General features: G+C 39.2%; 3 protein-coding genes and 1 pseudogene across 3 annotated transcripts; 3 read left to right on the top strand and 1 right to left on the bottom strand.

Annotated features, from left to right (window-relative positions):
• Window positions 1-3672: 3672 nt before the first annotated feature.
• Window positions 3673-4626, top strand: Or1n2 (olfactory receptor family 1 subfamily N member 2). Its single transcript, XM_048428829.2, has one exon. It carries the CDS (start codon window positions 3673-3675, stop codon window positions 4624-4626), a length of 954 nt encoding a protein of 317 aa, XP_048284786.1.
• A 16185-nt stretch (window positions 4627-20811) lies between these two features.
• Window positions 20812-21598, top strand: LOC125396804 (olfactory receptor 1J21-like; annotated as a pseudogene).
• An 11402-nt stretch (window positions 21599-33000) lies between these two features.
• LOC125396805 (olfactory receptor 1N1-like) lies at window positions 33001-33942 on the bottom strand. The gene has a single exon (XM_048428835.2). It carries the CDS (start codon window positions 33940-33942, stop codon window positions 33001-33003), a length of 942 nt encoding a protein of 313 aa, XP_048284792.2.
• A 32661-nt stretch (window positions 33943-66603) lies between these two features.
• Window positions 66604-67530, top strand: Or1q1 (olfactory receptor family 1 subfamily Q member 1). The gene has a single exon (XM_048428819.2). The coding sequence runs from the start codon at window positions 66604-66606 to the stop codon at window positions 67528-67530; it is 927 nt and encodes a 308-aa protein (XP_048284776.1).
• Window positions 67531-72089: the final 4559 nt, after the last annotated feature.

Here is a 72089-nt window from a genome sequence, read left to right as displayed (position 1 = left end):
ACCCAGATACAGAAAGACAATTATCATATGTACTCACTCATAAGTGGTTTTTAAACATAAAGCAAAGAAAACCAGCCTACAAATCACAATCCCAGAGAATTTAGACAACAATGAGAACCCTAAGAGAGACTTACATAGATCTAATCACCATGAGAAGTAGAAAAAGACAAGATCCCCTGTCCCATTTATTGAATCGGGGTAATTCTACTTAATTCTTTCTTTTAAATTTATAATTTTATTTTAAAATCATTATTGTAACATGATTGTATGAGTATTGGAAGAGCATCCAGAGCTCTTAAATACTAAGACACTCTGACTCTCTTCTAAATTTTAAACACTGCATTTAAATATTTCATTTAAAGAGTTAAAACTGAAAGTTGATTGTGATAGTGTGGGAGAGAAAAAAAATCCACCTATACAAATAGCCATTTGCCTTACTGCTTTTTCTCTAGTTCCCACATTCTACATTTGTTAGATCTGAACATCTGGTGTCGGTCCTTCTACAACCCTGAAATAACTCACAGTTGAACATCCGGCCTCTGAAGGCAAATAACTTGTGAGGAAGTGTTCTCTTTTTAGATATAGCGAGATAAAAAATAAATTTGGAAGTTGGAATCCAAAGAGAACAATGAGCCTGAATGAAGCCCTCAAGTTGACTGAATTTTGGAGGTTTTTTCTCCAGATGTAGGCTCCTGAACTCTTTTCTATTTACTTTAGAAACCTTGTAACTATGTATTATGTCTACACTTTTGCAAAAAGTCAGAAAGTGTGTGATTCTTAGCTTTCCACAAGCTATGATCAAAGCCTAGGAATCATTGAGCTTTATATTTAAATATTTAAAAGCAGTGTTTAAAATTTAGAATAGAGTCAGAGAGTGTCTTAGTGTTTAAGAGCTTTGGATGCTCCTCCAATACTCAGACAATCATAATACAATAATGATTTTAAAGTAAAATTATAAAATTTAAAAGAAATAATTAAGTAGAATTACCCCGATTCAATAAATGAGACAGGATTTATTTTTTTTTAGTATAAAGATACTTGGGGAAAAATTACAAAGCAAAACACCTACAATTAGAACTACAAAAATACGTTTTGAAAAATTGTATATGTAAGATGATTATTAGGAAAGAAATATTTTATTTCATTTTATTATTACTAATAGCCATATTTAAAGATATAAACACTTCAGTAGGAAGAAAACAAATACAGTAACAGGAAAATTAAGAGAATTAATTATCTCAAAAAGTCAAGAAAAACAAGCTTTGTGTAGTGGTCAGTTAGAGTGCTTAGCATATGTGAGAGCCTGGGTATTCCTCTAGCATTGCAAAGGATAGTAAATGAAATAAATGTTTACTGTTAATAGTAATAGCAAATATATAATTTTTTAGAAAGTTTGGTTCTTTTGTACTTATTAAATTGCTAATGATTCAATCATAATCTTAGTTCAACGGGAGTGCTAGGGTGATGTACAGTGATTAAGGGGTTGGTCTCTAGATGTGAGCAGACACCGGGAAGAATTCTACTCAAATCGTTACCCTGACAGGACACCCATCTACAAGGGGGAATAATGTAGTTCCAACACCCAAAGCTTGTTTTCTTACTTGTGATCATGTACTGAACTGTTCAGAAACATAGATTTCCTATTGGCTGCTGTGTAGGCAGGTACGACTGGAGTGCTGTCTGTTTGCTCCATCACTTCTGCGGCTGGAGTGCTTTATGATGCTATGCTGCATCACTAAGTCCAATGTGCTTTGTGTACTGGACCTCATTCAAAGCTTTTGGATGTTTATTAACATTTTTCTGTTTAGGGAAGTCAAAAATGGGCCGTATTAGCCACAAAGTTATGACATAGACCCTCTACACTTGTGCTGCAGCTGTGGAGCTTGGTCTTCTTGTGGGATTTCTAACAGTGAGAGCAATGCCTATCCCCGACTCCTTCGCCTGCTTTTGGGATCCTTTCCTCTTACTGTGCTGCCCCGTCCAGATTTAATACAAGGGGTGGGGCCTAGTCTTATTGCAACTTGATATCCCATGTTTGTTTGAGACCTCTGAAAGAGTTGTCCTTTCCTGAAGGGAAAGGAGGAGAAGTGGAAGAGAGGGAAATGGGGAGAAGAGCTGGGAGGAGAAAGGGGAGGGGGAAAGTGGCTGGGATGTGATATATGAGAAAATAATTTTTAAAAAGAAAAATATATAAATTAATAAAATGGCTATGTCTTCACTTACATGCTCAATTTCTTTTTCCATCGCATTTTAATGAGGGCAAAGTGAGTTGTCCAAAGCATAGGTGGGAGTCCCAGTGGGCTAGCTAGTCAAGCTAAAGAGTATACCAGCAAGAGACTCGGAATCACACTCTGGAGATCTGCACCTGGTAGCATACCCCTTGAGGAAACAAATGGCCTGGTGCCCTAGGACCCAGATAGAACTGACTGGAGAGCACACTCTACAAAGACACTGGAGTTGGTTTTAATAAGTCAGTTGGAAAATGATGTGTCAGGAGCCTTTATAACCCTAAGAATTGCTGTCCTGCTTGGTCTAAGGAATCAGAAATGGAGTCTTACACACTCAGTGTTCTCAAGGAGTGCTAGATTGGTGGACATGAGTTTTACTAACCAAGTCAAAAAAAATCTCTTTTGTCACATCTTCACTGATAATTTTCCAGCTAGAGGAGAAAACTTGGGAATCTGAAGATGCTTGAAACTAATATACACTGCGACAGGTGAGGACTTGGAAGGGGATATGCTTTATCTTCACAGATGCTCAAATACACATACACACACACACGCACACCTTGTCATGCAAATAGGTGAACATTTTAGGGGTGTGCAACCCAAGTATATTCTTAAGTTTAGAAGCTTCTTATGAATGACAGAATAAATAGAAAACTGAAAGATTATGAATCTTCTAAGATCACAACTTGACCGTACCAGCTTACTCTATATCCAAGAACAGCAGACAAAGCTGTTTGAAGAAAGGAAAACAAAGACCCAAAAACATTTATTTTCATTCCATCTGTTGAAAACCAAGTAACAGAGATATATAGTAAAATTGTAGGAGTGGAGAAAGAGGGTCTTAAATACTGGACCCCAGATTGCCACTGTGATATAAAAAAGGGGGGAGGATAATCATACAAAGGGGAGTTCTAGGGGAAACATCCTCCTAAGAGTGGCTGCAGCAGTGGGCTATCACTGCCCACAGTCCAAGTGTCCAATGCTCCCATATATAGAAAAGTTCAAAGTCATTCTTCAGTGTTCATGCAAAAATCTGTAGCATCATTATTTGTATGTAAAAATGCATGTGTGAATGTATGTGTACATTAGAATAGGGGAGTGAGGATGAAAATTTACACCTCCTCTCTAACGCACCAACTTAAAATACTTTTCAAATGTTCCTAACAAGACCATGTTTAATTTTCACCTTCTTCTAATAGACTGTGCTGACTTCTCTAATCAAACTGTTCACTTTTCTATAAAGCCTTCTGCAGCATAGAAAACAAAATTTGCATTTGGGTGCTTATTATATTAATTATTCTATGAAAAGTCTTTTATTTTATCCAGTGATACTCAGAGATGCTCATGGACATACAGTTCTGGTGATACAAATCTATATCTATGAGCTGATTTAATGATTAAATTTGGCACATACAGACGTTTTTGCACAAAAGAACTACACAAGATGGGAAAGCCAAGCAAAGTGAATCAATCTGCTTCTTCAGACTTCTTCCTTCTGGGACTCTCTGAGCAGCCAGGGGAGCAGCCCCTTTTATTTGGAATCTTCCTTGGCATGTATCTGGTCACTATTGTGGGGAACCTGCTCATCATCCTTGTCATCAGTTCTGATGCACACCTTCACACTCCTATGTACTTCTTCTTGGCCAATCTATCCTTCGCTGATGCTTGTTTCACTTCTACCTCAGTTCCCAAAATGCTTGCCAACATTCATACCCACAGTCAGACAATCTCCTATTCTGGGTGCCTTACCCAGCTGTATTTCCTTCTGATGTTTGGTGGCCTTGACAACTGCCTTCTTGCTGTGATGGCATATGACCGTTATGTTGCTATCTGCCAGCCACTCCATTACAGCACAATTATGAGTCCCCAACAGTGTGCATTAATGCTGTGTATGTGCTGGGTGCTAACCAACTGTCCCGCCCTGATGCACACACTGCTGTTGACACGTGTGGCTTTCTGTGCCCACACAGTCATACCCCACTTCTACTGTGACCCCAGTGCTCTGCTGAAACTTGCCTGCTCTGACACCCACATTAATGAGCTAATGATCATTACCTTGGGGTTGTTGTTTCTTGCTATTCCTCTCATGTTGATTGTCATCTCCTATGCCCGCATTTCTTGGTCTGTGTTGAGCATCCCTTCTTCTGGAGGGCGATGGAAAACCTTTTCTACTTGTGGCTCTCATCTTACAGTTGTTCTGCTTTTCTATGGATCGCTGATGGGTGTGTATTTACTTCCCCCATCAACTCATTCTGCAGAGAGGGAACGCAGGGCTGCCATTCTCTACATGATTGTGATTCCCATGCTGAACCCATTCATCTACAGCTTGAGGAACAGAGACATGAAGGAGGCAATGGGCAAGCTTTTTGGTGGTGGAAAAGCAGTCTTCTTACTGTGACTTTAATGCTTAAATCTAGTGCTGTATCAAAACCCTACCTTTCATCACTTCACTGATTCTGAGTTGCAAATTGAATAACCAGGGTATAGACCTCCTCTAAGATATGATGTGAAATGAGCTTCTAGGCCTTGATCTTTCTTGATCCCAATATGACAACCATTGCTGACAATAGAGCATCATCCTCGATGACTAACCTTAAAACCGGCATATAAACCACAGTGGACTAAGTCTTAAGCTGTCTGTCCTGCAGCCATTGAGGCAAGTATGCAATGAGACAAAGGAAACAAACAGTTTTTAGCTCTTACACAATTACTCATTGCTCAATGCATCAGTTCTTTTGAAAGAAAGGGCTGAAACTATAACCTAGGATGTAAATAAGTTGCCAAAAACAGGTAGATTTAATTATAGGGCCTGTGACTTCTATTATAGCACATTGTGCTGACCATGACAAGGAAAGTTATAGACAAACAACCTAAGGATACTATTGAGTGATTATCAAAAGAGAAAAAAATCAAAGAAATACATGTATTGTGTTCTCACTGTTCATTTCTTTACCTTTTGTTACTATAATGGATATTTCCAAAGAAAATAAGATTTAAGTGCCTATAATGTGCCAATTTTGTATTTGATTATACATGATTTATTCTCTGGAGTTTTACATGAAATGTTTTTTAAAATTAGAAAAAAATCAAGGGTGCTAGAAATTTTGAGAACAATAATTGTATCAAAACGAGTCTGATGGAAATTAGGATTATAAAAAGTCACAAAGCTTAACCATGATTGTCTTTTTTATTTTTAAATTATGAATCTTTTATAATAAGCTTTTGCATATTCTATTACATGTACAATTTATCATTTGGGTTGGTGATGATATAAATTCTACTGTGTTTTTAATTTTGAATAACATTTGTTCAAACCTACATATAACAAAGAAATTAATGACCTGGGCAATGGTAATTGCCTACAATTGTGTGAAAACTTAGTAACCCAAGGAAGAAGAATTAGCATGGGCTCCATCAAGTTCAAAAGAGTGTCAAAAATAGCAAACGGAATAAATGAACTCTGTATATTACTATTTATTAATCTTGGTATAATTTCTTACTGGTTCCATGATGGTTTCTTTAGTAATTCTTAAATTACCTTTACTGATTATGTTATCTGAAAACAAAGACAGTCTTGTTTTTTCCCAAACTGTACATGTTCTATTTCCTTTTCTATCATAACATATCAGCTAAGATTTCCAGAATGACTTTGAAAAATAATGGTGAAAGGAAACCTCCATCCCTGCTTCTAGTATTAGTGGAAAAGTCGATAGTTCCTGACAACTAAGAATGATGCTGATTTAAGGTTTTCAGAGATACTCTTTATCCAATTGAGGTGGTTTCTTTGTATTTCCAATTTAATGAGTTTTTAGTGATAACATACAAATTACTGCTTAATTTTGTCTAATAATATTTTATACATATAGTGTGGTCTTTTCTTCTTTAGCTTGTTGATGTGATAATGTACAATAATTGTTCTTCTAATTTTAAGTATCCTTTTACAACTGGGATAAATACCCCTTTGCAATGGTATAATTCTGTTTGTTTCACTGTTACATTTAATTTGTCCCATGTTTTATGGATGACTTTGCATCAGAATTCATGAGAGATATTGGCTAACAGTTTTCTTTTCTTATATAATCTTTTTCATGTGTTTAGTTTTCTTTGATGATAGCTTTACACTCCCTCAGTTTCTATTTTCCAGATGAGTTTATACAGACCTGGTATCAATTTTTCCTTAAAAGTTTGGTAGAATTTTTCAGAGATATCATTAATGCCTTGTGCCTCCTGTTTGGGGAGGTCTTTAATGATTATGCTATTTATTTAATAGATATAGATCTCTTGATTTTGTCAATTTCCTCTTGTGTGCACCTAAGCAAATGTGACTCTTGAGGAACTGGTCTATTTCATTTAGGTTAGCAAACTTGTGGGTGTAGAATTTCCTTTAATGTTTCTTTGTTATTTGTTTCATTATCCATAGATCTGTACTGAAGCCTGTGTTGATAGCTTATTTGTTCAAAAGAAGCTTGCCTGAAGATCAGAGGGCAAAGATGGCCACTAACCATAGAGGTCTGGAGGTCTGTACCAACAGACAGGAAGTGAGATGCTAGTCAGAGGGAGGAAGTGATAAGGCATGAGCAATCAAGAACTCAGTCTCTTTTCAGCTGGGAAGTTGAGTAAGTGGCTGGTGGTTTCACTCCTTGTCTCTTTTATCTCTCGGCTTTTTCCCCTATATCTGACTCTGGGTTTTTCTTGAGACTCTTAGAACTTGTGCTACATATTGGCATCCTGATTTCAGTTTCTGTCTCCCCTTTGCCCAGTTCCTCTCCCTTCTGATCCTCTTATTCACCTGTCGTCTCTCTGTCTAGCTCTCTTATTAGAGACATCCTTTTAATAGATTTTTGCATTGAGTTGTAGTGACTCATGCCTCAAATCCTAGTCCTTGGGAGGCAAAAGCTGCAGTACCCTCAGCTCAAGGACAGCCTGTGCTCCATAGCAAAACGGTGTCTCCAAAAAAATGTACTTTTCACTGATCTTTGCAAGGAATCAGCCTTTATTATTATTGCCTCTCTCTCGTGATGTGCTGTTTGCAGTTTCACAGATTTTTGCTCTAACTATTGCTTCTTCTTCCCTACAAAATTTATTTTTCACTTCTTTCTCCAATCTTCTCAGATGACAGCTTTGTTTATTGAATTTTCATTTTAGAAATGTATATTTAAAATCAAAGGGGGCTTTTTGCTAACCCATCTGTTTCAAGTCTCTAGTTGGGATTTTTACTTAAGTTAGCTATGGCTCAGTTTTCAAGGTTTATAAAATGTCTTCCTGGCTAGGTCATCTTCAAATGCTGGACATGGGTTTTGGGTTCACACTTTCCTTCTGTTCTTGAAATCAAACAAGAATGTGTAATACAAAAGATTTGTCCCTTAGCAAGTTAACATTTGAGAAAATACGAAATAGACAGTTATTAAATGATGTAAACAAAGCATAAACAATTAAACAGAATGAATGTGACAGTTTGAAAATTGTCAGTGTCAAGATTCACCGAGAAACCAGAGGCTTATCGCAAAGCTCGCGGCACTTTTAGAAGTCCTCTTTTTTAATTAAATTTTTCAAATTTTATTTTACGTTCCTTCCACAGTTCTCCACTCCCACCCACTCTCACCCTGTGCAAAGTCAACAAAGTCTGGAACATTAAGTTGGGCATAACTTTCCCCCCACACATTAAGGCTGAATATGCATTCCACAACAGGGAATGGGCTCCAATAAGTTGGCTTATGCACCAGGAATAGACCCTGGTCCCACTGTCAGGTGCCTCACAAATAGTCCAAGCTTCACTGTCTTCCACATGTGGAGGGCCTAATTCTATCCCATGGAGGCTCCACAGCTGTCAGTCTAGAGTTCCTGAGTTCCCAATATATTGGATAAGTTTTCTCTGTAGATTTCTCCCTCATGGTGTTGATCTCCTTTGCTCATATATTTCCTCGTCCCTGTCTTCGATTGGATTCCCGGAGCTCAGCCTGTTGCTTGGTTGTGGATCTCTGCATCTGGTTCTGTCAGTTGCTGGATAAAAGGCTCTATGATGACAATTTTGGTATTCATCAACCTGGTTAGATGGGAAGGCCAGTTTGTTTTACCTTTCCACTATTGCTAGGAGTCTTAGCTGGGGTCATTGTTGTGGATGGATTCTTGGGGATTCCCCTAGCACTAGGTTTCTCCCTAACCTCATTGCGACACTCTCTATCAAAGTCTCTCTTTCATGGCTCTCCCATTCTGTCCCTCTCACCTCTCAACCATCCCATGCCTTCATGTTCTCTGCTCCCTTGCTTACCCTTGTCCACCCTCCTTGTCCCCAGTTTACCCAGGAAATCTCATCTAATTCCCCTTCTCTGTGTGATCCATGAGTCCCTCTTAGGGTCTTCATTTTTACCTAGCTTCTCTGGAGCTGTGGACTGTAGTCTGGCTATCTTTTGTTTTACATCTAATATCTACTTACGAGTGGCTGCATACTGTGTTTGTCTTTCTGGGTCTGGATTACCTCACTCAGGATTGTTTTTTTTCCTTTATTCATCCTGTTTTTTTTCCTGTTTGCCTGCAAATTTCTTCATATCATTTTTTACAACTGAGTAATATTCCATTGTATAAATATACCACATTTTCTTTATCCTTTCTTCAGTTTAGGGTCATTTGGTTGTTTTCAGGTTCTGACTATTATCAATAATGCTGCTATGAATAATGCTGAGCAAGTGTCCTTGTGGTATGATTAAGCATCCTTTGGGTATATGCCCAGATGTGGTATCTCTGGGTCTTGAGTTAGATTGAGTACTAATTTTCTGAGAAACTACCTTACTGATTTCAAAAGTGCCTGTACAAGTTTGCACTCCCAACAGCAGTGGAGGAGTGATCCCCTGACACCACATTCTCTCCAACATAGCTTGTTCACAGTACTTTTGATCTTAGCCATTCTGACAGTGTAAGGTGGTAGGTATCTCAGATTCATTTTGACTTGTATTTTCCTGATGAATAATGATGTTGAGCAATTCCTTAAATGTCTTTCAGTCATTTGGGAGATTTCTGCTGAGAATTCTCTGCTTAGCTCTGTACCCTTTTTAATTGGATTATTTTGTATTTTGATGTTTAGTTTCTTGAGTTCTTTATATATTTTGAAGATCATCCTTCTGTCAGATATGGAGTTGATGAAGATCTTTTCCCATTCAGGGGCTCTCATTTCTACACTGTTTATAATTACTCATTATTTCATGATTACAGTGGATTCAAAAGCATAGTTAAAAGAATTTTATAGCAATATTCCACTATCATCATTTAAAAAATAGTGCCAAATCTAGACCAAGTTAAGCAAATCTGTATATTATAAGAATGCGTCTATAAGGTAATGGTCTATTTTGCAGTAAAATTTTGAAGACTTCTGTAATCATAGTATACTGGCCGTTGATATCAATCTTTTCTTGTCTTTCTTACAAGAAAGAATGCTTTCTCTTTTTTTATTTTTTATCACTATTTCCCTTTTCCCTGGTTCCATTTAAGTCTCTCTTAAAACTATTTCACTACTTTTCTGGAGTAAATGAAAGCACAATATTAATTATAATTTAATTTTTATTAATTGAAAGTTCCCTGTGTTCCTATAAACTATATTAGTCATATCTCCAAACCATCATCTCTCTCCCATTTCCCCAGCCCCATCCCATCTCCCTTCAAGGTTCATGTTCCCTTTCTTTCTTTGTTAATGATAAATCCATTAGTTCAATTAATATTGTCAATATGAACATTTTGTCTGACTATCCCCTGGGGAGTTATCAGCCAACCAGTGGCCACATTCCCAAAGAACAATGTTTCTCCCTCAACATCCATCAGTCACCAAACAGGATCATGGGGCCCCTCCTTCATCCACACTGGAATTTTGACTGACTTGATCTTATGTAAGTAACCACAGCTGCTGTGAATTGCTGCATGCAACACTTGTGGCATGTCAAAAAGGTAGCATTTCATTGCTCTTCTCCCATTCACTGACTGCTAATGTTTTTTCTATGTTCTTGTGTGTGGAGTTCCATGAGCCTCCAGTGGTGGAAGGTTGATAAAGTTGATTCACACACATAAGTGCTCAGAGATATTCATGTTCAGTACTTCGACCAGTTATAAGTCTCTGCACAGATAACTACCCATTGAAATAAAAAAGAGCCTTTTCTGACCAGAGTTGAAAACAACACAAATCTATGAGTATACGTACAAATAGTGATGAGGCTATTTGAAAGTGTGATTATTTAGTAGAACAATAACAGTAGTTGCCACCAACATCCAAGGTCTGTGGTCTCCCCACGCAAAGGTTTTTGGTCAGGTTTACAGAATCAAGCAGGTAATCCTTCCTGTGGAGCAGGTCACAAACACAATCAGAAAGTTGTTAGTTGCCCCCATAACAATCATGCCACTATTGTACAAGTGGACTCATCTCAACAGGTCAGTATTGTAGCATATAAGGTCCAGAGCTATGTAAGACCACGGATGTCTTTTTCTCCCCCTACAGCAAGTATAGCTACTTTCCACTCTATATGAGTTAGTCAGCATGGAAAGCATTTCCTGACCAGTTGAGTATGGTGTCTTTATGTCCTTCATTCAAAGTGTGAATTGTTTTTAGGAATAGGGTCTATAATATAGCTATGGTGGTCTACTGAGAGGAATGATAATAGCCTGTGTTATTTGGCAGCCTCTACCCAAATCTTTGATCAATAACTCATAGGAAGATACATTTTGCCTGATATTTTTTATTTAATAACCTATGTTTTCCTCAGGCAGCATTGTCTGTTCATGCAGGTTATTTTCATTCAAATTTTCATTAAAATACATGTATATACATATTATATTTTCAATTAGTATATAAACTACTGGGGTTTTATATGGCTTTTTTTATACAGTCTTGATTTTTATGATCCTCCTATCCTCTTCTCTCCTCAAGTCCCATATTCTCACTTAAATATGCTGCCGGAAGGTGTATAGCTAACAACTACCTGCCTACTGGGGCATGGCCTCATAGATTATTTGCTGGATATGGAAACACTCTGGCCCTCTTCCTCTCTGCCTTTCCCCCTGGACCCTGGTTTTGCTGGTTTGGTTTGTTTGGATCTCATCTTTATCCATCGTTCACTCAGAGAATCCTGATTTGTAAGTTTTATCTATTAGTAAATACCTGTATATTTCTTAGTTCTGAGCTAGGGTGGGATTCCTTTTATTAAGCGCCAGATCTCTCTGCCTTCACTTGGCACCATGTGGGTGGGCACCCAGGGCAAGCAGAGCTGTTTGTTAGCCTCTGGAAGCTCCCTGGGTTTCTACTCTCTGTGCCTGGACTCTGAGTTTTCTTAACTACATCTAACCTCTTGAGTGACTCATTTTTCCCCAGTTTTTTTCTTTTTTAAACAAGTATCAGGGCAGATTTTATCAGAATCTGTCGTGATACCATTCCATTGATTCCGGTTGCAACTCAGAAACATAGGCATCTGCTAGTTAACAGGTAAAATGGCGGATTTCGTTTCTAATGGGACTTTTGCCGCAGTTTTTGCTGCCATTATGGAAAAAATCACAAGAGGCCTATAAGCCTATGGAGGTACCTCAATTTACTGGCTTTTAGGTTTCAGTTTTCTTCTCCATTTAATATCATTATGGAAGTATATGGCACTAATTGAAGGGATTAATACCATGATAGGCAAAATTGACTCCATATCTAAGGGTACTAGGAACTTACCTGAAAGGATCCAGGCTGTTAAATTTGACATTCAAAAGTTATCACAGAGGTTTTTTTATTAAAAATGTCCACCTCTTCCCCTCCTCCCACTTCCCCCCCACACACTCCTCCTCACCCTCCTTCTCCAGGCCAAAGAGCAGTCAGGGTTCCCTACCCTATGGAAAGTCCAAGGTCCTCCCCGTTACCCCCAGGTCCAGGAAGGTGAGCATTCAAACAGACAAGGCTCCCAAAAAGCCAGTACATGCAGTAGAATCAAAGCCCAGCGCCATTGTCCTTGGCTTCTCAGTCAGCCTCCACTGTCAGCCACATTCAGAGAATCTGGTTTGATCACATGCTCCATCAGTCCCAGTCCAACTGGCCTTGGTGATCTCCCATTAGATCTGTCCCACTGTCTCAGTGGGTGAACACACCCCTCACAATCCTGACTTCCTTGCTCATGTTCTCCCTTCTTCTGCTCCTCATTAGGACCTTGGGGGCTCAGTCCAGTGCTCCAATGTGGGTCTCATCACAGAGTTTTGATAAGATAACAGAAAAAAATGTACCTTCAGGATGGCAATTTACACGATATCCAGGAGCAGTTTAAGGAGGAGATGTTATCTTTAAAAGAAAACATTAAGACCTTGGAATCACAGGTGCAAAATGGGGACCAAAAATTAATACCATAGGGAAATCACAAAAAAAAACATTCACAGGTCAGGAGATTCTGGTTTTACAAGAGATAATGATAAAGAGATTCAAAATGATTGAGAAAATTATTGGAGCTGAAAAATGGTGAAAAGGCACAAAGGCAAGATACAATGTCACCACCAACTATCAGCACTGGTTTACCCAGGATTTTAGCAACATACCCTGTAATTTACTCTGAGAAAGTGTCAACTTCTAAAGGCTCAAAGGGAACCAGAAAAGGTAAATGAATGCTGATAGAAATAAATGATCTAAAGACAATTAAGCATGCCGTCATTACTTATGGCTTGCACTCTACATTTGTTAAGGAAATGAAAATGACTTGGACTTCAAATGTCATAAACATGTATCCCCAACTATAACATCCTTCTTTTTTCTGTCACTTGTGTTCTACAGTCACCTATAGTTGAATTTTCCTCAGTTTAAAAGATCAGAAGTTCAATTCATATTTTTATACATCTATCTCATCTCAGCCAGAGCAGCCAAGATGAGGAATAAAAGTTACAATAAACCCTGGCATGGATTGGCAAATGCAGAACCTCCTACACTGATTGTGTGAATGTAGATTAGTGCAGTCTCTGTGGGAATCACTCTAGAAGTTTCTCAAAATGTAAAAATTTCACTATCATATGATTCAGCTATATCATTCTTGGGCATATATCACAAAGACTTTATAGAGTCTCAGCAGTAAGATAGCAGGTAAGAGTACTTCTGGCAGGCTGCCCCACTACTATTCCCACCCATTGTACAGTGTAACCTACAAGACCCACTCTACCACCCAAACCCACTGAACCCTTCACTGTTTCACTGACCAAACATCCCTGTCATGATAAGCAGACCCTAGAGACACAAACACTCCTTGCAACAATGGGAAGAGGAAGTGAGTGACTGGTCTTTCAGATAAACTGCCCCAATCCCTAGGCTCTAAGCCCCAGGGAACATCCCGTGCCCTTTCTGCTCCCATTTCAACCACAGCAGTCAACTAGCAGATAAGAATCCTACGGCAGGCTCCACTACCACCGTGCCCAACCACTGGCCAAACAAACCACTCACAATCAGGCATTGCCTGCACCAAATGGAAGAAGAGATGGATAAATGGCAATGTAAGAGTATATTTAACATCAAGAGCAACATGGCACCACCAGAACTTCATTGATCTACAACAGAAAGATATGAACATCCCAAAGCAGATGAAGCAGGGGACAAAAAGCTTTAAAATAGCTTAAAGAGAAAATGTGAAATTTCCTTTTTTAAAGAAGGGAAAAGACAAACAAAAATACTGAAAGAAATTAATAAATACCTTAAAGAAAAGCAAGAAAAAATAATCAAACAGGTAAGGGAAACAGTTCAAGACTTGGAAATTGAATTAGAGGCAATAAAAAATAAACACAAATGGAGAAATTTCTTGAAATGAAAAAATCTGTGTAAGTGAATAAGAACTAAAGATGCAGGCTTAACCAACAGAATGCAAGAGATAGAAAAGAGAATCTCAGGTGCTGAAGATGAAAGAGAGAAAATAGATATATTGGTCGAAGAAATACTAAATCAAAAAATTCTTAACACAAAACATTCAGGAAATATGAAAAAACCAAACCTAAGAATAACAGGGGTCAAAGAATGAGAAGAATTCCAGCTCATAGGCATAGAAAAATATTCAAAAAATTATAGAATAAAAGTTTCTCAACCTAAAAAAAGGACATGCCTATAAAGATACAAGGAGTTTACCATAGAACTCAGTCTGTTTTAGAGCAGAGGCTCAAGGAACAAAGTGGTGAGTGCAACTAGGCAGGAGTTCCTTTGTTTCACTTAAGCTGCATACGGCAAGCCTGCACTTTTGCCTGCAAGGTCCCTGGCCAGCAAGTGGCCCTAATCCTGTATCAGAAGATCCATCAAAGAGGTGAGTGTGTTCCTGACAGGCCAGCAGACACCCTGGAAAGGGAGCACAGACACCTCTCAACCCTTTAAACTTTCTGGCCATCCAGCTGGGGCTTTTCTACACGGCTACTGCCTCTCTCTTCCTATCCCATCCCAGCTTGCTCCCAGGCACCCCATCTCTTCTGCAGGGTCATAAGACCCCCAACTCAGCCTGTTTTGGGGCTGAGGCTCTGGGAACTAAGTGGTGAGTGCAACTGGGCAGGAGTTCTTTTGTTTCACTGAGCCTGCACTCTGCAAGCCCACCCTTTTGTCTGTGAGATCCCTGGCCAGCAAGTGACCATTATCCTGTACCAGAAGATCCATTGGAGAGCATTTGAAGGAAGAGATGAGCAGGCGCCAATGCAAGAATTACTCCAACAACCTGAAAAACAACATGATAACAACAGAACCCAGCGAACATACAAGAGGAAGACTTGAAAACCCTAATCCAGAAGAAGTAGAAAACATAGACATTATGAAATGATAGAGTCCCTTAAACATGATGTAAAAAACTCCCTTAAAGAAATGGATGAGAAGAATAACAAAAAGATTGAAGAAATAAATAAATCCCTAAAAGATACCCTAGGAAACCAAGAAAAAACAATCAAACAGATAATGGAAACAGTTCCAGACTTGAAAACTGAAATGGAGGCAATGAAGGAAACACAAACCGAGGGACGGTTGGATATGGAAAATCTGGGTAAATGAACAGCGCCAGCATGGGACCATTTTCACAGGTAATTCTAAGACCAAAAAACATGGAAGATAAACAAAGATGTCATTTATTTAAAAATACTAGAAATGGATGTTTCAATAGCTTGCCTGCAGAAAGGTAGGCCTTCTGTCACTGCAGTCCCTGCACAACAATGGAACCTGACCCGGTACGGAAGAGATGGGCAGACGCCAAGGCAAGAATTCCTCAAACAACCTGAAAAACAACTTGGAAACATCAGATCCCAGCGAACCTACAACAAAAGGACTTGAACACCCTAATCCAGAAGAAGTGGGAAAAAAGTGCCTTTATGAAAGCAATAGAGTCCCTTAAACAGGATATTAAAAACTCACTTAAAGAAATGGATGAGAAGTATAACAAAAAGTTTGAAGAAATGAGTAAAGAAATGGATGAGAAGTATAACAAAAAGTTTGAAGAAATGAGTAAATCCATAAATGATACCCTGGGAAACCAAGAAAAAACAATCAAACAGGTAATGGAAACAGTTCAAGAATTGAAAACTAAAATGGAGGCAATGAAGAAAGCACAAACCGAGGGCCGGCTGGATATGGAAAATCTAGGTAAACGAACAGAGACTACAGAATCAAGCATAACCAATAGAATACAAGAGATAAAAGAACGAATCTCAGATTCTGAAGGCACTGTAGAGAAAATAACACTCTGACAAAAGAAAACAGCAATTCTAACAAATTCTCATCACAAAACATTCAAGAAATCTGAGACATAATAAAAAGACCAAACCTAAGAATAATAGGAGTAGAAGAAAGAGAAGAATTGTGGATCAAAGGCCCAGAAAATATATTCAACAAAATTATTAAAGAAAACTTTCCCAACCGAAAGAATAATATTCCTATGAAGGTTCAAGAAGCATACAGAACACCGAATAGACTTGATCAAAAGAAAATCCCCTCACCATATAATAATCAAAACACAAAACATACAGGTTAAAGAAAGAATATTAAGAGGTACAAAGGGAAAAGGTCACGTAACTTATAAAGGCAAACCTATCAGACTTACACCAGACTTCTCTATGGAAACCATGAAAGCCAGAAGGTCCTGGATAGAGGTACTGCAGAAACTAAGAGACCATGGATGCAAGCCCAGACTACTATACCCAGCCAAGCTATCATCAACTATCAATGGAGAAAACAAAATATTTCAGGATAAAAACAAATTTAAAAAATACTTAGCCACAAATCCAGCATTACAGAAAGTAATAGAAGGAAAATCGCAACCCAAGGAAAGTAACATTGCCAACACTGCCTACAATAACTCAAACATCTAGCGACACTTCACAAGCACAACACAAAGAAAGGAAACACACAAAGTCTACTACACAAAAAAAAATAAAAAAATAACCAGAGTCAACATCCACTGGTCATTAATATCACTTAATATTAATGGACTCAATTCACCTATAAAAAGGCACAGACTAAGAGATTGGATACGAAAACAGGATCCAACATTCTGCTGTTTACAAGAAACACACCTCAACCACAAAGACAGACATCTACTCAGAGTAAAGGGTTGGGAAAAGGTTTTTCAAGCAAACCGACCTAAGAAACAAGCAGGTGTGGCCATTCAAATTTCCAACAAAATTGACTTCAAACTAAAATCAATCAGAAGAGATGGAGACGGACATTTTATACTCATAACAGGAACAATTCATCAGGAGGAAGTCTCAATCCTGAATATCTATGCCCCTAATATAAAAGCACCCACTTATGCAAAAGAAAAAATTTTAGAACTCAAGGCAGTCATCAAAACACACACAGAGAGTAGGAGACTTCAACACACCTCTCTCACCAATGGACAGGTCAATCAGACAGAAACCTAACAGAGAAATAAGATAATTAATAGAGGTAATGAATCAAATGGACTTAACAGACATCTATAGAGCATTCCACCCAAATAGGAAAGAATATACCTTCTTCTCTGCAGCTCATGGAACCTTTTCGAAATTGACCACATACTCGATAACAAATCAAACTTCCACACATACAAAAAAATATTAGTAACCACCTGTGTCTTGTCGGATCAACATGGAATAAAGTTAGAATTCAACAACAATTCTAACCCCAGAAAGTCTACAAACTTAAGGAAGCTGAACAGTCAACAACTGAATCACTCCTGGGTCAAGGATGAAATAAAGAAAGAAATTAAAGTCTTTCTAGAAATTAGTGAAAATAAAGACACAACATACTCAAACCTATGGGACACAATGAAAGCAATGCTAAGAGGAAAGTTCATAGCACTAAGTGCCCAATTAAAGAAAATGGAGAAAGCACACATTAACAGCACACCTTAACAGACTTAACAGCACACCTGAAAACTCTGGATAAAAAGAAGCAGACTCACCCAGGAGGAGTACAAGACTGGAAATAATCAAACTGAGAGCTGAAATCAACAAAATAGAAACACAGAAAACAATCCAAAGAATCAATGAAACAAAAAGCTGGTTCTTGGAGAAAATCAACAAGATTGACAAACCCCTAGCTAAACTAATCAAATGACAGAGAGAGAACATGCAAATTAATAAGATCAGAAATGAAAAGGGGGACATAACCACAGACACAGAGGAAATTCAGAGAATCATTAGATCTTACTACAAAAGCTTATATGCCACAAAGTTGGAAAATGTACAAGAAATGAACTTGTTTTTAGATTAGTACCATTTGCCAAAGTTAAAACAAGACCAGATGAACAATCTAAATAGACCTGTTAGTAGTGAAGAAATAGAAGCTGTTGTAAAAAAAAAAAAAACCTCCCTACAGAAAAAGCCCAGGACCAGATGGTTTCAATGCAGAATTCTACCAGAACTTCCAAGAAGACCTAATACCTATACTTCTTAATGTATTTCCCAATATAGAAACAGAAGAGTCATTGCCAAATTCTTTTTATGAAGCTACAGTTACCCTGATACCAAAACCACACAAAGACACAACCAAGAAAGAAAATTACAGGCCAATCTCACTCATGAACATCGATGCAAAAATTCTCAATAAAATACTGGCAAACCAAATCCAAGAACACATTAGATAAATTATCCATTATGATCAAGTAGGCTTCATCCCAGAGAAGCAGGGCTGGTACAACATACGCAAATCTAACAATGTAATCCATCATATAAATAAACTGAACATCATATAGTTATCCTCCTGGATATTGGAAGTAGACAAGATTCCCAGGCAAACTTGGGTGCACGGGGGGTGGGGAGATGGGAGTAAGGGGAAATGGTTAGAGGATTGGGGATAGCTTGGGGGATTGGGTTGGGGGGAGGGAGGAAGGATGGATATGCGAGCAGGGAAATATATATCTCAACTAAGGGAGCCATTTTAGGGTTTGCAAGAGACTTGATTCTAGAGGGATTCCTAGGTCCAAGGAGAGGTCCCCAGATTGTTCCATGGGCAGCAGAGGAGAGGGTGCCTGATCTGGCCTTGGCCCATAACCATACTGATGAATATTTTACATATCACCATAGGACATTCATCTGGCGATGAATAGAGATAGAGACAGAGACCCACATTGGAATACTGGACTTAAATCCCTAGGTTCAAATGAGAAGCAGAAGGAGGGAGAACGTGAGTAAGAAAGTCAGGATCAGAGGGAACCTTCATCCGAGGATGGATGGAGATAGAGACAGAGACCACATTGGAGCACTGGACTGAGCCCCCAAGGTCCAAATGAGGAGCAGAACGAGGGTGAACATGAACAAGGATGTCCGGACTGCAAGTGGTGCATTCACCCACTGATACAAGAGGACTGTTCTAATGAGAGCTCACCAAGGCCAGTTGGACTGGGACTGAACAAGCATGTGATCAAACCAGATTCTCTGAATGTGGCTGACATGGGGGCTGACTGAGAAGCCATTGATAATCGCACTGGGACTTGTTTCTTCTGCATATACTGGCTTTTTGGGATCCTAGTCTGTTTGGATGCTCACCTTCCTAGACCTGGAGGGAGAGGGGAGGAACTTGAACTTCCCACAGGGCAGGAAACCCTGACTGCTCTTAGGACTGGAGAGGGAGGGGAGAGGGAATGGAGAGAGTGGGAGAGTATTGGGAGGAGGGGAGAAAGTGGAAATTTTTATAAATAAATAAATAAAATAAAAAATACTAGAAATGTTAATTAAAAGGGTATTAGTTTAAAATGCCATCATAAACAATTAGATTGGAAATAATGAAAAGAAGCATTGATTCTGTAAGGCTGTGTATACATCGGGAACATTATTTCCCCCAGATATTATCCTGAACTAGAACAGTCAAAAATTTCTATAACTCTATTCTTCCCTGATCCCATATCTATCCTTCCTCCCTCCCAGTCCCCCGAGCATTCCCCATTCCTCCCCTGCTCCCTTCTCTCTAACCCTCTCCCCTTCCAGCAACCCTTCCACTCCCCCAAGCACCCGAGGTTACCTGGGACTCTTGTCTATTTCCAATCTCCAGGAGGAAAACTACCTGAATTTTCTTCAGGTTCACCCTCCTATCCAGCTTCTCTAGGATCAAATACCTGACCCTGACTGCTATTGGGGATGGAGAGGGAGGAGGGGAGGGAGTGGGAGAGTGGGAGGGTGTTGGGAGGAGGGGCGGAAATGGAGACTTTTGTATTTTAATAAACTTTGAGGAAAAAAATTCTAGAACTGAAAAAAGAATGTTAAGATTGAATTGAGGAAATAATCCACAAAGAAGTTTTGAAGGGAATAAATCTTTGCCTCTCTTTTCCATGAAGGACTAAGAAATTCTGAAACTACTGAGTATGAAAATATATTCATAAAAAACTGGAACCACATTACATGTGATGTCAGTCAATATTTTAGGTACATTCCCTAACCCTCTTACATAGACATGCAATCACATGCCATGCCATCTCCAATTCCTGATAAGATCAAGTGTCAAAAGATCCAAGTGTCATAGTCAATGGCTTTTCAGAAAGACCCCGGGCCAGCCACAGTCAGAGAATCCGGCCAAATTCCGAGAATCTGGCTAGATCACGTCCTCGTTCAGTCCCAGTCCGACTGGCCCTGGTAAATTCTCATCAGATCCGTTCCCTTGTATCAGTGGGTGATAGCATCCCTCGGGGGGAGTGGGGGGAGTGGGAGGGTGTTGGGAGGGGGGCGGAAATGGAAACTTTTATAATTTAATAAAATTTACTAAAAAAAAAAAAAAAAAGATCCAAGTGTAAGTCCTTTCATTTTGATCCAACTCTTGAAAGAAAATAAGGCATTGGCCAATGGGTGTTTCTGAGGCATATGTAAGGTAGAAAGATGGTTTCAGATCATCTCCATTTTTTTATTAGCTAGTTACTCACTTGGCCTTACCTCTAAATTACATGATCTCAGATTTCCACCATGAGCTCCGAAAACAATGCTTTTCTGATTGTCCAAAATATGCTGGATTGGTGTCCCTTGAGCTGACCATCACCCCTTCTTAGTATTGTCAAAAGCTGCTTGTTTGGGTGAAATAAACAAAATAATTGGCTCAAAATGATAGGGTTTTGTTGCATAATAACTGTGGACACTTCCTTTTCACATTTCTATCTCGTGTTCAGTTCCAGAAAAAGAGAAAATGAGTTGCATCAGAAGGAATAATCAGAGCATCCCATCTGAGTTCATTCTCCTGGAGCTCCCCAGCCAACCAGAGGACCAAGACAGGTACTCTTCCCTGTTTTTGGTCATATACCTGACCACAGTGCTGGGGAACCTGCTCACCATCCTGCTCATCAGGCTGGACTCTCACCTTCACACCCCCATGTACTTCTTCCTCAGCCACCTGGCCTTCACAGACATCTCTTTCTCATCAGTCACAGTTCCAAAGATGCTCATGAATATCCTGACACACAGTCCGTCTATCTCAGATACTGGGTGCATTTCCCAGGTGTACTTTTTTTCCTATTTTTTGGAGATCTTGACAGCTTCATGTCCTATGACAGATATGTGGCCACCTGTCACCCTCTGCACTACACTACCATTATGAGTCAGAGCCTCTGTGTCCTACTAGTAGTTATGCCCTGGGTCTTCTCAGTGCCCTTGTGCACACTCTCCTGCTTTTCCACCTCTCTTTCTGTGGGGACAACATTTTGCCCTACTTCTTCTGTGACTTCTCTGCACTGCTAAAGCTCTCTAGCTCAGACATGACAATCAAAGACCTGGTTATCTTCACTGTGGAAGTGGTGACCATAACTGTGCCATTTATGTTTAGCTTGGTCTCTTATGGCCACATTGAAGCCACCATCCTAATAAATCCTTCAATCAAGGGAATCTGAAAAGCCTTGTACATGTGTGGTTCTCATCTCTCTGTGGTTTCTCCTTTCTATGGAGCCATTAATGGGTTATATTTTCCCTTCCTTCAGTAACACTGGTGATAAGGAGATCTAATGAGAGCTCACCATGGCCAGCTGGACTTGGACTGACGGAGCATGTGATCAAACTGGACTCTCTGAATGTGGCTGACAATGAGGGCAGACTAAGAAGCCAATGATAATGGCACTGAGTTTTGATTCTACTGCATGGACTGGCTTTTTGGGAGCCTAGTCTGTTTGGATGCACACCTTCCTAGGATTGAGGGGGGCCCTTGGACTTCCCACAGGCAAGGCACCCTGACTTCTCTTAGGATTGGAGAGCAAGGGGAAGGGGGAGTGGGGGGAGTGGGAGGGAAATGGGAGGATGGGAGGAGGTGGAAATTTTAATTAATTAATTAATTAAAAAAATCTAATATGATCCAGGTTTTTGCTTCTTTTTCTTAGAAAGTTTATAGCCTCCTATAACAAAGACTTTTATCTTTCTCGTGTTAGCAAAAAGTGTACTTTGTGAGGATCACTGTTTTTCTTTTATTTACTTTAATAATAAGTTTGAAAATGAAAGCATAGTATTGTTTTTGTTTTTCAGATTTTTATTTTGTTTTATGTGTATGAGTGCTTTGCCTGCCTGTATATAAGTACATGACACATAGGCCTGGCCAGAAGAGAAATTGGATGTCCTGGAATTGGAATTACAGATGGTTGTGAGCCACCATGTGGGGACTTGAAATTCAATTTGGTCTCTGAAAGAGCAGACAGTGTTTTTAACTGCTGATTTATCTCTCTAGTGTTATTTTTAATTCCTCTATTACTTATCAAATTTTACTTTTTCATTTCAATTAACACATAAAACAGTATCCATTTTCAGGATTCCAATTAATGTTTTTATACATGTATACAATTTTGGATACTCATTTCAGAGGAAGTTTGGTTCCTCAAACAACTATCACTTTTTTGGGTGAAAATACTCAAAATACTCTCCAATGTTATCACTGTCTTTATCACACTATTTAGCAGTAGAACATAGGAACGCATTTGTTCTGTGACTATGATTCATTAAACAACATTTCCTTATTCCTCTGCCTTCTGTTCTCTTCAGTTGCAATTTACCATTCATTAAACATCATTGTTACATACATACTGGTAATGCCCTACTAAATTCTTTCATTATAATCTAAGGATTAGGAAAAGGCATAACCTGATCTTCCTCAAAATTAATTAGACTTGTCATATAGGACTTGATAAAAAGGCCAAGGTAAGGTTCCAGACAGAATTAACGTAAAGTTGATTAGAGCCTGATTGTGCCAGCAAAGTTACAGAAGGCATGGGAGTAGCAAGCATAGAGACATATCATCAAGTTACAGAAGGCATGGGAGTAGCAAGCATAGAGACATATCATCAAGTTACAGAAGGCATGGGAGTAGCGAGCATAGAGACATATTATCAAGTTACAGAAGGCATGGGTGTAGCGAGCATAGAGACATATCATCAGGTTACAGAAGGCATGGGAGTAGCAAGCATAGAGACATATCGAAGGACTTCTACCTGGTGGCCACATTCAGTCACTAAGGGTATGTGCCAAATAAAGCTGGGCCGGATGCAGGAGTCATGACATCCCGGGTGAAGTTTAAGCAGGACTTGAGTATGATTTTATTCAGCTATATTTTATTACCCAGTAATGGAAACATGCTTCTATGCTCAACCACAATAATGTAGCTGCCTCTTTCCATCAAAAATGTTAAAACATTTCTCTTCAGTTCTTTAGAAATCACCTCTATGCAAGAAAAAGGCCCTCAAAGTCACTGCTGTCAGAAGATTCTGTGTCAGACTTCTCCGTATCTTTTATCTAGTTCTGGAAGCTTCTATAATACAGGATATTAAAGCTGAGAGGTTTCTAACTATCCCCTTTTTACTAAATTAGCAACAGGTAGTAGAAATGGAATTCAAACCACTGTGTATGTAAAATCAAACCATGAGCTAAGAATGCTTTCAAAATTCCCAATTACACCTTTTACCCAGAATTTTACTTTATTCTTTATAAATAATATTAATGGAAGCTAGAAATAGAATAACACAGTGGAACGTGCAGCAATATATTTAGTTTTATGGATAATGTTATAGTTCCCCCCACTATATCCTGTTTGTATTTGTAACTAGTGACCACACTTTAAATAATATCATTTAACAAGCTCTAGACTTAAGAGTATTCAGAAGCTAAGTGAATTCAGAAGCTAAAACTTACAATACTGTCCAGGAATGGGAAGAAAGGTATATATGAACACTCTTTACCCAACATTTTCAGTATCTAAAACTGTTCTAACAACAATCTATGACTTCTGAGAAAATATTGACACTCTAATTTAAGCTTCTCAATGTATGTTCATTAATATTTTTACCCATTGCACAGTACTTGGCAATTCAATAATTTATGTGGAACAATCTTTGTACATTGCAAATATGTATTACTTTCATTGATTAATAAAGAACTGACTGACCTATAGCTAAGCAAAAAGCGATTGGGAGAGCCAGAGCAGGAGGATACTAAGAATAGGAGCAGAGTCTGAGAAGACACAAGCAGATGCAGGGAGAAGCAAGATGAAAGTGCCATGCTGAAAAAAAGTACTGCCAGGTGGAAGAGGGTAGATAAAGAATATGGGTGAATTTAAAACATAGGAGTTAACTAATAATCGGTCTGAGCTATTGGCTCAGTATTTATAATTAATAATAAGTCTCTCTGAATTTATTTTGGAGGTGGTAGTCCCGACAAAATTTCCACCTGCAAATAATCTTAAGTTTTTGTAAGTGTAGTGAACCAGAATTGTATCTCATTGTGCTTTACTTTAAATTTCCATGTTCAGTAATAAAAAAAACCATATTAACCAATGTTTATTTCTTACAAGTACATCGCTAGTGACTAAAAGTCTCTGAACTGCAATTTCCTCATTATCAGAGATAGTTGGCTACCACCAGGTGTCTTGTTGGCAGCTTGCCCTAGGTAGCATCTTTTCTAATACTAGTGTGGAAATGCAATGACCCATTATGAAGAAGTTGATATTTCCTAACAAGGAATTTTGTTTATTTTATATTTTAAGAGTCAGGGTTATGCTGCATAACCCTGGAAAGCTTACTTCTTATTATGTAGTCAAGACTGGTTTGAACTTGGGACAATCTGTCTTCCTGAGCCTTCTACGTGCTGTGATCAGAGGATTATGCATTCATGCCTGGCTATTTACAGAACTTAAAGAAATTATTGATTTACAGGATCAAATTATAAACTTCTCTGGAGAAAATTATGCCAGACTCCTGAATGGCAACTAAAGCCATGAAAAGTCCATAACTGGCACAAGAACCCTCATAATAGCCTTTCTTTCTACCAATTTTATTTATATGGCACACATGGTCATGGCCTTTTCTAATACTGTTGTACCTTTTCTCACTTCTCTCACAATACACAATTATTTTCTGCAGTTAAAATGAAAAATTGTCTCCAAAGCTACAGAGAAACCTTGTCTCAAAAAAATGAAGATTTGATGAAAATATCAGACTATACAGTAAAAGGTGCATTATATTCTTTGTTTGGTTAGTTGGTTTAGAAAAAGGGTCTCATTATGTTGCCATGATTGGACAGTAACTCACAGAGATCTACCTATCTCTGTTTCTGAGTGCTGGGATTAAAATGTGCACCACCATGCTCAGAATATATTCTTAATCCTACAATTTTATTGTTTTCCTAACACATATGCTACATCCACGGCTGTCTCGCCAGTGTAGCAGAAATGCTGACTGGATGAGCAAATATTGCCGGAAGGAGTGGGATTTGTGCTTCTCGGAGCTGTGTGTTCCAAGCGGTCCCTTGGCAATCAGTTGTGGTGTAATGCTACCTGAGTCGCCATTAGTACTGACTCGACCTGGCTGTCCTTGGAGCCATATGTCTGTCTTTTCCCCTTGTCTGTGTGTTCTTTGTGATTCTTGCATATTGATAACAGATCAGACTATTCCAGGCAGTTGCGGATACAAACAAGACTGCTAAAGACATTTTTGAATTCTGCTCCACTATTAACTAAAACCTTAAAAAAGTAGCCAGTTCTGGGAATTGTCAGAATCATCATTAGGACAATTCCTTGATGATGTGGAACAAAAGGAGTTAATTTTACTAAGAAAAACCTTAGAAGCTTTAGGCATTTGCCTGAGAAATATGTACAGTTGTAAATAGAAGGCCTATGAAACCTTTCTTATGGGAAGAAAAAGATCTAGCCTAAGCTGACAATATCTGAGCCTGAGAATTGAGAAGGGAGGAGAGTTGAAGTTAGTGATATAAAGTAAACTTCAGAGAGATGCAAGACTATGTATTAGAAATTTCCTAGCAGAAAACTTTCCCAGGGAGATAGTAACCTTTTTCTTTCTCACCCAGGCACACAAGGTCACTTAGCTCAAACCAACCAGCCACCTGCAAGCTGATAAAGATGGTCTAGCTCAAGGGCAGTGATCTCTATGAAGGCAAGAGGAGAGAGTTTGTTTTGTAAAGTGTGAGAGAGCAGAAGTCCTTGTGCCCAAGTCAAAGCATCTTCAAAGATTCTTTTTGTAAACTGTTTTATGCTGTTCTTTTCTGTTTTATGATTTGATGATGTATGCCTTTGCCAAGTTCTTTGATTGTAAAAAAGAAATATATAATCCTGCACTGAAGTAAGTAATCGCAACAGCATGTCTCAACATTGAGAGTGTCTGTGTGTCACTTTCCTCGCCATATCCTGATTTCTCCTGTGCCTTCGCCCTGATTCCCTTACGGTCTGAGTGGCTCCCCTGAGCCGGTCCGTAGCACACATATAAGTAAAAAATTGGCTTTTCTTCTTCATTACTACATTGTAGATAAATTTTACAAAATCTGAAAATTTACTTAGTTCATTCCATAAATCGCATATGGCACCATTATTTGAAGACCATTATTTTGAAGACCATAGCTTTTCTACCATATTAATACCTAAGCTTAAGTTACATATCTAATTTAAGCTTAATTTTATTAGTTTAAAATTATTAATTCATCAATTTATAATTAAAGATACTAATTTTAACAGGATATTTTTAGAAAATCACCTTGAAAATGTCACTCATCCTGTCATTCTGCTTTCTAGTTGATAGGAACGGATGTGAAATCAGAACTGAGGAGAGACAGTTGAGTAGAATTTTTGCAGCAGGAGCATATCACTATGAAGACATCGCTGGCAAGGAAATCACTAGCCAATCAGGATGGCCTTAGACATATAGAGACCTGCCCCCTGAGTGCTAGAATTAAAAATCTTGAACCATTACACCCTGTTCAGGTGTGCACCAATATACAGAACTTACTGTGGATGCTTTATTACTAGATATATCCCTCTATACTTTGGCTTAAAAGAGAGCTGTCTTTTTTTAAATTTTTTTTCAACTGTCTGAAATTTATTAAATTTTAAACTTTTCCATTTCTGCCCCTCCTCCCAACACCCTCCCACTCCCCCTACTCCCCCTCCTCCTCCCTCTCCACCCCTAAGAGCAGTCAGGGTTTCCTGCCCTGTGTCTTTTAAAATGTGACCACAGCATGGCCAATGTGACAGTATAGTATAATTGTCAGAGTAATTTTCTTTCAATCTAGAGATGTTAATATTAATTGTACACACATGTATACACACCTTATGATTAAGAATTTGTGCATACAAGATACTTTTTATAATGAGAAAAAAGCTTAATACTTTTTATTTTCTTTTTATTTTCATTTTGCAATCCAACCACAGTTCTCCCTCTCATCCCTCCTCCCACCCCCTCTTGCCTCCACCCCAGTCCACCACCATTCACTCCTCCCAACAGGAAAGGCTTCCCATGTAGAGTCAACATAAAAGTCAATTTAATCTTAAAGTGAAATCAATGTCCCTTTAACTCCAGTTAATATCATATGACACAAAACTAAGCCAAATGGCATCAGTCATTAGAACAATAGAACACTCTTAGCAGGTGTATTGAACCCAGCTTTTATAGTTCTTAGCAATTTATCTTCCCTGAAAGAATATTGTGCAAATGCTGATTATGAAATTCCATGCTTTGCAGTATGATGTCAAGGACAGCTTCAATAACTGTGGAAGCTCACACAACTGATGGTGAATGTGGTGAGAAGTTGGGTGACAGTAAGGGATCCCTGAATGTGTAATAACCAAAAATTAATTCATAACCAAATGGTCAAAGAATCTGAGGAGTTTCTTACAGTGCTTAACTCAAATGGCACCACTACATTACTCTCTTGGTGAACACACTGTGTGTGCATTCTTTATGAGTGCACCATATCATGCCACACAAAACCAACCAACAATGCCTGAAACACTTTAGCTCTTATTCAAGATTACTATAGGCTAAAAATTGTATAATTTTATTATATGTAGTTTTCTATTCTTATAGAGTATAATAGTCTAATTACAGAAATAAAATACTTAATATTTTCTTACCATAATTCTTCAAAATGTATCTAATTAGTGTGTTTTTGTATTGAATTTTTGTATTGTACCAAGAAGTATATCTATCTTATTAGCATGAAAATTTCATCTTGTTTTTAATAAATGATAAATTATATATATATAACAAAGAATTGTTTTAAAATAATTTTTTGTGTCTCATAAAACCAAACAGATTTTTCCATTGCTCAAATATTTCATATATTTATAATGGATTTTGATCAAGTCTACCCCCCATTCCATCCCCTCCAGTGTCTTGACTATCTTACCATCATATTTGTCTCCTAACATCAAGGGTCTTCCCCTACCCCCACCACTAAACCTATTGAATTCATTTTCTGCTGCCTCTATACATATGGATATCAGACTATCTACTGAAGCATAATTAGCCTCTCAGGGCCCACATCCTTAATGAAAACTGACTGTTTCTATCATCTATCAGTTGACAGTAGCTCCTTAGCTTGGAATGGAATATCATGATCACCTCCCTCCTCCTCATTGGGATTCGTCCTAGATTGAGTTTGGGCATGCTATGAAAACAACTGTGAGTTATATGTGCATCTTCCCTGGCTCTTAGGATCTTTCCACTCTCTCTTCTGCAGACACCTCCAAGAAGAAGAAGTGATGTATATGTCCCATTTATGGCTAAGAATTCCACAGTTTCTAACTTTTTTGTACTTTGGATAGCTGTATGTCTAAGAGTTTATCACAAAAAAAAAAACAAGCTACTCTGATGAAAGCTTGCATTAATTCATGGGTATAAAAGTAACTCATTAAGTCATCAGGAGTCAATTAATACTGTTCCCATTTAGCAAACCAATAATAAATTAGTTTTTTCCTAGATCCTTGCCCCTGATAAGAGTGTCAGGTATGGATTTCAACTTGTAGAATGGGCCTTAAATCCAATCAGAAAGCATTTGGTTACTTCTATGACATTCTTACCACTATTGCATCAAAGGATATGTTATGCTGAGTCCACTCATTACTGTATCTCACAGTGTTCATAGGTTACATAAGATAAATGATTACTTTTTTCCTCTAGTCCTATGTGTAGAACTTTTCAGCATTATAAAAGCTAGCCAGTAGAAATGAAGCTTCCAAGTGAACACCATCTTCATTTTTTCTTTTTTTTAAAGTAAATTTTATTAAATTATAAAAGTTTCCATTTCCGCCCCTCTTCCCAACACCCTCCCACTCCCCCCACTCCCTCTCCTCCTCCCTCTTAGTCCCTTAGGGTAGTCAGGGTTTCCTGCCCTGTGGGAAGTTCCAGTTCATTCCCCCTCCCTCCAGGTCCAGGAAGGTGAGTGTCCAAACAGACTGGATCCCCAAAATCCAGTATATGCAGAGGAAACAGGTCCCAGTATCATAGTCAATGGCTTTTCAGAAAGACTTCGGGCCAGCCACAGTCAGAGAATCTGGCCAAATTCCGAGAATCTGGTTTCTCCAGCCCATCATTTTTTCATGATTTCAAATATGTGGTATCTTTAGCACTAAGACCCTATTGTCAAGTTCTAGAGGGTAAACAGTTCTGCAAGTAATAGCCTACAATGTTTGAGGGGATCAAAAGAACCTCAATGAAAAATTCCCAAGATGCAACCCATTCTTGGCAGTGGACTTTTTATTTGTAACTCTGTGGTGTGGTATCTGGGAGGGCATTATTGCCTAGTTGTAGAGTAACTCCATTTAAAAGATTTTTATATGTGTATATACATATAGTTTAAGAAGTTCCCATAATAGTAGGTTTCCATTGCTTTTTCAAAACATTTTTAATATAAATTTTCCCTCAGTGTATCCACTTCTCTACACTGCTACCCTATCCCAGCCCCATTTAAGACTTATCTCATTATTCCCTTTAAACTTTTTTTAACACTGCATTTAATCTGTAGGTTATTATTGGTAGGATGGCTATTTCAATGCTATCAAGAGAGAAATTTAGAAGTTCAAACCCAGTGGAAGTTATTTTGACTGAGTAGAAACTAAAGTGCTAGAACAATGAATAATGATCGCCATCAGAGTCCCTCATTGGTCTTCTGTATGTGCTGGACTGACAGTGTCCTTTGATGGTCCTCTGCTTGCACTGAACTGATAGAACTCCTCACTGCCACAGTAATACTAGGGAGGACAAAATCAACACACTCTTTGCTCTCTTAGTTGGCTTGGGGTTTGTAGGAAGTAAGTTCGATCACCAATGACTTAAGACATAAACTTCTCTTTGAGCAGACTAGAAATCATCCTGGAGAAAGAGAATACAAATCTGAAGTGTGAACGTTCTTCAGGGCCCCTAAGTCACTTTGGGAAATACAAAGTCTTGGAACTCCATCTAAGAAACATTAATTCAGATTTATGCTGGTAGAGCTCATGACTGGACTCAGTATAAAGCAAACTCTATAAGAATGAGTATGCAAAGTTCAAGATATCACTGTTTTTTACCACTGAGTAGAACTCCAATGTATATATGTGCCACACTTCCTTTAACCATTCTTCTATTGAGGGGCACCTAGGTTATTTCCAGGTTTTGGCTACTACAAATAGTGCTGCTATGAACATAGTTGGACAAATGCTTTTGTAGTATGATTGGGCATCCACATTGGAGCACTGGACTGAGCTCCCAAGGTCCAAATGAGAAGCAGAAGGAGGGAAAACATGAACAAGGAAGTCAGGACCGCGAGGGGTGTATCCACCCACTGAGACAATGGGACTGATCTAATGAGAGCTCACCAAGGCCAGCTGGACTTGGACTGATGGAGCATGTGATCAAACTGGACTCTCTGAATGTGGCTGACAATAAGGGCTGACTGAGAAGCCAAGACAATGTCACTGAGTTTTGATTTACTGCATGGACTGGCCTTGTGGGAGCCTAGTCTGTTAGAATGCTCACCTTCCTAGACCTGGAGGGAGGGGGAAGGATCTTGGACTTCCCACAGGGCAGGAAACGCTGACTGCTCTTAGGACTGGAGAGGGAGGGGAGAGGGAGTGGGGGGAGTGGAAGGGTTTTGGGAGGAGGGGAGGAGGTGGAAATTTTTAAAAATAAATAAATAGATAGATAAATAGAGAAATAAATAAATTAAAAAGAATGAGTATGCACTAATGTTTGAGGATTTTTTCATTTCTCATTTAGGAAGCCAGTATGTAAATGGAGATTGGTCAGTGTTAAGCAAACTAATGATATTTTCAGAGCATTTTCAACATAAATTGGTAATATTCCAGAAAGAGCCATCCCAAATCTTCTTTTCTAAGGGAATGAATAGAAAATTAAACCAAAATCAACTTCATAGGCTGGCAAATCCCTGGGGGTTGCCTTGATCTCCCATAGGACATCTAACTCTTCAGAGTTTTCCAAATACTTTAAACCCCAGCCAAAGAATAAAGTACTTTAAAATCCCCTTATTTAAAATGCAAGTTTTTTCCATTTCCTGCTTGCAGTGGACTCCTGGAGTTAAAAGAAAATGCACTTAAATCTGCATAGAAAGACATTTACTAAATAACATAGCTAGATTTTTGTACTGAGTTATGTTAAATCCCAGAAGGATGGTGATTATTCACAAGTGTCTTAAATATGGGAAACCAATCTGTGGATAAGTGTAAATTTTTTGAACTCCCCATGGAGAAGAAACATGTAACTTAAACAATTTAATATTTGTTAATACAAAGGTCTTTATTTAGAAAGACCAGTTTAAAAGTGGAGACAGCAGTAAGGGACATATTGGTAAACAGTGAACAACAGGCACACTAAACATAAGAGTCAAAATTGTATGGCTAATATTTATAAAATTAGTATTTCTAAGATACCTGGAGATAGAAATACCAGTTTCATATATCTTTAAATAAGTTTTCTGTTTCTCAAATGATTTTAAAGTGCTAGAATGCATTTTTATTACAAAGACAAATCTACAAACTCAAAAAGGGCCTTTCATGACTCTCATTCAGTGGTCCCAGGAAGCTGTAGTTTGGATCAGCAGTGGAGAAGTTATCCTCCACGAGTCCTTGAAGGATCATGGGAACCTGAGCAACCATCAAAGAATCCTAAACACTGAATTTCTTTTGTTGGGCAATCCCTCCTCTATTCTGTCTCTCCTGGAGTGTAACTAACATTATTTATTTCTTCACTCTGAACCTGCACTGATTCCTCTAAACTTGATGGGTATTAATTTCTTTTGATATATCTATGAGCCAATAGGCTAGGAGAGTGGTTCTTAATCTGTGTGTTGCCACCCCTTTGGGGATTGCATATTAGATATTTACATTATGATTCATAACAGTACAAAAATTACAGTTTACAATGTAGCAAAAGAAATAATTTTATAGTTTGTAGTCACCACACATGAGAATTTGTATAAAAGGGTCACAGTATTAGGGAGGTTGAGAACAACTGACCTAGACTTAAATGTCAGGTAGGAAGGGATTTCACCTGTTCACCTATGTGAGAGCTAGATCTTAACCCAAGGAACATGGTAAATACTCTGTGAAACCCTGCCGAATAAATCAATTTCAGAGGAAGGTGTTGTTTCTGAGTTAAGGGAGTCATGATGAGGAACAACAGCAGCAGTCGTCATTTTTATAACCTATTATTTACTATTTAAAAATACATTATTAATAAATACATTATATGGTACATTTTACTTAATCCTCTGACCCATTAAATAGAAAATCTAGAGTAAGCTGGAGTGGTGCATGCTTGTACCATCTCAAAACTCAGAAGACTGTGGCAGGAGGGTGATGAGTTGCAGGCTACTATAACTACAGTATAGAAAAAATTATCTCAAATTAGCAAAACAAACAGTGAAAAACCAAAAGCAAACAAACAAACAAAAAACACTGATACCAGAAAAGAATCTCTACATTATCCATACTCTTAATTTTATGTATGAGAAGAATGAATACACTAAATAAATTGCACAGTAACCTCTTGGCCAGCAGTTGATTGTGCCCAAACTGAAAGTCACATATCTGACTCCAGTTCTGTCTTTTCATTAGACTTTGTTCTTGCTATATTTCAGAAGAAAAAATTCTCCTATGACAGACAAGCCTCTTCAAGGCCCCCTTCATGTCCTTGTTCCTTAAACTATAAATAAAGGGGTTCAACATGGGAGTCACCACTGTATACATTGCAGCAGCTGCAACATCCTTCTCTGTGGACTCTACAGAGGGAGGGAACAGATAGACACTGAAGAGCGTCCCATAGAAAACACAGACAACACAGAGGTGGGAACTACAGGTAGAAAAGGCCTTTGAACTCCCACCTGAAGTCTTAACCCTAAGGACAGCAAATAGAATGTGGACATAGGAGATGACAATACTTACAAAGGGGACCATGAGTACTGTGCCTCCAAAGCCAGAAAGCACTAACTCATTGACATGAGTGTCAGAGCATGATAGCTTCAAAACAGAGGTAATATCACAGAAAAAGTGAGCTATTTCCCCAACAACACAGAACGACAGTCGAGCCATGAGGAGAGTGTGAGTCAGAGCAACTATATTTGTGAGGACCCAGCACAGGGCAAGCATCAGGGCACAGAATCCGGTATTCATGATTGTGGAATAATGGAGAGGGCGGCAGATGGCCACATAGCGGTCATAGGCCATCACAGCCAGGAAGAAGCTGTCCAGATCACCAAACATCATGAATAAGTACATTTGCGTTAGACAACCAGTATAGGAGATGGTATGGCGCTGCGTCTGAACATTAAACAGCATTTTGGTCACTGTGGATGATATTAAACCCATGTCAGCAAAGGACAGGTTGGCCAAAAAGAAGTACATAGGAGTGTGGAGGTGTGGGTCAGAACAAATGGCCAGAATGATGAGCACATTCCCAGTCAAGGTGACAAGATACATACACAGGAAAATTCCATAGAGTAACAGCTGTTGCTCTGGAAACCCTGATATTCCTCGCAGGTAAAACTCTGAAATGATGGATTGGTTGTCCATGAGCCTATAGAACCTGGAGGTCAGAAAAGATAGCATGATTCTCATGCTGTAGATGCTGGCTTCTGAGCCTTCCAATCCCCACATCTGTATTTAAGTTCAATCGCTTTACTTGCAGCATGACACAACATCTTTCATGTTCATGTCTTTTTGATGACTCTCATATTCTCTCCCCTGTATTAGATATTATATTCTTATCATGATCTTCAGGTATACTCTCTGAATCATTAGCAAGCCTTAGCCTAATTTTACAGCTCCTGTCATTTCTATTAGTGTGATATGGTGTATTCATGAAAATGCTGAGGTAGGATAATTTTATATTCTTTGGGGAAATGATTCAATGCAGAAGGAGAGAGAAAGATGGAGAGAGAGAGAGAGAGGGAGAGAGAGAGAGAGAGAGAGAGAGAGAGAGAGAGAGAGAGAGAGAACTTCTTTTTATACTGATGGATATGCACTTTGCCCATGCCATCATCTTCATCCTTTAGGGGACACTTACTACCTAGTCACTTGTTAAGTGTCAGGCACTGTTAAGCATTTCCACAGACTTCTTCATTATTAAGTGAACTAAGGCACAGAGGTTGACACTATTTACCTGCACAGGGTAGGGGGTGTAGGTGTTTGAGTGGTTTCCACAGGTACCCACCACTCATAAAAGCAGATATCATCAGAATTCGGTCATTAATCAATACAAAGAAAGTAGTTCTCTATCACTTCATTTATATTGATCTCTCAGAATTCTTAGTTAACATTTCTGTCATGCCCTTACTATTTTTTCTCCTTGACTTTAGTAGAGCAAAGGTGATGTTCAAGAACTAAGTAGATCCAAAGAGGTCAGCTGACACAGAGATTTACAATCTTTTACAATAGACTAGTTTATCGAAAGCACATCAAAAACTTGTTAAACATATAAAATTTTGTCCTCCGTTGAGAATTATTGAACTATTATTTTCTATGATACAGTCTGCAAAATTGTCCTTTAACACTTCTTCAAGTGTTCTGATGTTCAAGTATGTTAAGATATGTTTATTTAGGTTGGCACATGTGTCTGATTCACAGATAAGGAAGATTGTGTTTAAATGTAAGGTAACTGAAAACTTCTCAGTATGCACTAGAGTACGTGGAGTAATGCAGTATATTATATACAATGTATATACCTATATAGTGTTTAGAACATCTTTTTTCAGCAGAGATGTCCATTAATTTCCATTGAGACTTTTAAAATAAATTGTAAATCATTTTAAGATTGAACAATGAGCCTTGTATTAACTGTGACAGCTTGCTACTATATGTAGGTGCTTCAGTTTATGGGATAGATTGTTAGTATATGAAAAATCTCCCAATTTTTTTAATGTACCTAAAGCCCAGCATTTACCTTCTCTTTAGTTATTCTCTTCAAACACTTTGTATTGGTGCCTTTCTCTTCACTCTTTATGTCAACTAGTTTATCCTTATTGTATTATTTGTGAGCTCAGAAAACTATATAAATTTTTGAAACACCAATGATGTGCTTCCTGAGACTTGTTGAAGTCCCCCCTCCCTCTCACTCTCTCTCTGTACCTTTCTCTCCCTCTGTACCTCTCTCTCCCTCTCTCTCCCTCCCTCCCTCTCTCTCTATTTCTCTTTGACACACACACACACACACACACACACACACACACACACATCCAAGGTCAAGAAACTTTACTTACCATAACAGTTTCTTCTGTTACTGTGTCAATCGAAATAGGTAAGTGTTGCCTCAAGGATAGAAAAAAAAGTAGTAGTGCCAGCCTGAGCTATTTAAATTCCACTGCTCACTTCTACCCTGGTCAGTGAACAGAAAGCAATGGAAATGTTTTCTTAACATCAGACTTTTAGGCAGTCCTTGTGAATTGGAATTAGGAGTCATAATAATAATTGATAAAAATAAATAGCAAGCATCCAGAAATCACATATCTAAACTAAGATTAAAAATATAATTTTAAAAGGACAGTGGCAGGAGCAGAAGGAGGTAAAGGTAATGTAAGCCAAAAGTGTGCCTGAATCGGGGTCTGCAGCAGTCACACTGTGTTCACTGACTAAAAGAAAAGCACATAGGAGGAGAGGGTCTGAAAAGACCCTTGCAGATGACTTTGGACACAAAGTGCTCTAATACTCTCTGAACTGGGTATTCAGAAACTTTAAAGCATTCTATAATTTTAGTTTGAAACCAGATTTAAAGAGAAAGAGAGAAGTTAGTTCATCAAGAGGTGTAGCAGTTTTCACTTTGGACATCTAAACATACAAGGAGTCAGGGGACAGAGTTCCCATGAGCCTTATTCCTGCAAACACTCATAATTACTTCAGGTCTCTCTCTGTACTGTAATTGACCAAGTTAGTATAGTACTGATGTCAAATAAAAGTGATGGTTTATTTCTTTTTATATGTTGTGACTTTAACAATTTTTCATTTTGCATTGATTTACAATGAGAGTTATTCTAAAAATGTGCTTTGTAATAAAATAAACATATCTCCATGGAACAAGGTCCCTGCTCATAAACTCTTATGAATGCAATTCCAAATCTGCCCGTTTCCACCTTGCACACAATTTAATGTCACAGGGCATGCATTGTTTGAATAATTTTCATGTTTATGGTTAAAGATGTTATACTAAACTCATACATCTGATTCCAATCTTAGTTACTATAGGTGATGCTTTCTACAAAGGCACATATGTCATAAAGACAGGAGAAACAAAAAAAAATTGCAGACGGAATCCAGATAAAGCTGGGAGACTGAATGTAATCCTCAATTTTACTGAATTTTGGAGGTATTTTTCTCCCAATGTAGGCTCCTGAACTCCTTTCATTTAACAATTTATTTAGAAACCTTGTAACTATAAATTATGTCCCCACTCCACGTAGTGAATTTGAGATTCCTAGATTTCCATAATCTATGATCCAAAACTTAGGAAATCAATGAGCTTCAGTTGTGCCTTCTAGAATATTTTCTCACAGGCTATTTTCTTTCGGAGCCCGGATGTCAAACTTTGAGCTGTTTCAGGGTTGTAGAAACGCCAGCACAGGTGTTCTGATCTAGCAAATGTAAAATGCATGAATTAGTTTAAAAAGTGTTGATGCAAATAGCCATTTATACAGGTAGGTTTTTTTTCCTCCCACACCAACCAGCCAAATTTCAGTTTTAATGTTTTAACTGAAATATTTAAATGCAGTGTTTAAATTTTAGAAGTGAGCTAGAGAGAAGCCTCAGTGGTTAAGAGCACTAGATGCTTTTTCAGTACCCAGCACTCACATGGCACCTCACAACCATCTGCAACAAGAAGTTGCAGGAGACCTGACTTCTGCAAGTACCAGGCTTTAATTTGATGCACAAGCATGCATGAAACCAAAGTATCTATAAGCATATAATAATTGTTTCAAGTAAAAGAAAAAAAACTGAATGAAATAATTAAGTAGATTTACCCAGTTCAGTGGATAGGACAGTATTTTTTTAGTATGAAGATATCTGGGGAGAAATTTCAAACAAAACACTTACAATTAGAGCTACAAAAATATTTTCTGAAAAATTCTGTATGTAAGAAGAAGATATTTTGAGACCCTGTAGTGTTCACTAAAGGTAGGCTTAACAAAGTCACAATGAATTAAGGTCACAAACTTTGGTGAAACCCTTAAAGTCCAAATCTTTTTGATGTTGTGAATTGTCCCCCTTCTGGTTTAGTTTCTTCTGGACTCTCCCTATTTAACTGACAGTTGGGTTCTAAAATTTGCACACATTGAGATGAAAATTGGGCCTCTACTGTGATGATTGCTATTTCCTCTCGTGTCCTAAGTGCAAACTAACCTTTAAGTAACAGTAGCATCATGCAGTGCAGACTTGTGCGTCTGCTTGATTCAGTTTGCCGTGACCTTACCAGGCCTGAATTGGAATCGTGCCCATTTCGTAGACAAAGGAACTGAGTGTATTGCTGCACTTTTAAGTTTTCAAAACAGTGTTTTAAAATTGTGTTGGTTTTATTTTTTTTAAATCTCAGTTTAAAAATAACTAAAATGTTCTTTCAAAAGAGGCATCTAAACGTGTTCCTAATTTTGTATATGGGCTTAGGTTTTGTAACCAATAAAAAAGCTGCTATCAAAAAAAGAAGAGGATTAGGAGAAAGATCTTAATTCACCTTTTTATTAACAGAAGGAAAAAGGGCAAATACAGTAACGGAAAAGGTAAGATATAATTATCTCAAAAAATCAAGAGAAAAAAGCAGTAGGTGTACTCAGTGACTGAGTGCTTGTTAAGCACATCTAAGAGCCGGTTGTGTACCCTAGCATTTCTAAGGAAACTGAAACTGTAACATGAGAGGCCAGCTTGTTGGTGTATCTGTCCCGCCCAGCACCCCACAGCCGGCAAGTCCCAAAGAAAATCACACACAGGACTCCATAAGATTATAAACTGATTGGCCCATTAGTTCAGGCTTCTTGTTAACTCTTATAGCTTATATTAACCCATTATTCTCATCTATGTTAGCCACGTGGCTCAGTACCTTTTCCAGCTGGGCAGGTTACATCTTGCTTCTCTGTGGTCTGGGCAGGAATGGCGGAGGAAGCTTCCTGCTTCCCAGAATACTCCCATTCTCTTTGCTCCACCTCTACTTCCTGTCTGGTTTTCCCGCCTGTACTTTCTGCCTGGCCAATCAGCATTTATTTAAAATATGATTGACAGATTACAGACAATTCTCCTGCACCATTTTTCTGTTACAAGCAAGGAGAGATATGCAAGGTTTGTAGAAAGTTTGGTTCTTTCGTACTTACTAAATTGTAAATAATTCTATCATAATCCTAGTTGCCCAACAGGAGTGCTTGGATGATGTACAGTGGTTAAAGTGGTTAAAGGGATTAGCCTCTAGATGTGAGCAAACAACAGGAGAAATTCTACTCAAATCATTACCCTAGCTGGATACCCGTCTTCTCAACTGCATCAGGAAATACTGATTTCCCAACACCCGAAGCTTCCTTTCTCATTTATGATTGTGTACTGAACTGTTCAGGAAGAGAAGGTTGCTGACAGGAACATGAAAGATAAGCATAGATTTTCTAGCAGTTGTGGTGTGAGCTAGTGTTGCCAGTATGCTTTACATTTGCTGTGTCACTGATACGGTCCATCACTCAAAGCTTTGAGATGCTTTGAGGAAATGTCTTGTATTAACATTTTTCTGTTTAGGGAAATCAAATATGGCCAGGTTACCCTGCATACATCTAACCTAGGCCCTCTGCATGTGTGTTGTGGTTGTGTAGCTTGGTGTTCTTGTAGGACTTATAATAGTGGGATCATTGACTGTCCCTAACTCTTTTGTCTGCTTTTGGGACCTTTTCTTCTTACTGGGTTGCCTCATTCATCCAATCTTAAATTCCACCTACTTTGAATAGACTATGCTGACTTCTCTAATCAAATTGATCTCTTTCCTATAGACCCTGTTGCAGCATAAAAAGCAAAATTCACCTTTGGGTGCTTATTATATTCATTATTCTATAAAATGTTTTGTGAGTTGTATTGTCCATCCTGAAGCAGTGGGGACAAGCATACAATGAGACAAAGGGACAAGGAAACAAACATTCTTTTGGCTATATACACTAGTGATTTGTGTGACAGTCCAGGCAGCGAGATGTCTCTGTCAATTCTAGAATTTTGAAAGTTGCTTACAATGCACTTCCTATTTACTTAGGTAATATTATATCCTTCTGGAGTCTTTGATGGAGTTGAAGAATGTATAGTTATAATTATAGTTTTCTTTAGTTATGATAAAAGATATAACTGCCTTGTTATATGTAATTTTACTATGCTAAAGCCTTCCTTTTGATTTAAATAAAAAGGGGAAGTGATGTGGGAGTCCATTACCATTAATGGACTGTGTGCTGTGTGCTGTGATTACCATTAATGAATAAAGAAACTGTTTTGGACCTATAGCAAGACAGAACTTAGGTAGGCAGGGAAAGTTAGGCTGAATGCTGGGAGATAGAAGGGCAAGTCAGAGGGAGATGCCATGGAGCCACCTCCAGAGATAGGCATGCTGAAACTTTGCTGGGATGCCACGACCTCATGGTGATATACAGATTATTGGAGATGGGTTAAATTAATATGTAAGAGTTAGCCAATAAGAAGCTAGAGCTATGGACTAAGAAGTAATTTAATTAATACAGTTTCTGTGTGATTATTTTGATTCTAAGCTAGCCAGGTGGCTGGGAACCAACAAGTGGCCAAGAGGCCTCATTCAACACACTATCACTCATTGTTCAACACATCAGATCTTTTGAAAGAGAGAATTAGGATGGAAATACCTTTTCAAAACCAGGGATATTTTATTATAGAGCCTGTGACTTTTATTTTGTCACATTGTGCTGACAATGACAAACATGTTTTAGAAGTACAACCAGCCAGCCATAGCAGGCCTGAGCCAGTGAACTCCATAGGAACAAGACTGAGCCAGCATCCTAGACCAGAGAAGGCCTAGGGCAGTGAACTCCATGGGAGCAAGAGTGGATCCAGACCAGGGTCATTTGAGGAGTGGAACTGAGTCAGCTACCTAGGCTGGAGCGGGCCTGAGAAAGTGAGCTCCAAGGGAGTGGTAGTCAATCCAGACCAGAGACATTTGCAGAGGCAAGACTGAGCCAGCGACTTGGGCCAGAGAAGACATGAAACAGCAAATTCCACAGGAGCAAGTACAAGGGAGCAGCCACTGAACAAGTGGGCCAGAGTCAGAGACCTCTATGGATTCGGGCATGAATCTGGAACCTTTGAGGGAGTAGATCTACTGAGCCAAGACCCATGTGGGTCTGGGCATGAATCTAGGACCTCCAAGGAACTAGGCCTGAGCTAGGACCTCTGCAGGTCTAGGCATGAGTCTGGTACTTCTTAGGGGGTAGGCAGAAACCAGAGATTACTGCAGGTCCAGGCATGAGTCTGGGACCTCTAAGAGAGTAGGCCTGAGCCAAGTCCTCTGTGGGTCTGGGTACATCCAAATCTGGGACCTCTGAGGGAGAACCAGCCCTAAGCCAGAGACCTCCGCAGGAACAAATCCAGACTAGGGACTTTTATAGAAACAGGTCTGAACTGGCAACCCAGGCCAGAGCAATCCTGAGGCAGTGAACTCCACAGGAGCAGATCTGAGTTGGCAACCTTGGGCCAGAGAGGGTATGAGGCAACAAATTACACAGGATTAGAACTGAGCCAGAGACCTGGGCCAGAGCAGGCCTGAAGCAGTATACTTCATAGGAACAAGACTGAGCCAGTGACCTAGGTCAGAGCAAGTTTGAGGCATCAAACACCAAAAGAACAGGACTGGGCCAGTGACCTGGGCCAGAGTAGGCCTGGGACAGTGAACTCCACGAGAGCAGGAACAGATCCAGACCAGGGCCATTTGCAAAAATAGGACTGGGTCAGCAACCTAGGCCAAAACAGGTCTGAGGCAGCAAACCCCAAAAGAGCAGGACTGGGCCAGTGACTTGGGCCAGAGCAGGCCTGGGACAGTGAACTCTATGAGAGCAGGAACAGATCCAGACCAGGGTCATTTGCAGAAGTAGAAAAAGACTGAGCCAGCGACCTAGGCAAGAGCAGGTCTGAGGCAGCAAACCCCAAAAGAGCAGAACTGAGCCAGTGGTCAAGGTCAGAGCAGGCCTGAGACAGCAAACACCATGGGAACAGAACAAAGCCCAGGAGTCCCAAGCAACCTCAAAGAACACAGAGTGACCAATGGGGTAACTAGAACCGTGGCACTAACTGCATCATGAGGAACAACCATCTGAGCCTTGGATCCACTGGCACCTAAAAGATTAATCACCAGAATCACAGACAACCCCAATGACACCAATTAGAGGAAAAGATGCATAGACAAGATAACAACAATGAAACATTACAAAGAGCAACATGACACCAGTAAAATCTAGAAACCCTACAACAACAAGACTTAAACAACAAAATAGAGATGAAGCACAAGAAAATGACATAAAAAATAACTTCAGGAAAATGCTTGAAACTCTTAAAGAGGAAATGAGAAATTCCCTCAAAGAAATGGAGGAAAAGACAAACAAAAAATTGGAATACATCAACAAATCCCTTAAAACCAAGAAAAAGCAATCAAACATATGAAAGAAATTATTCAAGACTTAAAAACTGAAATAGAGAAAAAAAAGGAAACACAAGCTGAGGAAATTATAGAAACAGAAATTATGAAAAAATGATCATGAACCACAAACATAAGTATAAACAGCATAATACAAGAGATGGTAGAGACTCTCAAGAGCTGAAGAAACAATAGAGAAAATAGACTCATCAGTCAAAGAAATCATTAAATCTAACAAAAGCTTAACACAAAATATCCAGGAAATATGGGACACCATGAAAAGACCAAACCCAAAAATAATACATATGAAAGAAGAAGTTCAACTCAAAATAACAGAAAATATATTTAATAAAATCATAGAAGAAAACTTTTCCAAACTAAAGAAAGATATGCCTATGTAATGGCAAATCCCTCATCAGTTATGTTTTAAAGGGGTATTTGCTTTGGGGGGTAGAACTTACATACACCATAAACCGTCAGGAAGGGAGCCTAGTCGCTGGAGCAGGAGCTGAGAGCAGGAGCCAGAACCAAGCGCCGGAACCAAGAGGCCGAGCAGAGCTTGCCGCTCTTCTTTTAAAGAGAAATATATCATGCCCCAGTGGGCTGGTATTTCAGTGGCTATTGGCTGATGGAGCAGAAGGCGCTCCCGCAGCACTGTGGACTTGTGCTTCAGCGACTATTGGCTGAAACAGTGGAAGGTACTCCCGCAGCACCTCCCTCTTTTGTTTAACTAAGAGAGTTCTAAGCCTACTACAAAATTATATGCAGTAAGCACAAACCTACAAAATTATATACAATAAGTACAAATTTCCTATTCTAACCAGCTAAAGTCTTGTATAATAAATGACTTGGCCAAGTTATGAGAGGAAAGTTGCTACGTTTATCTAGTCTTCAACCCCATAGAAGATCTGAGAAGGGAAATAATGTTACCTGAGTAATTAGGAAGTACAATTAAAGAACTTCCAAATCATGTAACAAATCACAGAGACAACTGGCTACCTGGGCAATCACCAAAGACCTGTTTGCAGCATTGAAGCAACCAACTTTGACTAAAGCCTAGAATAACTGACAGATTATTTTTAACAGGTAAGAGATTTTTCAAAACCATCTTACCCTGTCTTGGCAAGATTTAACAGTTATGTTTATCCATTTCCAGATACTGTGTATTTGTCAGTAGTTGAGTTATGGGCAGTTCCTTGCCCAGAGGCCAGTTTTGTCAAGAAGACAAGCTCCAAGTGTAGTGCCTTTGGTGCTCAACAATTTCTCGGGAATAGGTCGGTGTTGCAAGGAGTGATTGTGTCTCACTACACAGAACACAAAGATTAAATTAAATGCCATTTTCTACAGCTCTTCAAAGAGGTTGAAGACTATTTATATATAATCTCTATGTATCTAAAGAACCTGATTAGTCTAACCATAAATATGTCATAAATATGACAGACATAGATGACTATTGATCTACAATTCTTAACATGTATCTAACATAAAGACTAAGAGAATAAACAACTGTTTATAAATGCAGATAATGACCTCCAAATGTAAACAATAAATATCAATACATAAACAATAAATGGATATCTTAATGAGAGGTAAAAATATACACTGCAATATAGTATACATATATCAATGAAATATATATCAATAAATAAAAAATGTTTTAAACAGGTAGAAGCATGCATACATACAATATTCAATATATGCCGATGTAATTATCTATAAACAATAACTAACAAATGCCATTATAATCTATCCAATTATCCTTTTTTTCTTTTTTTTTTCAAAAAGATCCTTGAGCTTATAAAATTCCTTTCCCAACTCTCAACCATATACTAATTGTAATCAATATCTAAATATTGTTCCTAAACCTGAGGACAAACTTTGCTGAGAGAGGGGACATCGTCCTCTAGAATTACTTCCAGCTCTCATGGGGGTGAGGTTCTTTCTGGAGGATCCTGTGAAAGTAAAATGATGGTTAAATTTCAAGGTCAATGTCTTTTAAAATTGCAAACAGTCTCTGAGTATTTTGTGGAGGTCTGACCAGAATGTTGTACAAGATGTGCACCATTTCAGCCAACCAAGTTGGAATCATCTGTGCAGCTGATACCCGAAACAGGACTTGTAGTAGCACTATCAGTATCATGACGTCATATCAACCGAGTGGAGTTGTTGTTATGGGGGTCCCATCTTCTTTCTAGAAACTTCAAATGTCAGTGCAGAAAAAACTCATTGTTCATTGTGGAAAACTTAAACATTAATTATATAGACATATACAAACATATTCAATGAAAGGTATGATAGACATATTCAATGAAAAGTATGATAGATATGAAGAAAAGCAAATATGTTTTCTAAACTTGCATTTCTTTCTGTCTCATATCATGGCTCTTGACATAAGACAGAAACTTCAAAAACTCTGGGTTTTTCTCCTAATAACAGGCTTGGAATTAGAGAGGGACCGAGCCAAGAGTCCAACTCCAAAACCAGCTCTATAAATTCAGAAATATGATTTAGTATATTCCAGAGCTTCATACCCACAGAAATTATTCAGTTTTCTTGATAATCCATATTGGGTAATTATTTTTCCATCTGTCAGTATTCAAACATCCAGGGTCCTTTGAATTTTTCAAAGACAAGTGTTTTCCTGTGGAGATAAAAACAGAACCCTGCCCCCATTCTATGTTTTTCTTACCACCTATATGGTCATCATCATTGTAGATACTGTCATTTCTCCTTTCCAAGTGGTTTCTTCTCTTCAGATCTAACCTTTATTAATTTTGATGGTATCCACAATTTTTCTTCTCCTGTGGAAACAAGAGCAAAACCCCTTCACCAACGTAGCACATCTCCTGGCTTCCATTGAGAGGTCAGCACATCCTTGATATAAACAGGTTGATTTAGTTCAGCAGACTTTTCCATTATCCAATATCTTTCTGCCGCTGTTGTTCCCTTCTCATTAGCGTTAAGAAAATTCAAGGTTAATAAGGCATTATGTAATCTATTTCTAGGGGCATTTTTCACCCCTTTCTGTTTATTTAACATAGCCTTTATAGTTCGATTTGATCTTTCTATGACTGCTTGACCTGTAGGATTGTATGGTATACCTGTAACATGCTTAATATTATAATAAGCAAAAACCGTTTCATTTTCCTAGAGACATAAGCTGGATCATTATCTGTTTTTATTTGTGCAGGTATACCAATAATGGCCATAACTTCTAATAAATGTGTGATTACTGAGTCAGCTTTTTCTGAGCTTAAAGCAGTTGCCCACTGAAAGCCTGAATAAGTGTCAATGGTGTGATGTACATATTTTAATTTTCCAAATTCTGCAAAGTGGAACACATCCATCTGCCAAATTTCATTCCTCTTAATACCCTTTGGATTAGTCCCTGCAGGACTAAAGAGCAAGTAGGGCATTTCTTTACAATCTCCTTAGCTTGTTGCCATGTAATAGAAAACTCTTTTTTCAAGACTTTGCTATTGACATGATTTTTTTATGAAATTCAGATGCCTGCAGCACACTACTAATCAGTAATTGATCAATATCTGCATTACCTTGTGCTAGAAGACCTGGCATACCCGTATAGGATTGGATATGTGTTATATACATAGGGCAGAGCCTGTTTCTGATCATGTCTTGTACCTGGATAAACAATGAGGTCAGTTCTGTATCATCAGGTATAAATTAAGCAGTTTCAATATGCAAAATAACTCTTTCTGCATATTGTGAGTCAGTAATTATATTAAGAGGTTCTTTAAAATCCCTAAGCACCTTAAGGATGGCATATAATTCTGCCTTCTGGACAGAATCATAAGGACTTTGTTCCACATTACTCAATTCTTCTGATTTGTAACCTGCTATCTGAGTTATTAGCATCAGTATAAAATGTACGGGCTCCGGTTATTGAAGCATCACGGACAATTCGAGGAAGGATCCAAGAAATTCTCTTTATAAAGTTAAGTCTCTTGTTTTCTGGGTAATTGTTATTGATTTCTCCAAAAAAATTAGCACAAGCTCTTTGCCATGGTTCATTGTCTTCCCATAACTTTTTTATTTCATCAGTAGTGAAAGGCACTATAATTTCTGCTGGGTCTATACCTGCTAGTTGACGAAGTCTCAGTTTACCTTTTATAACTAATTCAGAGACTTTTTCTACATACGATTTCAATTTTTTACTTGGTTTGTGTGGTAAAAAGATCCATTCTAAAATAGTATCTTCCCTCTGCATTAAAATTCCTGTAGGAGAAATTCTGGAAGGCAATATGACTAGAATGCAACTAAGATTTGGATCCACCCTATCGACATGTGCCTCCTGTAATTTTTCCTCAACCATCGTCAGTTCCTTTTCTGCTTCAGTTGTTAACTCTCTGGGACTATTCAAATCTTTGTCACCATCTAAGGTTTTGTTTAAATGAATTATTAGATCAGGCGTTATACCAACAGCTGGTCGTAGACTGGAAATGTCTCCTAATAATCTTTGAAAGTCATTAAGAGTTCGTAACCAGTCTCTCCTGATTTGTGCCTTTTGAGTCTTAATTCTTTATAAATCTATTTTATAACCTAAATAATTAACAGAATCTCCTCTCTGAATTTTTTCAGGAGCAATTTGCAATCCCCATTTAGGTAATACTATTTTTACTTCTTCAAACAGCCTTTCTAAGGTGTCTTTGTTTTGATCAGATATCAGGATATAATTCATATAGTGGTTTATTATGGACTTAGGAAATTGTTTGTGTACAATTTTCAATGGTTGGCTTACAAAATATTGGCACAGTGTGGGAGAGTTTAACATTCCCTGTGGGAGGATGGTCCACTGGTACCTCCTTGCAGGCTGAGAGTTATTATAGGTAGGCACTGTGAAGGCAAACTTTTCTCTATCTTTTTCTTGTAATGGAATAGTGAAGAAACAATCTTTCAGATCAGTAACTATGAGAGGCCATCCCCTTGGTAACAGGGAGGGCAAAGGAATTCCAGATTGCAGAGGGCCCATAGGTTGAATAACCTTGTTGATAGCTCTAAGATCTGTCACCATTCTCCATTTACCAGATTTTTTTCTTAACAACCAATACTGGAGCGTTCCAAGGGCTGGTATATTCTTCTATATGTCCAGCATCTAATTGCTCTTGTACCAGCTGTTCTAAAGCCTGTAACTTTTCCTCAGCTAAAGGCCACTGTTTAGTCCATATTGGTTTCTCAGTCAACCATTGTAGAGGCATGGCTGTTGGTACCTCTGAAGAACCATCAATTGTGTTGTGTTCTTGTATAGCTCTAATGGCTGGTTTCTGCCATCTGTAATATCTTGTAATATTGTCCTCAGAAATATAGGCTCTGGAAGCATCAGGAATGTTAATTTGGGTATTCCATTGCTGCAATAGGTCACAGCCTCATAAATTCACTGCAATATTGGCTACATATGGCCTTAGTTTTCCTATTTGTCTGTCTGGACCTATACAATTGATCCATCTCGTGCTTTGTCTTACTCGAGATACGGTTCCAATTCCTAAGAACTGAATATCTACCTCCTGAAGAGGCCAATGCTGATGCCAAGATTCTGGAGTATGATACTTACATCCGCACCTGTGTCCAGTAAGCCAGTAATAAATTTGCCATTTACACACACTCTTAGCTGTGGTCTTTGTTCATTTATAGAAGTCTACCAGAATACATGTTTACTTTGTCCTCTTAGATTTCTTGATTCATTCACATTTAACTCATCCTTCAGGCCGTTATTGCTTTTAACAGCAGGCATGGGGCATTCTAATTTCCCTGAAGAGGCATGTTCTCTGCAGTGATCGGAAATGACTGGACTACATTTGCCATGGGGGCCTGCGTGAGGCCCCCCATTGAGTTTCCCAATGGCAATGGGTTGCCCTGTTTATCTCTTGTTGACCTACACTCATTCGTCCAATGTCTGCCCTTTCCACATCTCCTACATAAACCTGAAGGCTGAGTCCTCCTATTCCTGTTATTCCTAGAAGAGGCATTATTCCTGGAATTCCATTGTCTACAGTCCCTTTTCTTGTGTCCCATTTTGCCACAATGAAAGTATTTTGTAATCTGATGTCTCCTTTTACCTTTGGAAACTGCTTCTTGCACCCATGTTTCACTGCCATAATCAAATGTATCAACATTCATTGTATGTAAAACCCATTCATCCAAAGGCGCTGATCTGAGCTTTAAAGGCCCCAGGATCCTTTTGCATTCTACATTGGCATTCTCAAAAGCCAAAGATTCAATTACTGTATTTATTGCTTCTGGATCAGGCATCCCTATTTGTACAGCCTTAGTTAGTCTTTGCAAAAAGTCACTAAAGGGTTCTCTCTGACCTTGTTTGACCCTGATATACAATTCTACTCTCTGACCTGAGTCTTGAACCCTGTCCCAGGCCCTTAGAGCTGTTGTAGCACATATGGATAAAATGTTTTCATCATAAAAAGTTTATTCCTGAGGATCAGAGTAAAGTCTTTCCCCTAGAATTTGATCTAGTGAAACCTCAATTCCTTTCGCTGATTCTTGTTGTTGTAATCTTGTTGTTGTAAGTCTGGCCTCTTGTTTGAATAGGCATTTGAAATGCCATAAAGGTCCGTTCTCGAGGATAGCTGACGTTAATTAATTCCAATCTTGAGAGGTGGCCCTGCTGCTTAGAGCCCAGGATTTTAACATCTCCCTAACAAGTATAACTCTATGTAGACTGAGAGTTTTTTGAGGTGAATGTTGCCTTTCTACCTTTTGCTCCTGTTCATCAGAGTCTATGATTTCCTCAATCTTATTAAATCTGCTCACCATTGCCTTCTGTAAGTCCTGAATCTCCTGTCCAGTATTATGCTCCAAAGCCTTCATTAACGATTCTAAGGCATGGAGCTTGTCTGTCAGAGACACCATTTCCTCCTTGGACACAATCACCTTCATTGATAATTCTAAGACGTGGAGCTTGTCCATTAGAGATACCATATCCTCCTTGGACATAATCCTCATGGCATGTACTGTGCCTTCTTGTATGGAAATTCTGTCAATTAATCTATCATACCCTTTTGATAAAGTCCGATTTTCACATTCAATGGTTACAATCCTCTCAGCTAATGTTTCAGCACTTGCAGTCAGGGACTGGAGGTTATGAGTCATTTTGGTTGTCCCCTCCTCCAGAGCAGTGAAGCTCCCTTCTAAAGAAGCAATATTAGACTGTACCTTCTTGATATTTTGATCAGTCGACCGAGTCATATCAGACAAAGATCTAGTCTCCTCCTTGAGAACTCCAAACTCTGTTTTGAGGATGTTGGTGTCAGTCTGAATTGTCCTTAAGGTTTTAATCTCTGCCCTCCACATTGTAGATTCAGTCTGTAAGGACTGTATCTTCCTTATAAAATAGCCAAAAACCAGAAAAGTGACAGATCCCAGGAATAACCAAGTAAGAAGGAATATCAGAGACATCCTTCAGAATATCCTCCATAGCGCAATTAAAAAAACCACTGAACTTTTGGATAGTAATATTTTCTGACATTTTCAATCAAAAGAAATTGTACTTGTATGTATGTATGCATGTATGTATGTATGTATTTTCTTTTTTTGTTGTTTTTTTAACTTTATTTTTTTTTATTAAATTATAAAAGTTTCCATTTCAGCCCCTCCTCCCAACACCCTCCCACTCCCCCCACTCCCTCTCCTCCTCCCTCTCCATCCCCTAGAGCAGTCAGGGTTTCCTGCCCTGTGGGAAGTTCAAGTTCCTCCCCCCTCCCTCCAGGTCCAGGAAAGGTGAGAGTCCAAACAGTATTTTCAATCGAAAAGAAAAATCTTATCTGCAATGACCGTTGCCTGCCAGTAGGAGGTGGGGGCGCACCTGAATCCACGTGGCAATGGCGTCTATTCAGGAAGTAAACTCTAGAATATATACACTCAAATCCAGAGGTTAAATTTAGGCTAGCAGCGCAGGCCAAACTCAGCCGGGCAGCAGGGAATACACTGCCCAAAGGGGGGTAGACCTGCCGCGCGTTTGCAGAAGCAGGGAAATCTCCTTCCCGATCTGTCTGAGGTTTGGAGGGGGCTAGTCATCAGTGGTGTGCAACTCTGGAAAGAAGTTCCCCGGCCTAATTCTATTGAACTTAGCTGGGATTCAGTGCAGGCTTTACGGAGCGCCTAAGGAAGCTGTAGGTAGCCGCCTACTGTTTCGGTGGCCGTGTGAATATGGTTTGCACTTAAGCTAGGAGCTGGCTAGTCAGGGTAAAGGCCATGGGGCCGCCAACAGACCCCAGGTGCTGTGTGCAGCAGTGAAAGCTCCACGTTCGGGCACCAGACAATGGCGAATCAATCCCACACCAGTTATGTTTTAAAGGGGTATTTATTTTAGGGGGTAGAACTTACATACACCATAAACCATCAAGAAGGGAGCCTAGTTGCTGGAGCAGGAGCCGGGAGCAGGAGCCGGAACCAAGAGCCCGAGCCGAACTTGACGCTCTTCTTTTAAAGAGAAATATACCACGCCCTGTTGTCTGCACTTTTCTGTGAATTCCCAAACCCAAAACAGGCGTGCACTTTCCTGAATTGAGCCCACGAGAATGGATGAATATCCTAAGGGTTGAAATAGACAGACACAAAGAGACCATGCTCATTCACCAAAGGAGTAAATGGCAACTTTATTAAACACAAGTCGGGTATATATACTAGGGGGCAAAGGGGCAAAGCCCCCTCCCTTCCGGAGCAGTGGAAGAGGTTGTCAGGTGTCTGGCACCCAAGGCCAGGAGCAGCTGTGGGTGGCAAGCGTATAGGGCCTATGGCGGGATCCTTGCTTGCAGGTGGAATAACCATAACAAAAGAGGGCCAAGTTCTTTCTAAGCTAAACCATCAGGCCGGTGCAATAACAGAGAAGCCAGGAAGCCAGAGGTAAAACGGCCCTGCATAGCGCCATGAACAAAGGGGAAGAAACCTGGGTACCTATAACGCCCCAGTGGACTGGTATTTCAGTGGCTATTGGCTGATGGAGCGGAAGGCACTCCTGCAGCACTGTGGGCTCATGCTTCAGCGACTATTGGCTGAAGCAGTGGAAGGTACTCCCGCAGCACCTATGAAGATACAAGAAGCATATAGAGCACCAAACAGAGTGGATCAAAAAGAAAAAGTCCTCTTGCTACATAATAACCGAAAACACTAAACATACAGAAAAGAAAGAACATTAAGAGCTGCAAAGGAAAAAGACCAAGTAACATATAAAGGCAGACTTATCAGAATTATGTCTGACTTCTCATTGAAGACAATGAAAGCCAGAAAGTCATGGTCAAGCATTATGAAGACAATAAAGACCATCTATGCCAACCCAAACTATTATATCCAGCAAATCTTTCAATCACCATAAAAAGACAAAATAAGATATTCCACAACAAAATCAGATTTAACCAATACCTAGCCACAATCCCAGCCATACACAAAATACTAGAAGGAAAACTCCAACCCATGTAAGTTGGGTACATGAACAAAAACACAGACAATTGATAGTCTCACAGCAAGAAATCCCGAAGAATGGAAAAACGCAAATTAACATCACCAAGAATGGAAACTAAATTATCAGGAGATAACAATCACTGGTCATTAATCTCCCTTAATATAAATAGATTCAACTCGCCTATAAAAAGACACAGACAAACACATTGGATTTGAAAAAAGAATCCATCTTTCTTCTACATACAAGAAACACACCTCTACCTCAAAGACAGACATTGCCTCAGAGTAAAGGGTTGGCTAGGAAAAGATTTTCCAATCAAATGGACCTAAGAAACAAGCTGGTACAGCTATCCTAATATTTAACAAAGTAGACTTCAAGCTAAAATCAATCAAAAGAGACAAAGAAAGACATTTCATATTAGTAACAGGAAAAATCCATCAAGAGGAAAGCTCAATACTGAACATCTGTGCCCCAAATCCAAGGGCACCCTCATATGTAAAAGAAACACTTCTAAAGCTTAAATCATACATTAAACCCCACACACTAATAGTGGGAGACTTCAACACTCCACTCTCACCACTGGACAGGTCAGTCAGACAAAAGATTAACAGAGAAATAAGGTAACTAATGGATGTCTTACTCAAATGAACACAACAGGCATCTATAGAATATTCAGTCCAAACATAAAAGAATATACCTCTTCTCAACACCTCATGGAACCGTCTCAAAAATTAACCACATATTCAGAATCAAAACAAACTTCAACAAATACAAAAAAATTAGAATAATGCCATACCTCTTATCATATCACCGTGCCTTAAAACTAAAATTCAAGAGCAATACTAATTCAAGAAAGCCCACAGCACATGGAAATTAAATGATGCTCACCTGAATCATCAATGGGTAAAGGAAGAAATAAAGGAAGAAATTAAAGACTTCCAAAAATTTAATGAAAATGACAACACAGCATACCCAAATTTATAAGACATAATGAAGGCAGTGTTAATAGAAAAGTTCATAGCACTAAATGCCTACATAAAGAAGCTAGAAAAATCTGACACTAGTGAATTAATTGAACATCTGAAAACTTTAGAACAAAAAAGCAAACTCATCCAAGAGAACTAGAAGACAGGAAATAATCAAATTGAGAGCTGAAATCAACAAAATAGAAGCAAAGAAAACAATACAATGAATCAATGAGACAAAGAGTTGGTTCTTCAAGAGAATCAACAAAATAGACAAAACTTTAACCAAACTAACCAAAAGACAGAGAGAATATCCAAATTAACATATTATTCCAATGACTGACTTACGAGTATCGGCACAGGGTGGGCCTATTGAACACTTCCTGTGAAAAGACAGTTCCTTGATATCTCCTAGGAGGCTGAGAATTATTTTAAGTAAACACTGTGAAGGCAAATTTTTCCGTCTTTTTTTGAAAAAATACAGTGAGGAAACCATCTTTTAAATCAATAACTATAAGAGGCCATCATTTAGGTAATAGGGAGGCAATGGAATTCCAGATTGTAGAGGGCCCATAGGTTGAATTACCTTGTTGACAGCTCTTAAATCTGTCACCATTCTCCATTTTCCAGATTTCCTTTAAAAAATACAGGAGAATTCAAAGGGCTGGTTAATTCTTCAATATGATGAGCATCTAGTTGCTCCTGTACCAGTTGTACTAAAGCCTTCAGTTTCTCTTCTGTTAAAGGACACTGTTTAACTCAGACTGGTTCCTGAGTTAACAATTTTTTTTATTTTTTTAATTAATCTATTTATTTATTAAAAATTTCTACCTCCTCACCTCCTCCCATTTCACTCCTACTCCCCCCACTCCTCCACCTCTCCCTCCCTCTCCAGTCCTAAGAGCAGTCAGGGTTCCCTGCCCTGTCGGAACTCCAAGGTCCTCCCCCCTCCATCCAGAACTAGGAATGTGAGTATCCAAACAGACTAGGCTCGCACAAAGCCAGTCCATGCAGTAGAATGAAAATCCAGTGTCATTGTCCTTGACCTCTCAGTCAGCCCTCATTGTCAGCCACATTCAGAAGGTCCAGTTTGATCACATGCTTCATCAGTCCCAGTCCAGCTTGCCTTGGTGGACTCCCATTAGATCAGTCCCACCATATGAGTGGGTGGACGCACCCCTGGCAGTCCTAACTTCCTTGCTCATGTTCTCCCTCCTTCTGCTCCTCGTTTGGACCTTGGGAGCTCAGTCCAGTGCTCCAATGTGGGTCTCTATCTCTATCTCCATCCATCACCAGATGAAGGTTCTATGGTAATGTACAAGATATTCACCAGTGTGGCTATAGAATAAGACCAGTTCAGGCATCCTCTGTTGCCCAAGGAACAAGCTGGGGACATCTCCTTGGACACCTGGAAACCCTCAAGAGTCAAGTCTCTTATCAACCCTAAAAGGGCTCCCTTAATTAAAATATCTACTTCCCTGCTTCCATATCTACCCTTCTTCTATCTCAACCATCCCACTTGCCAAAGCTCTCCCCAATACTCCCCTTATCTTTTCTCTCTCCCCATCTCCCCTTACCCCCATCCCACCTCCACCCCCATGCTCCCAATTTTTGCCTGGCAATCTTGTCTATTTCTAATATCCAGGAGGATAACTATATGTTTTTCTTTGGATTCACCTTCTTATTTAGCTTCTATAGGATTATGAATTATAGGCTCAATGTCCTTTATTTATGGCTAGAATTCACTTATAAGTGAGTACATACCATATTCATCTTTTTTGGTCTGGGTTATCTCACTCAGTAAACTGTTTTCTATTTCCATCCATTTGCATGCAAAATTCAAGATATCATTATTTTTTTACTACTGAGTAAAACTCTAATGTGTATATGTGGCACACCTTCTTTATCAATTCTTCTATTGGGGGGCACCTAGGTTGTTTCCAGGTTCTGGATATTACAAATAATGATGCTATGAACATAGTTGAACAAATGCTTTTGTAGTATGTTTGGGCATCTCTTGGGTATATTCCCAAGAATGGAATTGCTTGGTCCTGAGGTAGGTTGAGTCCCAGTTTCCTGAAAAACCACCACACTGATTTCCAAAGTGGTTGTACAAATTTACATTCCCACCAACAATGGATGAGTGTTCTCCTTACTCCATATCATCTCCAGCATAGGCTATCATTGGTGTTTTTGATTTTAGCTATTCTGGCATGTGTAAGATGGTATCTCAAAGTTTTTTTGATTTGCATTTTTCTGATTGTTAAGGAGGTTGAGCATGGCCTTAGTGTCTTTTGGCCATTTGAATTTCTTCTGTTGAGAATTCACTGTTCAGTTCAGTACCCATTTTTTTAATTGGGTTAATTACACTGAACCTGATAGAAGAGAAAGTGGGAAGTAGTCTACAAGATATAGGCACAGGAGACCACTTCCTAAACAGAACCCCAGTAGCATAGACAATAAGAGCAACAATAAATAAATGGGACCTCCTGAAACTGAGAAGCTTCTCTAAAGCAAAGGACACTTTCATTAAGACAAAAAGGCAACCTACTAAATGGGAGAAGATCTTCAGCAACCCCGCATCAGACAAAGGTCTCTGATCTCCAAAATACATAAAGAACTCAAGAAACTAGACATTAAAACTCAGTTAACAATTTTAAAGGTAGGACCATTGGTACTTCTAAAGGTTTGCTAGATGCTTTCTTTTCTTGTACAACCTGAATGGCTGGTGACCTTTGTGTATCATACCTTATAATATCCTTCCCAAAATTATGAGTTCCTGGGACTGCAGGAATGTTAACCTGGGTATTCCATTGCTGCAGCAGATCATGACCCCATAGATTCACTATGATATTAGCAACATATGGCCTCAGCCTTCCTCTCTGTCCTACTGACCCTTTGCATTCAACCCATCATGAGCTTTGTTTCACTTGAGATAGGCTTTTCAATTTCTAGAAATTGAACATCTGTCTCTTGAAGAGGCCATTTCAGATGCCAAGATTCTGAAGTAATGATGGTCACATTCATATCTGTGTCCAGTAATCCATGAATTACAATGTTGTTTATATGTACTCTTAACTTTGGTCTCTGATCATTTATAGAATTCTGCCAAAATATGTTTCCTATTTCTTACTAAAGTTTTTTATTCATCCTTCATGTCTATTCCCTCATATAAAACAGTATGAATTTTTACAACAGGCACTGGATTTTTAATTTTCCTGGTGATATATGTTCTCCACAGTGATTGGGAATGACTGGGCCACATTTTACATGGAAGCCTACTAGAGGACCCTGCAAAGAGTTTCCTGATGGTATCAAGGTGCCTTTATCATAACAATGGAAAACTATAACTAGTTATCTATTCTTCAACTCCACCAAAGACTCCAGAAGGATATAACATTACCTAAGTAAACAGAAAGTATTGTAAGCAGCTTCCAAAACTCTAGAACTGACAGAGACATCTCGCCGCCTGGACAGTCACCCAAAGTTATTTTGTACTATTGGGGCATCCGTCTTCAGCCTACAGTCCCATAGCATCCAGAAGACTTTTCCATGAAACAGGAAATTTCAAAGACAGTTCAGTCACTTTCTTCTGTATCCTGCAGAATGTCTCACAGACTCTTTCATGAATCAGGAACCCCGAAAGATCATCTCACCTTTAGGCAAGTTCAGCAGTCCCCTCTCTGTGGGTTCTTTGTGTCCAGTTTATGCAACAGTCCAGCAAGAGCAGTTTTTGCCCAAATGACTAACCAGCTCCATAAGGAACTTCTTGGATGCCCATCTTCCTCTTGAAGTAGATTGGTGCTACCAGGAGCAGACATGTCTCATTCTCATGAAAAGCCCTAGGTTATTAAAACATTTTAGATGCCATATTCTGTAGTCTTTGAAAGATATGAAGAATGCCTATCTAAATGAAATATATCTCTATATATCTAGATAATCTAACTAACATGACTACAAGCTTGACTATTATCAATGATTATCCATTAACAATCTACATTTCCTAATAATACATTACATTTGTAGATGAACTACACAATCACAATAACTTAATCAAGATCAGAAATACATATACGTATAACAAAATTGACCTTAAAATCCATACCAATGTAAATTATTCATATCTATATCATATCCCCCTTGAAATGTAAAAGAACATTTATAAACATTATTTGGGAATATGGGTATAGTTTTTTCTCGAAACTGCTTTGAGCTATATGGGGGCACTGTTAATTAGCTCTTTCATGGTGTATCCTGTATGCTAGGTTTATCTCAGTCAGCAGTTCAGCAAAGTAAGCTTTTGAAGGTGTTTACAGCAGCCTTTTAGGAGGGCATGGTCTATTATACCATATTGGTCTAGAAGAAATCCACAGGTTCTCATCTTCTATGAAAACATCCAAAGCATCATATTCTTAGACCCAAATTTTGAAGCCATAATACCTTTATAATATCCATGCTGGTTTAGCTTAGCAGTCCATATAATGAGATATGCTTTTGTACTTAGCTCCTTTACAGCAAAAAAATTCAAAGAAAACACAGTAATACACATAATCCAGACTCTCTGTGAATTTTTTATTTTTATGTGGCTTTTTTTTAATCTATGATTATCTGTACTCTGTCTCTTTAAAGACTTTACCATTTTTTAAAACATTAACTTTATTTTATGACTCTCTATACTTTTTTTCTTTCTCAAGTCTCCATATATTATTTAACATTGTGACCCATTTAGAGGTCGCTTATGTCTGAATCTGTCCTATTTTGAATCTGTAATTCTTTACTGGCCAGGAACACTTTTGCTTTGCATTTTTAAAATGCTAAGCTCTTAAGAATCTAAGCTATGACAATTCCAGGTCAAATACAGGTACTGCCTGCTTTTTTCCATCCAGTCCAACATGGCGGAGCTGCTTGTGCCTCTGAGTCACTTGTGCCTCTGAACTGCGGCATGCAATGCCTCCCTTCTAGGCACACTATAGCACTTTACTCACAAACCCCATCTAAATGCTGTGTCTTCCACAAGAGACAGAGATCATGCTAGGAGCATAGCCCTGAAAGATGGCGTTTTAAAACAAATATCATGACTCAAATGGAATTAACAGACATCTATAGAACATTCCACCCAAACATAAAAGGATATACCTTTTTCTCAGCACTCATGGAACTTTCTCTAAAATTGGTAACATAATCAGTAACAAAGTAAACTTGCAAGGAAATAGAAGCTGTCATCAAAAGCCTCCCAACTAAAAACAGCCCAGGGCCAGATGGTTTCAGTGCAGAATTATATCAGAACTTCAAAGAAGAACTAATAAATATACTCCTGAAAGTGTGACATATGATAGAAACAGAAGAAACATTGTCCAACTCTTTTTTATGAGGCTACAGTTACCCTGATACCAAAACCACACAAAGACTCAACCAAGAAAGAGAATTATAGACCAATCTCACTTATGAATATAGATGCAAAAATGCAAGCCAAATCCAAGAACACATCAAAAAAATTATCCACTATGATCAAGTTGGCTTCATCCCAGAGATGCAGGGATGGTTCAACATATGAAAATCTATCAATGTAATCCACAATATAAATAAACTGAAGACAAAACCATATGATCATCTCATTAGATTCTAAAAAATCATTTGACAAAAGTGAAACACCTCTTCATGATAAAGGTCTTAAAGAGATCAGGGATAAAAGGAACATATCTAAACATAATAAAAGCGTTATACAGGAAGTCTATAACCAACATCAAATTGAATGGAGAGAAACTCAAAGTAATTCCACTAAAGTTAGGAACAAGACAAGGCTATCCACTCTCCCCACATTTATTCAACTCAGTTCTTGAAGTTCTAGCTAGAACATTAAGACAACAAAAGGAGATCAAGGGGATTGAAATTGAAAAGGAAGAAGTCAAACTTTTCTTATTTGCAGTTAATTTGATAGCATATATGAGTGACCCCAAAAACTCTACTGGGGAACTTCTATAGCTGATAAATACCTTCAGTAATGTGGCAGAATTCAAGATCAACTCAAAAAAATCAGTATCCCTTTTATATACAAATGATGAAGCTGAGAGGGATATCAGGGAGACATCACCTTTCGCAATAGCCATGAATAACTTGGGTTGAACCTAGCCAAAGAAGTGAAAGACCTGTTTGAAAAGGACTTTAAGTCTTTGAAGAGAGAAATTGAAGAAGATACCAGAGAATATAAAAATCTCCCATGCTCTTGAATCAAATTGCATTCCTACCCAAAGGAATCTGTAGATTCAATGCAATCACCATTAAAATACCATCATCCCTGACATCAAGCTCTAGAGCTACAGTGATGAAAACAGTTTGGTATTGGCATAAAAACAGAGAGGTTGACCAATGGAATCAAATCGAGGACTCAGCTATTAATCCACACACCAATGAACATCTGATCTTTGACAAAGAAGCTAAAAATATACAATGGAAAAAAAGAAAGCATCTTCAACAAATGGTGCTGGCATAACTGCATGTCAACCTGTAGAAGAATGAAAATAGATCCATATCTATCCCCATGCACAAAACTCAAGTCCAAATAAAATAAAGACCTCAATATAAATCCACTGAATCTGCTAGAAGAGAAAGTGGGAAGTAGCCTCCAATGCATGGACACAGGGGCCCACTTCTTAAATACAACCCCTATAGCACAGACACTGAGAGCAACAGTGAATAAATGGGACCTTCTGAAACTGAGAAGCTTCTGCAAAGCAAAGAAAACAGTCAATAAGAGAAAAAGGCAGTCTACTGAATGGGAAAAGATCTTTACCAACCCCACATCAGGCAGAGGACTGATCTCCAAAATGTATAAAGAACTCAATAAATTAAACATCAAAATTCCAAATAACCCAATCTTAAAAATGGGTACAGAACTAAACAGAGAATTCTTATCAGAAAAATCTCAAATGGCTGAAGGAAATATTTAACATCCTTAGTCATCAGAGAAATGCAAATCAAAACAACTCTGAGATACCATCTCACACCAGTCAGAATGGCTAAGATCAAAAACACCAATGATAGCTTATGCTGGAGAGGATGTGAAGTAAGAGAAACACTCCTCCATTGCTGGTGGGAATTCAAACTTGTACAATCACTTTGGAAATCAGTGTGGCCATTTCTCAGAAAATTGGGAATCAACCTATATCAGGATATCCAAGACCACTCTTGGGAATATACCCAAAAGAAGCTCAATCATACTACAAGGACACTTGTTCAACTATATTCATAGCAGCATTATTTGTAATAGCCAGAACCTGGAAACAACCTAGATGCCCCTCAACCAAAGAATGGATTAAGAAAACGTGGCATATTTACATATTAGAGTACTACTCAGAGTACTTTGAAAAAGCAATGATATCTTGAAATTTGTATGCAAATGGATGGAATTAGAAAACACTATCCTGAGTGAGATAACCCAGACCCAGAAAGATGAATATGGTATGTACTCACTCATAAGTAGTTACTAGTTATAAAGCAAAGGATATTAAGCCTATATTTCATGATCCTAAAGAAGCTAAGTAACACCTTAAGAAAAACATACATAAATCCCTCTGGAAAAGGAAAACAGACAAGACTGCCTCACAAAAATTGGGAGTATGGGGGTGGGAGGAGTAGGGAGGATAGAAGGGGAAGATGAGGAGAGAAGGAGAGATGGGAGGAGAACTTGAGGGAATGGGATAGTTGAGATGGAGGAGGGACAGAGATGAGAGCAAGGAAAGAGATATTTTGATTGAGGGAGCCATTATGGGGCTAGCAAGAAACCTGGCACTAGAGAAATTCCCAGGAATTCACAAGGGTGACCCTAAGCAACAGAGGAGAGGGTGCTCAAACTGGCCTTTCCTTGTAGTAAGACTGATGAATATCTTAAATGTCACCATAGAACCTTCATCCAGCAACTGATGGAAACAGAGGTAGAGACCTGCATCAAAGCACTGGACTGAGCACACAAAGTCCAGTTGAAGAGTGGGAGGAGTGAGAATATGAGCAAAGAGTTCAAAACCATGATGGGTTCACCCACTGAAACAGCCTACCTGAGTGAATGGGAGCTCACCAACTCCAGCCAGATAGGGAAGGAAGAAGCATAGGAACAAATCAATCTCTGAATGTGAGTGACCGTTATATGGTCAGGGACCATTGCAATGGTCACCAGGATTTATCCCTATTGCTTGTACTGGTTTTTTTTTGGAACCTATTCTCTTTGGATGGAGAAATCTTGCTCAGCCTAGGTATAATAGGGAGGGCCTTGGACCTTCCCCAAAGCAATGTGCCTTATCCTCTCTGAGGAGTGGATGGGGTGTGGAGTGTAGGAGCTAGGTGGAAGGAAGGGGAGGAGGGGAGGGAGTGGGAACTGGGATTGGTATATATAATAAAAGATTGTTTTCTTTAAAAAAATAAATAAATAAAGAGTAAAATAAAAAAAAGAAAAAAAAGAATATTGGGCCAGGTGTTGGTGGTGCATGCCTTTAACCCCAACATTCAGGAGGCAGAGGGAGGTGGATTTCTGTAAGGTGGAAGCCAGCCAGGTCTACACAGTGAGTTCCAGTACAGCCAGGGCTTGTTACACAGAGAAATCCTCTCCAGAAAAGAAAATATTGGTTGTAACATTCTCTTTATAACTAGAGAAATCATGATAAAAGGTATGAATAAGAAAATAGTTATTATTCTATACAAATAATATTTTGTGAAATATCTTCCAATTAAAAATCTAGGTCTTATTTTGCTACAATTTACTTATGAGAAAAGACGCTCCATAAATAAAATCTCTTTTAAGATATCCATTTATTTTATGTGTATCTGTGTGTACCTGAGTGTGTTTATGCATACCACACATATTCAGGAGCCCACAGAGGTCATAAGAAAAATTATTTTTCCTGGAACTAGAGTTACAGATGATTGTGAGCCACACTGCAGTTTCCAGGAACCAAACCTGGGTCCTCTGCAAGAGTAGCAAGTGTTCTTAACTACCGAGCCATTTCTCCAGCCACAAGATCTCATTTTTACAACACATGCACATGTTCACCTTTGCATAGAGAAATGTCTGGAGCAGTGCCTGCTGGTCATGGACAGTGGCTGATTACCACTAGAATGAATATGGAGGGTAGAAACAGACTCTCTTTTTCTTGTTGCATGTTTTACTGTTAATTCTTTTTCTTAAGTTACTTAAGTGAGAGCAAATCAGAACTCAGGGAAGTAAGACACCCATCCAGCCTTTACCATGTCTGAGTTTCTGTGGGCTTTCTCCTCAGGGCTCCTGGGAAGAAGCCATCACAACAGCAATATTACAAACAGTGCCTTGTTTGCCCCACTCCCCAGAGAGAGCAATAAGTCTGGACAGTGACACACTTGGGATTCTCACTAGTGAGAACCATGAGATCCATGCAGATGTATATTAAAAACCTCAGTTCCCAGCACTCCCAGTTCTGTCCTCCTGCTCCCAACAAGCATAAGCTCCTGGAGTCTAGTATGGCCTCCCTGGAGCTGCTGACCCCCCCAACTCCTGCCTGATGCGCATAGCCAAGGAGAGATGAAGTACCAGATGAGCCCATTCCAGTCTAGCTGAGAGCCCACAGTAAAGCAGTATGTCCTCACAGAGGGCTGTCCACAATCACACATTTGTTGGCACATCAGGCAACTCTTATGCCAGGTCCTCAGCAAAGACCATAAGGATTGAACATTTGTATAAGAGTAAGTACTGTTAAGTCTCCTTTTTTACTGTCCTATCTCCCTTCTTTTTCTGACTTTCCTCCATTATTTTTATCTGTGCTGCTGGCTTCCTGTGCTTGCCTCAGGAAAACCTACCCTCAAGAGAGAGCAGACAATTTACATAGCTAAGACTTTCCACAGAAATTTTCCCAAAGTCAGAAAATAGCTTTTAAAAATTCCAGAAAGCTTCGATGATTTGAGGAGATGTCTACATGAAAATTGGATTGAGCAATCCAGAAGTTTTACTTGCATGGCTGTCCATATTGATTTCTCTTTAGCAACCAGCCTAGCCCTTTCCTGGCACTCCTGCTTCTTAGCCATGAGACAGGGAAACTCAGAGAGAGAACAGGGTTCCTTATGTTATGCAAATGCCTGCTCTATTTTCAAAGGGTAGTTGTGGTTGAAGTGGCAGAAGTAATGCAAATCAGTTCTGTGACAGGAAGACCTTATGGGGATAATAGACAGCTTCTCATTGTAAGCTTCTTACTGCAAATAGGCATTACCTCCATCTCCTCAAGGAAAATGGGTGCTTTTCCTCAGGTCCCAGAATATTTTCCTGACAGATGTGGGAACAAATCCTGGATTTGATCCTTACAAGCTATGCCGCTGTTTGTTTATCTACACCCCATTTAAAAGCAAGATTCTTGGCTTCCCTCCTCCTCAGCCACATTCGTCCCTGCTACCTGCCTCCCATCCCACTCAATATGATCTTATGGAACATAACTCAGAGCTCTCATCCTCAGTAGCATGAATTTAAAAGCAGAAGCAGAACTGGGTGGTGATGGACTCAGGGAAGCAGAGGCAGGTGAATCTCTGTGAGTTTGAGGTCAGCCTGGTCTACAAGAGCTAGTTCCAGGACAGGCTCCAAAGCTAGAGAAACCCCTGTCTCGAAAAAACAAACAAACAAACAAAAAAGCAAACAGGTTACCCCTCCTCCAACCACGTGGTGTCAAGGGTGAGGGAAAGATGAGCTACTCAAGGCGGTAAGAGAGCTGGCTGGCTCTGATATAGTTGGAAAACTAGCCTTGTTCCTCATTAGGACAGCACTCCAAAGAGCCTGGGCACCACACTAGAACTGACCCAGTTGGCAGAGAAGCAGATGAGCCCACCCTGAGGGCTTGAGAGCAGGAGAGCTGATCCCGCCCCTTTTCCCTTCACTGGAGCCATAAAGGAAAGATGCCCTCCCCTACCCCCCATCCCTTGCTACCTGTCTCTGACAGGCAAGAGAACCCTGGGGTCACAAGACTGAAAGAACTAGTCCTGCCCCTCACCAGCGGCTGTACAGAGGAGAGCAGACTCTGCAGCCAGCCCTGAAGGCATGAGAACAGGAAATCTGAACCCCCCTTCCCACCATCCCCCAGGTATGTCCTCTCTACAGCAACTGGAAGAGAGGGAGAGCTCTGCACTTCCTGGGCAGGACAGTAGAGCTGGCCCTGGGTGTGAATGTGAGCCAGACTTGTGTGCCGGATTTGTGGGCCTGAGAGCAGAAAAGCTGGTCCCGATCTCTGAGAACAGGCTGCAGTGGCTCAAGGCAGTACTGGACCCGGGGGTAGGGTGTGGTGACAATGCGGGAAAGTCAGCATTCTGACCAGTCCAGCTGACACCAAGGCGCAGGACTGGGGCTCTAAGTGGGCCCTTCCCAACATCTACCTCATCTATGAACAGTTAGAACAGGAGAAGGGTAAGAAACTACAAAGCCAGAACTCCAGGATCTCCAGGACACAAACAACTGCAGGAAATCCCGGGGCAGTCAGGTGAGAGCCCATTGTCTATGCAGCCACAGCAGAAGAGGCCTGGAACAAGACCAATGATTCCTCTCAAGGAATTCCTGCAAATGAAGATCAAAGGACTGAAGGGTAGAACCTCACCACAGACTCCACGAGGAAGTTCTTTTTCTTCTTTTCCTGTCTTTCTTTTCTACTCTTTTTTTCTTTCTTCTCGTGTTTGTTTGCTTTTTGTTTGGGTTTTTTTTTATTTTTGATTTTTTTCTTTAAATTTTGTTTTGTTTCATGGGGGGAGGTTGTAAGGACAAAGGCGGATCAGGGAGATGGGGAGATATACGAATTGGGATGCATGATGTGAAAACCTCAAAGAATCAATAAAAGTTAATTCTTTAAAAACATCAGAAACGAATATATAGTCTTTAGCTTTATAATAAAGCTTAAACATATGTATGTGCACTCAGATATATATTATATACATATATATACATATATACAATCATATATATGAATATATACATTGTTATTCCTTTTGGTCTCTGGTCCCTTTAAGGGACAAGCCACGCCCACTCCCAGGGACTTCTGACCTCTCATCGCCATCTTGGCCTCTTTCTTTTCTCTCTCTTGGCGTGTGCACATCTGTTTCCCATCTCTCTCTCTCTTTCTCTCTGTCCCTGTCTTTCTTTCTCTTTTAAGTAATAAGTGTTCAGCTTTATGTCTATTTACTATGTCTTGTAAGCCTTTTATCTGCCGCATGCTCTCCTGGCCGCATGGCAGGACCAGCCTGCCCACCTGCCCAGGACACGCATGCTCCTGCCTGCTCTGTGAGCTCACCGCCTGCTCACATGGCCCCTGGGGATCTTGCAGGGACCCATAGCTGTCCTTGCTGAACTAGCGGCTGCTCTGCGAGCCTGCCAGGGTCACGCCAGCATTTTTTAAGGAATATTATACATATATATGCGAATGGGCACTTTTCTAGCTAATATATAAGACAGCACAATGCAAAAGCAAAGGAGAAGTAGAAATAGGAGTTAAGAGGGAAAGTTTAAGTGAGGGAATAGTATCAGTACTCAGAAATATAGGCTTTGTGATCAGATGCAATTGAACTGAAATTTTAGTTCCACCACTTACTAATCTGCGTCTCTGAACATGTTACACAACTCTGTGAGATTCAACATCTTCAGTTATACATAGGGGTAATGCTTACATCACAGAATTACAGAACTCTGTGAACTTCAACATCTTCATTGATATACAGGGATAATGCTTATGCCACAGGGTTGCTCTGATCACCAAGCATCTTTACTTGAAAGAACAAGTTCATTATCAGAAACTGTGAGTTTTAGTGCTTTTCTGTTTAAAAATGTGCTTTCATTCTTCTCCATATACATTTTATCTCATTATAATTACCTTTTGAGTAGAAATCCTTTATAATTACCTATTTTACATCCTACCATGAAAGGTATAAAATTAAAATTATTTTATGTTTCTGTGAACTTAATTTTTTTAGAAATAATGAGAAAAAATTCATCTGAATTGAGTTATTAGTAGCAATTATTAGTAACAAATTATATATTATTAGCTTCAACTATTTGGAATCACAGATTTTCATCTGTGTTTGATCTGTATAAAACATTAATTTCTAATAATAGTATATCATAAATTTTTAAATAATAAACAGATGGAATTGTCCATTGTTTCCAGCATCTATAGAATACCATAATATTTTGATATAAAATGGAATAATATTTTTACAGAGGTTCTGTGCATCCTCACACACCTTAAATTGTCTCAGGATTGCTTGTAATATTTAATTCACAGCCTATGTATCATCTCATTTCTGTGGATTTGTAGTATTCCTCATGCAGCAGAATCTTACATTTTCCTTCTTGGAAAATATTTTCAAAAATGTTTTCTATGTTTGGTTGAATTACCTGATGGAACATGTATGACAGGCTATAAGAAAAACCTATACCAAGACATCTAATGGAACCATGTACTTTTTTTAAAAGCCTAGTCTATGCATTCAAAATTTAGTATTATTTACTACTCAAGTAAGTATGTAAAGTTAGCATCAGTCTTTCTTTTGTTAGATATGAGTCAGGATAAAGCGTAATACCAACTGAAGAGAAGTCATTTAGAGAAGTGACATATGGAATTATGAAGATGGAAATTCATTCTTATAAATCAATTTGTGCTATTTGAGTGGTCTTGCCCCTGTACACAACTTCAAGAGTGAGAACTGATAAATTACATGAACTCTGGCATTCCCTTCAGGAGGCAGGTTCCTCAGATGTGTAGCCCATCCATAAGGCTACTGCCATGAATATGGTGGCTTGGCTTTCTTTAGTTTGGAGATTCATACCATATAGTGCTTATCAGCATGACCTTTGGATCCTGATAAACAGGGGATATAAATTGAAATGTGCCCTTTATGAGCTTTAATTTTCTATGCCTTTTAATTTGTAAAAACACATAATAATGATGATGATCTTTTCATAAGATAACTATAATATTCAAATATGATAATGTATTGAAGTTCCTGATTCAAGGAAGATGCTCTGAAAATGTTAGCTGTGGTGACAGTGATGATGTTAAAGATAAGGAAAAACCATTAAGAACTCAGTCCTTTTATCAGTACCATGTGTATTTTGTGCTGGGGTGCAGCAATGAGGGGTCCTCGGCAGCTTGCTCATATTTCCCAGGGAATGTAAATGATCCTTTCCATTCTTGTGGCGGCAGATGGACAACAGCAGCTGGACCGGTGTGTCACACTTCATCCTCTTGGGCATCTCTACTCACCCGGATGAGCAGATTCCTCTCTTCCTTCTCTTTCTACTCATGTATATAATCAACATTTCTGGCAACTTTTTCATTTTTGCACTCATTGTCTCTGCTCCTCACCTTCATACACCCATGTATGTCTTCCTCAGTAACCTGGCCTTGACAGACATCTCCTTCACCTCTACCACAGTTCCCAAGATGCTAGAGAACATTTTCTCCTCTACAAAAACCATTTCTTACATGGGCTGTTTAGCCCAAACTTATTTCTTTATTTGCTTTGCAGCCATGGAAAACTTCCTCCTGGCTGTGATGGCCTATGACAGGTACATTGCCATCTGCCTCCCTCTCCGCTACCCCACAATACTGACAAGAAGGCTGTGCATACAGATGGTGGTTCTGTGCCATGTCCTTTCCCACCTTCATGCCCTGCTGCACACCTTACTTATGGGTCAACTGATCTTTTGTGCAGATAACAGGATCCCCCACTTCTTCTGTGACCTCTATCCCCTGATGAAAATCTCCTGCACCAGCACCCGACTCAACACCTTGATGATTCATACAGAAGGAATAATAGTCATCAATGGTGCTCTGGTCATCATCATTGCCTCCTATGCCTTCATCATCTCGGCTGTACTCCAGATCCCCTCTGCCAACGGAAGGTGGAAAGCCTTTTCTACCTGTGGTTCCCACCTCACCGTGGTGACCATATTCTATGGCACCCTCACATGGATCTATTTCCGGCCCCTTTCCAGCTATTCGGTGACTAAAGGTCGCATTGTAACAGTCATGTACACAGTGGTGACTCCTATGTTAAACCCCTTTATCTACAGCCTAAGGAATGGAGATGTCAAGAAAGCCTTCAGTAAATGGGTAAAAAGACTATAAGCCCTCTCTCTGGCTCAAACCTCAAACTGAGTCTTAACTATTATACTAGGAAAATCATTTTGTCCTTCACAAATCTGATTCCTTTAGAATATCCCAGAAAGGCTGAGTTAGGACTATACATTCAAGATATGCCTGAGATATCCTTATCCTTAGCAGCTTAGTTAGACCCTGTGTTAAAATAAGTAAAAGGAGGACTGGAGTGGAAGTCAGCAGTAGGACACTTATAAAGAATGTACAAGATCCTAGCTTCAACTTCAAATGCTTTAGAATAATCTAAATTGAATAAATATCCATAATTTTCTCATCAGATAATGTCACAAAGTATTTCTTAAGTCTGAAGTACAAAAAACTACCACCACGTACTTTGTGTAAAACACTAGCATGGGTTTCACTGCAATTGAGGATGATCCACAGGTCTGAGGTTAAATAAAGAGTTGTGATTCTATGTGTCCATAAAGTGATTCTGACTAATTTGTGGAGAAATTGGTTTATAAACAGGCTATATAGAGCCAAAAAAATTCTCAAGGTCCAGGTATCAGATTCTTAAAAAAAAAAGACAAAAATATGAAAGACCATGTAATCCAAATCCAAATAGTTAAACATACCCTGAAAACATTGCTGTAATCTCTGGACTTCCCAGTGAGAAGATTTATGCTTCATCAAAACCAACAATGATTGTTGGAAAACTAAATATTGCCAGATCTATTCACATGTGCTTTATAACACTACCTCTAATTCAAACTGTGATGGTACATGGGTTTGTTCAAGAATTGGTCACTTTCACATTTCCTAACTGCCAGGGATACTATGAGAGCAATATTGGTGTTTGTATTTTTTGTAAGTCCCTATGAGACAGATAAAGTGGGTTAACTACTTTAACATGGGAAGGACATAATATTTATGGGGATCAAAATTGAATAGGTGCCCAGAACTAAAAGTACCATTTTTTACACCACCCATAATTTTTCCACTTTTTTATTTAAAACAATTTTTTCTCATTTTACACAGCAACCCTAGTTCCCCCCTCTTTCTCCTTCTCCCATCCCCACCTTCCCCAGTCCCAACCCCTGTCCACTCCTCTTGGGGAGTCAACGAAGTCTGGCACACAAAGTTGAAGCAGGACCAAGACACTTCCTTCTGAGTCAAGATTGAGTAACGTATCCCACCATGGGGAATGGGCTCCAAAAAGCCAGTTCATGCACCTGGAATAGGTCCTGGTCACATTGCCAGGGCCTCCCGAACAGATCAAGCCTCATAATCATTTCTCACATTCAGAGAGACTAGTTTGGTCCCATGAAGGCTCCCCAACTGTCAGTCTAGAATCCTTGAGCTTCCACTAGCTCAGGTCAGCTGTCTCTGTGGTTTTCCCAATCACAGTCTTCATACCTCTTGCTCTTATGATCTCTCCTCTCTCTCTCTCTTCAACTGAATTCTGACAACTCAGCCCAGTGCTTGACTGTGGGTCACTGTACCTGCTTCCATCTACTGGATGTAGGTTCTATGATGCCAATTAGAGTAGTCACTATTCTGATCACAGGGGAGAGCCAGTGCAAGCACCCTTTCTACTATTGCTATGAATCTTAGCTGGGATCATCCTTGTACAGTACTAGGAATTCCCCAAGTACCAGGTTTCTCCCTAACCCCACGATGACTCCCTATATCAAGTTATCTTTGTCACAAACCCAAGGAATTCTTGTGAGTTCCAGGGAGCTTAATTAAAGGGTCCACCCTAAGCAGGTCAGATACATCCCCCTCAATTCCCTGGTCCTAAAAATTTTTTTTTCCTTAATTTAACTTTGTTCTTTGTTCTGCCAATACCTTAAACAGGTATAAGAGACAACAGACATTTCCATGCCACAAACACTGGATAGGAGCAAAGAGATCAGCTTTGCCAGGATGTGGCCAGCATCCAGCTTTCTCAGGTTCCCCCCAACAAAGACGATGCCCACAAATAAGCCGGAAGCAGTCTTGAGAATCTGCCACCACAATTCCGTCAAACTGTAGTGTCTAATCTACCACTTTTTATTATAAAAAAGAGATGGGAATGTTATGATTGTTCGTCACTTTAAGAGACAAGACAAGCCCACTTCCTTGAAGCCCCTCCCCTCCTCTAGCCATCTTGATTCTATCTCTGTTCCCTTTGGCCCCATGCACTCCCCTTCTTCACTTTCTGTGGGGGTCGCTCCACACCATAGGGTCAGCATCACCACCCACCTCCCACGAGTTCTATATTGACCTAGGGGTTGAAACACAGACAGACACAACACAGACAGTGTTTCAAGTCATCCTCAAGAAGAGAATGCTCTATTTATTCAACTTAATCCAGGGTTAAATACTTTTGACTCCAGTAAAGAAAAACTCCTCCCACCCAGAGGGGTCTGAGGAAACTGGTGCCTGTGAGAGCTTCTCCACAGGCAGGTGGTCGAGGGTGCAAGGCAGTGTCAGACAGGTAAGATGGGCCTTGGCGCCTGGGCTCTTCCAGGCAGGTTGAGAAATTACCATTTTAAAGTGATACAGAGCCCTAGGCTATTATACCAGGCTGTAGCGAAGCAAGCATGGAACTTAGCAGGAAGCTTAACTGGTTAGTGTAAACATTTCTTGCATCCTGTGCTTTGGCCTCGAGGAACAGGGAATACAGGCCCTCACATGTCCCCCTTTTATATAAAATATGATGACTAGGGCCTGGCTTGGATGGCATGGCATCAGACCTGACCCCTTACCCATCTCTGGATGGGTGTTCAGGTCCAACACAATCCTGTCTTAGGTTGGGGAAAGTCTGCCATAGATCTTACCCGTCAGAGGCTTCACCAATCAACATCATTGAGTTTAGCCAGATTTATGCTGAAAGATATTTTGAGGCGAATGCCAAAAGGATTTGACCTGAGTAGTCCTGACTCCAGCTTCATGAGATCATGAAGGTTACACTCCAGCGTATATAAACATTCCCAAAGGAGATTGTGCATAGTACAATCCTGAAAAGTCTGCTCAGAATAGAGCACCTTTAAGTAAGGTCGCAATTAGCACTGGTGTAAGGTCCCTGGAAAGCTAACTAGAATAAATGATAGCCAATTAGTAAATTTTGTATTCCAGGGCCCATGAAAAACAGTAAAAATCCTTTGCTGTGACCAGCAGAGGTCAAAAACCATATCCAATCTGTAAAGATTAACTGCAGTATCCAATTGTGAATTTAGCTCAATTCGAATGACCATGGCATTTTACAACCTGCTTGAAGGTACCCACAGTGCTTAGCAGAAACAACTGACAGGATAGGGGAAAATCCAGTAGTACAGCAATTGTACAGCAACAACAATACAGCAATGACTGATAGATTAAGGGTAGGGAGCTGGGGGAGGATGAAGTCCAGGCATTGGATTGCTTTTCAGGAATCCGCCAGCTCCGCAGCAATCAGATCAGACAGCTCCACAGCAGAGGCTTTGTCCTCAGGCTTCTGGACAGATGTGCAGCACAGTAGTATCCAAATGGACTGGATCTCTAGGAGAGGCATAAACAAACTCTTCTCCCAGGTTAATATTTAAGAGTAATAAAAAACTTAGGTTAAAATTGAATACAGCCAGTACTGGAGTAGGCTGATCTTGAACTTACAGAGACCTGTAGGTCTCTGATCCAAAGAGTAAATCCTATTGGCCTGCGACACCGCAGCAGGCCTTTGAATTGGGCTGAATAGCCAACCTCAAAGCATCTCCTAGAATCAGCTCTGCCTGGACCTTTTCCAGGGGCAGAAAACAATTATCTGATCCAGTATGTGAGCACTCACGCAACTGGATAGAATTATTTAAATTGTCATTTTTATGGGGGCAAATAGCTTCCTGCCAAAATTAGAGAAATAATTAATAGGATCTTTAGAACTGAGAAGCTTTCGTATAGCACAGGACAGTCAACAAGACATACAAGGCTATAGAATTTGAAAATTCTAACAGTCATTGATCTCTTTAAAAAATATAAGGACTCCAGAAATTAGTCCTCCAAAGAACAATTAATCAAATAAAAATATATGCAACAGACCTAAACTGAAAACTCTCAATAAATGAACTTAAAATGACTGAAGGACATTTTAAAAATGTTCAAATATAGCATCCTTAACCATTGAAGAAATGTAAATCAAAATAACTCTTGAGACTCCATCTTATTTCTGTTACATGACCAAGATCAAAAATATTGCTCACAACTTATACTTAAGAGAAACTCCTCCATTGTTGCTGGAAGTGTTTAGAAATGGAAAAGAAGAATTTTTAACCTGTTTATCTCAGAGGCTACCTTGATTTAAACCTGACCCCCCCTCCCTTTTTTTTTAGTTGAAGCTGTGCTGCATGGCCGGGGGCAGGACACAGGTCCACTCCATCTGCAGACGGCCTCCTGAGCTCTGGCAGGCGGATCTTTAACTCTCCTTTTATTTTAACTTGTAAATCATAAAATTAGGAGAATTTTTGAATCCTCTCCTCCGTACTATGGACTGTGTGAGGTTAAATTTGCTCTCCGCATTTACTCTTGTCCCTGTTTGTCTTTTACCCGCAGGGGAGTTAGATTAACTGGCTACGGTG

The sequence above is a fragment of the Myodes glareolus genome, chromosome 21 (genome assembly GCF_982192425.1).
Source record: "Myodes glareolus chromosome 21, mMyoGla1.1, whole genome shotgun sequence".
NCBI lineage: Eukaryota > Metazoa > Chordata > Mammalia > Rodentia > Cricetidae > Myodes > Myodes glareolus.
The sequence above is the reverse complement of the archived record's forward strand: the minus strand, read 5'-3'. Positions and strand labels throughout refer to the sequence as shown.

Coding starts and splice junctions, on each gene's coding strand:
- Or1n2 (XM_048428829.2), top strand. CDS start 3,673: ATGGGAAAGCCAAGCAAAGTGAATCAATCTGCTTCTTCAGACTTCTTC.
- LOC125396805 (XM_048428835.2), bottom strand. CDS start 33,942: ATGGACAACCAATCCATCATTTCAGAGTTTTACCTGCGAGGAATATCA.
- Or1q1 (XM_048428819.2), top strand. CDS start 66,604: ATGGACAACAGCAGCTGGACCGGTGTGTCACACTTCATCCTCTTGGGC.